We start from the raw sequence: 72,089 nt of genomic DNA on the forward strand, positions 1-72,089 counted from the left end.
GAAAGTAAGGTTTTAAGTCCTGAGCCTATGAGCGCTGAACAAAGCCAAAAGTAAATAAAACTGGGATGCCCGCATGTGTAATCTAACGTTATACTATAAAAAGATTTGGAAAGCTACAAGAAATACATGGAGTTTTGAGAGGACATTACAGATATTCTAATTTAGAATTCATAAAGTCCTGGCAATGGATGTTACTGCCGCCAAACAAGTAGATTTCATATCTATCTATCTATCCATAGCCCAAAATCTATTCATGTGCTGAAAATTGGCCTCTCTCATTTGTCTCTGTCTTCTGTTTGCCTTTTCCATATTGGACGTGCGCTTTGCTCAATGTCATCTTTCCATCTCATTTGCGGCCGACCTCTTGATCCTTTTGCAGTACATGGTCTCCAGCGGCCAATTTCTTTATTTCGTCTTCCATTCTGATATCTTTCGTTGTGCCCAGCCCATTTCCATTTTAATTTCAATGCATGTTCGACAGCGTCTGTTGTTCCGGTTTTGCCTCTTATCCACTTGTTCCTCATTTTAACTCTCAGCGATATTCCCAACATTTGCCTTTCCATATCTCTTTGAGTTTTGGAACTCTGAATGATGGAGATATGTTTCTGAGTAATGGAGATAGGCGAACCAAGAAATAAAAAAGTTCTACAGATTGGTAAATATTCACGGCAACCAAAATACAAAGCAGAATTATATAGGTTCTAAATAAACTTCAACTATATAAGTCTCCAGGCATATATGGCATATATCCGATACTTTTTCAGATGGGATTAGAAATATTGATACCACACATATGCACGCTCCTCAAACCTAGTTTAGTGGTCGTCCGGAAATGTGACAAAACGTTAAAGTCATATATATGTATGTACTTGTCTAATATAGATAATCGTATCAGACCTAACACGAGAGTCATATAGAACAATAAGCCTATTTCTTTTATATTAAAAACCCTGGATAGGCTTCTGGAGAGATACATACATAAGAAACTAATTGCTATAAAATAAACCTTTAGGTTATAGTCAATGCGCATACAAACTCAGCGTTGAACGATCTAAATAGGCTTATCTCAAAATCAATGGAGGACAAAGAGACATCAATGGCCGCATTTTTAAATATCTAAGGAACGTCTGATAATATTACTATCAACTCTTTAATAAAGACAATGGGTGGACGAGGTATACCTGCGGTAATATGGGCATCCCTGGAGAAGTGGAAGTAATATCCACTCTGGGAAAAGCAACCATCAAAGCAAGAGCAAGTGTATGATGACCATTGGAGGGTGCCAGGAACGAGGAGTTTTGGCACCTTTAAAATATGCCCACAAAAACTTTTACTGCATTCCTCAAGCAGCCCTAAATATACTTGATAACTGGTGCAAACAAGAGAGACTGAAAGTCAATGCTCAAAAATCACAAATCGTCAACTTCACAAAAAAGGTAAAACCTTAAAGCCTAAAAAACCCTAAAGCCACCGGTGCTAGAACGAACAGAGATTTCATTTGCCAAAGAAACAGAATATCTATGAAAGAAAATATTGAGATTTATGTAGTATTGTTGTCAGTATTAAGGTAATAATTTAAAAGTATAGTATTATAGTAAAAAAACATGTTTAACGTCTATACATTTTAAAATATGTTTAACCTTCGAAACAATTGAATATATAAATGTATACAGCGTATATGTGGGTGAGTCCGGGAGACTTGACCAGGTGAGAAAGTTAAACCATCTTTTAAAATTCAACTTAAATTCCGCTCTAAAATGCCCCAAAGAAACTGAATCCCAAAGAATGCAGTGACTACCGAACCATAAGCTTAATGTCACATACCTTGAAAATTCTGCTGAAAATTATCCAAGCCAGAATACACTCTAAATTGGAGCTTGATATTAGTGTCACTCAATATGGGTTCCGCAGTGGTATGGGTATCAGAGAGGCATTATTCTCCTTCAACGTGCTGACACAGAGGTTTGGATATTAACTGTCCTCTTTACGTCTGTTTTATAGACTACAATAAAGCATTTGGTAAAGTAAAACATGATCGACTCATGGAAATTCTGAAAACTAAAAACCTAGATGAAAGAGATATAAGACTAATAACACACCTCTATTACAATCAGCGAGCAATAGTAAGAATTGAAAAAGAAACATCTGAAGAAAAGGAAATAAAGGGAGGAGTCCGGCAAAGCTGCATACTATCACCTCTATTATTTAACGCTTATTCTGAAGAGGTAATGCGAGAAATTCTTGAAGATGAAACAGTCGGCATAAGAGTAAATGGAGTCTTAGTTAACAACATCAGATATGCAGGTGATACAGTAATAATAGCCGATAGTTTACAAGACCTGCAAAGACTCGTGAGTAAAATAGTAAGGTGTAGTAGGGAGTATGGACTCTCTCTCAATATCAAAAAAACGAAGTTTATGAAAATTAGTAAAAACAACCATAATACTAACGAAATCTTGATAGTAGATGGCCCGCAGATGGAAAGAGTAAAAAAGTACACTTACCTAGGAACACTTATAACAGAAAATAATGGCTATGGTGTATTCCACGAATATACGACTTTTTTGGAATACCGCGACAACGAATATTTTAGTGTGCCACATAAGAAGTACGAAAGTATTTTGCTATAATCATTACTCCAATAAACAACAATATAATTTGCAATTTACTTTCATTCTTCATATTTTGCACAGTAAAATATTCGTTGTCGCGATAATCCAAAACAGACGTATATTCGTGGAATGGGGTATACACTGCAGAAATTGAAATCAGAATCGAAAAAGCACGTTCTAAAAGTGCTATGTAGCAAATATTTAACATTAGCTCTTAAAGTACGCCTAACAAAATGTTACGTATACAGTGTACTATACCATGGAGCGGAATCATGGACGTTAAATGTAGAGACAATGAGACGACTTAACGCCTTTGAAATATGGATCTATAGAAGAATTATGAGAGTTTCCTGGGTAGATAGAGTTACGAACAACGAAGTACTAAGAAGAAAAGGTAAAGAGAAGGAAGTTGAACTTACAATTAAAGAAAGAAAACCACAGTATCTCGGACATGTGATGCGGGGCGAGAAGTATGGCATCCTGCGACTCATATGTAAGGAAAGATGGATGGCAGAAGAAGCATCGGAAGAAGACGAATTTCATGGCTGAAGAACCTGCGAGAATGGTTTGGATGCAGCTCAAAATAACTATTTAGAGCTACTGACTCAAAAATTAAAATATGTAGCTATGATGATTGCCAACCTCCGTAGCGGAGATGGCACCTGAAAAAGGAGAAGAAAGTGTATGCGGGAGGGTTGACCCATGGCGGGTGCGGGAGATATGCTCAGTGGTTCATGTCTCCCAAAATAGTATTTGGAGTAGCAAATTTATAGTTTTATTTTATAGACGTAGAAATTTTAAACTTTTTTAATAAATTTGGAATTAAAGACCAAAGAGGGAGCTAAAAGAAACTCAATCCAATATAGAGTAGAATCAGAAATGAAGAAAACGAAAGAAGAATATTAAGAAAATAGTTTTTGAGAATAGCGGCACTGCATCAGAAAATGACAATAATTTGTTAAAAAATATAATAATTCTTTTAGGTATTATTAATTTTACCAAAAAAAATATTTATCCTAAAAAAGGGTATTATGCATGGTCTAAAACCTCAGATGCAGTCATAATATACGTAAAGTATAAAGTAATATTAAAAAATACAATATTTTCAAAACAACTCCATAGTAATTGTTCAGTTTTAGACATGTCACGTTTACCAATGTTTAATAAAAATAAATATTACAATATTAACAGGTTTTTTCTCTAGAATTGCAATTTCATGTTGCAATTGCGTGATTCTAATTTATTGGAGGGAATACTAATTATGTAGAGGAAATATATAATAATGCAGTTGTATATTAATAACTGATACCATCTAATCTAAGTTTAATATAGTTCTTCCAATTTATCTTTGCACATGCACGAAATTATTCACGAATTACTTATTATACTAAGTCTCTTTTTTACTCACAGAAAATGGTGTCACAAAATTAAGCCACTTATCCATAGAAACTACAATAAGTTAAACAAGGATAAACAATATGGCATGCCTTTGATATCTTGGTTACTACGAATTTTGAAGTTCATTTTCAGTGACAGTAACATTAGCGCATTTCTTGTATGTATTGGTTTAGTTGCATTTATTGTTTATTTGGTTTTTCATATTATTATTAAACTTTATTCTTCGTACCGGGTGTCCCAATAAGAATGGCTCTCGGCCATATCTCAAGAACCGTTTATAATACAGCTCTGGGAAAAAAATTTGATTACAAAAGTTTTATTTGTTTTTTCCATAGCACACTACTTTTCCTTAACTTTGTTTACCGGTGACAGTTACAGTTATGTTTGAAATTTACACATTTCTTAACATATCTTGAAGCAGAAAAAGGTATTTACATGCGGTTTTCGGTATTCTGTTGCTAATATGGTCTAAATTTGTAATAAAGGATTAAAAATGCATACTTGTATTTATTATTTTCTAAATTATTACTTATTAGGCATATTACTTATTAGGCTATTTCAAAAATAAGACAATTACATTAACGAAAAAGAGAAGCTGTTTTCAACAAGACCAAGTATGAAAAATTCGATTTAGCAGAACCCGACTTACAGTCATTTTTTCATAAGAAGGTTCCCATTCACCCCCACCTCTTATTTGCAAAGGTAGATTTAAACTTTTGAAATCAAATATGTGCAGAATTTTATTGGGATTCTTATTGGGACACCCGGTACATGTCATTGTAATTTTTATTTTCAAACATAATTGTTAGTACGACTAACTCATGCATTCTGAGTTTGATTGTCATTACATTGGCAGTACATATCAATAAGTACAGTGGAACCTTGATAACTCAGATTAATCGGGACCGCGGCCGATCCGGGTTATCGAAAATCCGGGTTGGCCGGAGAATATGATAAAAATTAATAAAATACGGTGTACTTACAGATAAACTCCGTTAGAATTGAAATTACATGAAATATATATAAATATGCACAGTACCTACACATCTAAATTACTAAAAACACGCAAACACAAACCTAAGCAAACGGAAGCGAACAATACAATACTGTATTCATACAGTCACTATAATCGGAACTATGTTTTGTTATTATGTATTAAGAACAGTGAAAACTAAGACCATGGATTAAAAAATAATTTTTTAAATAGTATTTCTTAAACAATGCTTACACAGTTTGAAATAAAAAATAAAGGAATACTACAGACAGGTGCCTGTTGTTTCTGCCGGCTTGTGCCATGAGTCATTTTTACTATCGTATAGTTCAAATTACACAAATACACGTTATCTCTCAAATATTATATTACATACATACATTTTTATTGTTGAAATTTTTATCTGATAATTAACTATTTTGATGGGAAATAAGCCACAATTAAATTGAAAAAATAATTTTATTAACATTTCGACGCCCAGAACGGGTGTCATTGTCAAAATACAAAATATGTATAAAAAATCAAAATGTTTATCTGATGAAAATCGGTCCGGGTTAGCCGGACTTCCGGGTTATCGGGGGCCGACTTATCGGGGTTCCACTGTAATAACATATCGACGTACGTTTCACTTAATGTTTTAATTTAAGTTGTTTGCAAATGAATCTTGTCGTTTGTGCAAAAATATAATGGAACAACTACTATAATATATGACACATCAAATATCAAGTTATGTATTACCTAAAAATCTGGCAGATGCACAAGTATACAAGCCAATAAAAAAAAAGAAGAAAATGGAAATTATGTTGTAAAAGGTATTCAATAAAAGAACATTTGTTTTTTAAAACTGTTAATTTTGTATCAATCATTGTCATACTCCTATATACAGTTAAACCTATCAATAACGGTCACTAAAAATCACAGAATTATTGGCCGATATAAAAAGGTGGCCGCTAATACCAGGTTTTGTAGTCCACAAATTTTGGTTTGGGGAACTTTGAAACTGGCCGGCTAGTTCAGGTGACCGGTTTTGACAGGTGGCCGTTAACACAGGTTTTACTGTATTTAATCATCATCATCAATCATTAACAAGCCTATATTTGTCCACTGCGGAACGTAGACCTCCCGTTAAATTTTCCACGTGGAATATTTTACGTGAAAATTTTACAGAATCTGTATAATCAATCTGATTGAATGATAATAACCATAACAGCAGGTTTCTAGAATGTAGTCATATTTCAATTATTGTAGGATATAAAAACAATATCGACCTTATAGGGATGTAGTGGCATAACAAATTTAGACTTGATCTAGGTTCGTTTTTCTGAAAATTAAATTTTTCTTATTTTCCGTAACTTTTCTAAGGTAAAATTTTTGGTTTCCACAACCTGCCTTTTTTCAGGTTATTTAACGTGAAAACTAACAAATTTTCAAATGACATGATGAAGAAAATCACATACACTGACCTATTAATATTACATGTTTAGTTCATAATTAACACCCCTAGGGAACGAGAAGCCCTTATGCCAAAATCCTTAAAAATAAAATCAATACTAGTTTATTGATCCGTAAAATGGAATAAGAACGTATCATATCACACATATCACCTTAGGACACCTCACAGCTTTCACATATTATTTTACTCTGGTTAATTTCATCTTTCCGTATTCTCAAAGGCATAAGGGATAAGGCTTGATTAAACTTCTACTGAAATGCGACGATCTATAATGAAACTGCAATTCACATACATAATGCAGTAGTCAGATAGTTATCAGATTTAGTTTTAGTAAATTGATTCCACGATTTATTGATCTGGAAAAAGCATTTCACAAAGTCCAAAATGATAAACTACTTAATATCTTAAAACTGAAAAACATTGACAGCCGCATCAGCGATAGCGACATAATAGTAATTTCATCATAATAATCGCAGTAAACCTCTATTATATTGGAACCAGAAAGTTAAATTAAGAAATGAGGATCAAATATCGACAGAAATAAAATTCTTCAGGGTGTAAGATAGGGCTGTATATTGTCACTATGGCTGTTTAATATTTACATATCGCCGGTTCTGACGAAGACTTAGGTACGTAACTGCAAAAAGCAAATTTCTTCAAGAGAGCAGAAAAACGATTTTTAAATATTTAAAATAAAGATTAAATGAAGAATAATCGTCAAGGAGCATCGGTATGGCATTTATTCTTAAAAAGATGGTTTATTTCATCCCTATTGGTTCGAATTTTATTATCTTAATTTAATCCCCCCATTTTCAACCTTATCTACAGTTGCGTCAGTGTTCATCTTACATATTTTAAATGTTTAAAATAGTGATTAAATAAAGAATAATCATCCAGAAGGATCGGTATGACAGTAATGGCTTTCATTTTCATCACTATTGGTTTGAATTTCATTATCTTAATTTAATCCTCCCATTTCCAACCATTTATACAGTTGCGCCATTCTTCATCTTAAAATTTTTCGGCACGAAAAAACCATTTTTAAATATTTAGTACGGGGGTTATTCTTAGAACGATTGCCTTTATTTTCATCGCTATTGGTTCGAATTTTATTATTTTGATTTAATTTCCCCATTTTCAACCCTATCTGCAGTTACGTCATTGTTCATCTCAAACAAAGTCTAAAATAGCGCGTATTTCAATAACGATGCAACTACCGTGTAGGCTCATAGACTAAGAGCTGCTATAGGTGAAATTTGCTAATCATTTTAGGCAAAATGGTTAGTCAAAACGCAGAACAAACACAAGTGATTATAAGTCGTATAGAAATAGTAAGAGCAAAATTTGTGAAAATGAAACATCTATGATGTAGTAGAGATCTAAAAATCAATCTAAGGATAAGGTTGTTGCGCTGCTACGTTTTACAACTTTGCTCTATGGATCTGAGGCCTGGACATTGAAGAAATTAGAGATTAAAAAATTGGAAAATTTGGAGCGTTGGTGTTATCGAAGAATAATACGAATATCATGGGTAGAGAAGATTAGAAATATGGAAGTCCTTGATAAGGTTAATAAGAGGGAAGAAATTATACACACAATTAAGAAGAGGAGGCTTGAATATTTCGGTAGTAATATAGTCATTATAGTCTGCTGCTTTTGATTATGGGTGGCAGAATAAAGGATAAAGAAGATGCAAGAAGAAGACTAACCTCTTGGTTACGAGATCTAAGGGAATGGTTTTAGTCTGAACTGTAACTAACTATTTAGTTAGTAACTAACTTATTTCCCTTTTTTTGTATAACTAAAAAGAAGTAGATTTGAATTCATTTTTTTTTCTTATTTTTTTTAATATAGGAAATAAATTATCTATTTAATGTCCTAAATTCATATAAAAAGTAGTATTCGACACAAAACAGGATACGATTGTTTAAAAACAAGTATCAAAGATCGTCATCCTCATCCTTGTTGTTGATGGTTGGTTGTTTGTTCTTGGTTATCGTCTTCGTGTTGGAGACAACCCAGTGATCTGATCAGCAAATGTGAGCAAGATAACTTTACTACATTTACACACTATCAAATTGCAATTGATGCAATGTAGTTCCCAAAAATCTTTTAACAGTTTGATAGCTAATCAGATCGGAAGATGATAGTCAAAAACTGCGTTAGCATGATGATAGTTTTCGCAAGTTTTACAAATACAATACAACTGATCATATTTTATATACATATTATTGCGCTTAGAAAAATTGTCAATAAATATATAATAATCTAACAGAGAGATCTTAAAAATAAAATATCTAAACAAAAACATTCAACATATCTATATCTACTAATATATCTATCTAATAGTACATCTAATACATAATTGGTCGTACAAATGTGTAATTCTGCATGGCAGTGGCAGTATTAACATTTTGGTAAAAAATTTAGAAACAAATAGGCTTTCTAAATCTAGATTAAGCCTTTCTTAAAGTAATGTACTATACTTGCACAACAATTTACCAAACTATAAGCAAAGAAGTAATGCATAAATAGATCTTTCCTTAGACCTTTTGCACGGTATTTTTCAGCTATTAACCTGTAATATAAACTAATCGATTTTAAAGACTTTTTTTATGCTTTAACCCTTTCAGCCCCACTTTTTTTACTTGAATAAACGGACTTGAAATCGTAATTTCTGAGCTTTTTTGTATGTAATTAGGTTACGCAATAACAATACATGGAGAACAAATTAAAGAGGTTGAAAAATATAAATATTTGGGTACAATAATTAATGAAACTAATGAGTACACAGAAGAGATTAAAGCAAGATTAGGACAGGCAAGAAATGCTTTCAACAAACTGAAAAAAGTACTCTGTAGCAGGGACATTACAATTTCTTTAAAGATAAGACTTCTGAGGTGTTCTCCGTGTTATTCTATGGGTTGGAGGCTTGGACATTAAAGAAGGATGTTTCGGACAGATTAGAACCCTTCGAGTTATGGGCCTACAGAAGAATATTAAGAATAAGTTGGGTGGATAGAGTCACGAATATCGAGGTGTTGAGAAGAATGGGAAAAGATAAAGAGGTTTTAAATACAATTAAAGTCAGAAAACTGCAATATCTGGGATATGTTATGAGGGGCGAGCGTTATAACTTGTTACAATTAATAATACAAGGAGGAATAGAGGGTAGAAGGAGTCGCGGAAGAAGACGCATCTCCTGGTTAAACAATTTGAGAGCTTGGTTTAATTGCACTTCTTCTGATCTCTTTAAAGCAGCGGTATCGAAAATGCGAATTGCCGTGATGGTTGCCAACCTTCTTAGAGGAGATGGCACATGAAGAAGAAGAGGTTACACAAACAGGTTTTCATAAGATTTTTCTTAGATTTGAGATTGACAGATGGGACATATATGTCCCATTGGTATTGTTAACTGGAACATAAATATATATCCCAGCGGTAGCCTATGACAAAAATGTCTAAGTGTTGTTGTCTCTGTGCCATAGTCTTTGTCGCTCTCGTCATCAGTCTCAAAACGGTCCAGTTCACTTTCAATAGCTGTAAGCTTATTGGCTAAATATTGAAGTTCCTTTCCAGAAAGCCCTCGCTTTTACATACTGCAAAAAAACACAATGGGTTAGATATGTCCCGCTTAAAAATTCCACTGGGACATACTTCCCAGGAAATGGACTTCCCACCCACATAGACATCGTTGTTGCTAAAAACCTAGGACTTCAAGCAGACCTAATCACACTAGACGAAGGAACCACATATGACAACCCCATTCTACTAGAACCAAGAACATGGGAACAAACAAGCCAGCCGAAAAGAATTAAAAAGGAAATAAAGTGGACAAATTATAAAAGATTAGTTAGTGAAAGTATAAATATAGTGCCAATCATAAACGATCCAGAACAAATAGAAGAAAAATTCCTAGAGCTAGAAAACATCATGCAAGAAGCAATTAGAAACAGCAAAACGGAAGAAATCGAGATCCATATGGGAAGGTTCAAAGACATATCACAAGAAGTAAAAGACCTTATAAGGGAAAAGAATAGAGCGAGGCAAATAGCCAGAAGAACGAGAAACAGAGTAGATAAACCTGGGCAAATACATTAAAAAGAGAGGTGAAGACGGCTCTTCGACAACACCGAAGCGAAAAATGGGACAACTATGTACAAGAGATGGAAGAACTAGATTCAATCGTGAAAAAAGTCTGGAAGCTCCAGAAAATGTTAAGAAGCGACAGAAAACCCATCCCCCCATTACATGGAGAAAACGGCATGGTATACTCCATAGAAGAAAAAGCTGAGGCGATGAGGTCCACACTCGGAAGAGAATGCAGGCTAAACTTCCATGAATATGAGGACGCAGACTTCATGGAAGAAGTCGAAGAGCAAGAAGAAAGTCCAGACGATCCAGAAGACACCATTCCCCCAAAATCACCGGAAGAAATAAACGAACACATAAGAAATAGTTCACCGAGGAAAGCGCCTGGTCTAGACGAAATAACAAATAGAGCCCTAAAATACTTGCCCCTAAGAGCTATAATGTACTTTACAAACAGAGTGAATGCGAGACTAAGATATAAAATATTCCCAAATAGATGGAAAGAGGCCCATGTCATCATGATTCCAAAACCTGAAAAGAACCACACGTTCCCGCAGAACTACAGGCCAATCAGCTTACTCCCAGAGATTAGCAAGATAGTGGAAAGAATTATCCTCAGCAGACTGCAAGCGGAAACAAATGGACTAGAGATAATCCCTGAAGCTCAATTCGGATTTAGAGCAGAGCACTCCAGCGAGCTACAAGTACTCAGACTAACTGAGTACATAGCAGCTGGATTAAACGACAAGCAGTACACTGGAGCAGGATTCCTGGGCGTAAACAAAGCTTTCGACAGAGTATGGCATAAGGGGCTCATGTATAAAATGCGTGGTTATGGGTACAGCGGGGCGACGACGAGGCTGATCTCTTCGTACTTGGGCGGCAGGAGCTTCAGGGTCCAGATAGGAAAAGTCCTGTTCGAGCTCGGAAGCCCGGAGGCTGGAGTGCCACAGGGAGCAGTCCTGTCACCTCTGCTGTACACAATATACACCGCAGACGTACCTAGAACACCAGGTACCCTTATGTGCCTCTTCGCCGACGACACAGCGATGGCGGCCAAACACAGACAAGTAGACATAGCAGTGACCAACCTGCAAACAGCGTTAGATGACATCGAGAAATGGAGTATAAAGTGGAAGATAGCCATCAACTCCTAAAATACGCAAACGGTACTATACAAAAAAGGTAGACAGCAGCCAGAAGAAAAACTGAAGGTGCAGAACAACCCCATCGGGTGGAAAGATGAAGCTAAATACCTGGGAGTCATCACGGACAAAGGAATAACCTTCCAAAAACATGTAGAAGCCACAGTCCAGAAGGCTAACATGGCGAGAGCAACATTAAGAGGACTCACAGGCAAGAAAAGTAAATTAAGACTAAAAACGAGCTTCAGATTAATAAACAGCATTATATTACCGGTATTAACATACGCATCTCTCGCATGGGGACATGTATGCAAAACACACAAAAAGAAGATTTAAGCGGCTCACAACAGCAGCCTAAGAGAAGCAGCCAAAGTCCCGAGGTACATCGCAGAACGATTCCTGTTCAGAGAACTACAACAGGTGTGAGTCACCGAAATAATGACAGACAAGGCAAGGGTCAAATTCGCGGAGCTGGAACACCACCCAAGCCCCATACTGCGAGAGATGCTAGGGTATGACGCTTTCCACCGATGGAAGCACAAACGTCCGAAACAGCAAATAGTGGAATAAAGTAAAGAAAATAAAGAGAAACATAAAGTGAAAGTAAAGTGATAAAGAAGTAAAATAAAAAATAGTAGATAGTTCGTAGCTCGAAACGCCAACTGCCAAAGAAACACGAAATCACAAACGTAGGTCCAACATCACGATTAGGTGAAGTCAGCCCTTAAGAAAATAGAAGAAAAGGCGCAAGCCACCAAAAAAATATAAAAAAAGGCGCAAGCCACCAAAAAAACACAAAAAACATAAAAACAAAAATACTTGAGCACCAAGCCATTGGACTGAGCTCAGTGGGGCTTTGTACAATGACTTGGGGCCCAAGCAAGCAATTTTAGTTCCGCGGATAAGTAATTAGGAGATAAAGGCATAGAGTGGTTCACGCTGGCCTAGTTTTGAATTCGATTAGGGCACCACATTGGAATCTTATTACCCAGGATTCCATTGTGAAGAGCATTTGGCTGATAGTTGTGCCCCCATCGCGCATCGGCGTACTATGGGGGGGGGGGGAAAGGATGGACTGCGGCATTGGAGCGAGGTGGGGTGATCCCTGTTTTTACTCGGGCCAAAACACCTCGCCCCAATGAATTGTTACGCCCGAATGTACTTTTTAGAGAGGGTGGACATTTCCCACAGGTCGGGTTGAATCAAATTGCTTGCTTGCTTGCTTCGTTTTGACTTACTGCAAAAAAACACAATGGGTTAAATATGTCCCGCTTAAAAATTCCACTGGGACATTATTATTCCACTGGGACTTTTATTGTACCGCTGCTAGGGTTATTCCTAGAAAATCAAGAATATTTCTATCAAAATTCTATACCATATTATTTAGAATATGGTGTATCACTGATATAAATGTTGAAAAATATTCACGTACTGTTCAAAAATTTCTATGAAAATGGGTATATATGAATTGGATAAAAAAGCGACTATAAACGCATTAAAACGTTGAGGACTTGTGAAAATAAATATGTAACTGACTCCGGAAGTCACCCAGTGTTGTCAATTCAGTTTTATTTTCTTGCTTTTGCATTAATAATACCACTAAAGCAAAACTACGTTTAAATCGGGACGTATTTGAGCCAGTAAATATTTTTAAACTTTAGTGGGACATATTTATCCCGAAGGGGCCGAAAGGGTTAAAAATATTGTCCTGTTTATACATATGCCACCTTTTATTCTAGTAAAGAAATTGAAGAAAATCTTCTGTGTAAAAGGTATATTTATTTAAAACCCCAATAAAGGGCTACATTAAAAGACAGAACGTTTTCGCTCTAAAGAGAGCATCATCAGTATTTTAAGCCTAAAATAAGTACAACTATAATTAGTGAAGACAAGAGTAAAAAATTTAGAGGTTGACCAAGGTAAAAAATTAGGTTATATTTAGCGACCAAAAATACATGGGTTAAAACCCTTAAAACGCCGACCAAAAGTCTTACATTGGCGTGCTATATATTATACCCTGGCGATGGGTGAAATTTAAACAAGATATACCTCAAAGCATGATATGACTATACCACGTGTATGTGGGTGGTTAAGTTGATTTCTCTGTCTTCACAAAGAGAAAGGTAAAAGGCAGCTAATTACAGGTGACAGGTAAGAAAACGTTTCTGACTGATAACAGCACGAGACAGACGGTCCAACATGAAGTTGTGTGAACTAATATGTAGTTAGGTACACTAGCCAATAGTTTTAAAAATTTATTTGTGGTAAAATACGATAATAACAACAAACATCATGTGCTGGGATCACAAGTATTCACTATTAAGCTACCAAGAATAATATACGGAGTGAAAATAACGTTATTTAAAAAACCAATTGTCAGCGGGGTTGTATTAAGTGTATTACTAACCAGGACAGGAACCAACCATACATGAGGTGTATTTTAAAATAAAATAAATATCTTATTTTTTGTTTTAATAGTTGAAAAAGAATAATTTGACCATATGATCAAATACATTTAGGGCAGAGAAAATAAGTAGATTTTTCTTAAACTATACTATTATACATGATGAGGGCAATGTCTAGGTTGAAGTTGCTATTCTTATAAGTATGTAGTTATTTGACATACAGCACGAAGATGATTGATGTAGGTACCTAACTGAATGAAATGAGAAAGGCAACAAAGGTATGACTAATGGTAAAATTATGAGGTGTATGATATTGGTGAGTATGAGGTGAGTATGTCTGATATTTTAATATTGATATGGAGGATGAATTGAGGGGTCAGGCAGTAAAAAATGGTAAGGGACAGTAAAGAAGTTTTGAGTTTTGAAGTATTGAATTTTGAAAAAAATATTCTTATATTTTTTATTAAAAAATCTAAGAGTATGAAGCATGTTAAAACTAGCTGAATATGTTGTTAATACGTAGGCAAAATATGGAAAACCAAATATTTTTTTTATAATGATTAATTAGAAAAGTATGAAAATATGAACTACAACTTAACATTGTTTACCTAAAATATTTGAAATAGTTTAACATAACGTGTTAAGTGGTGTTGACTTAACATAATTTGGTAGGTACTAGGAATTCATTTAAGATTTAGATACCATTTGTGGTCAACATCTGGTATCAATTCCCAAAATGATTTTATATCTTTCAGGTTTTCTAAAACGTTTAAATAAAAATAATAATATAGCGCTGGAAAGAATTGATTTTCATGTTTGCAAGTAAAAAATGTTCAGTTTTTATGCAAAGTGAACGTAGATCTAAACAATGTTTAGTACATCCCTTACTACTTTTTACTTGCGAACATTTATTCTAAGAATATAAAGAAATTGTCTTCTTTGTAGAAACTTGACCAAATACCTTCACTAAATACTTGAAACTCAGGATCTTTATCTGAGTTGCAATCATCGTAGCTCTCAGAATTGTCACTGCTAACAACAAAAAATCCATTTAGATTTGAACAACCTGCATTATCATGGACACATAACATTATTTCATGCTTATGCATGTCCCTTACCAAATTTTAAGAAATTAATCTGGCTCCATCTATTATTAGGAGGATAAACCAAGTAAAATTCTTCTACATACTATTTCGCGAAAAATCAAAAATTGTCCCTTACCATTGTTTACTACCGAGCCCCTCAATTAATGTAACTGGAATTCGTACTATATTAAAGTTTATGGGGTATGTGAGGGTTACTCAACACTGAATAGGAATAATAGTTGTTGTAAAAAGGTTTGAAAAATTATTCTGTCCTTATATATGTGTATATCTGGGACAATGCAAATTAAGTAAGATTTTCTAAGTTATTACCTTTATGGAAAAAATAAAGAAAGAAGGTGTTGAGTAAAAGTTGTTGTTTCAAAAAAAATTTTTTAAAATATTGAAAAGTTAAAAATTAGATTGTGAAAAGTAAATTAGATGCAATCAAGTTGTGGAAAAAGTAAATATCAGACAGCAGAGTGATTGAGATTGATGATAGAAATGAGAGACTAAGAGCCACAGGAGTCCGACCACAACCATCTACCAAAGGATGGTAATGATAGGCGAGAAGATAAGGAAGGTAAGGTGTGAATGTTCAATTAAATCAGTAAAGGGTGTTTTTGATGTTATTGAAATGAATGTTGTGTAGTGTTGGTTGGAAACTAGATGAAGACTCGTATAAATAGATGAAATTAGAGAATAGTGAGAGGATATCCTCTCACTACTCTCTAATTTCAGTTTTTAGTGTCATTTGTATGTGTATACATATTATGTTAAGAATATTGGGGTTAAAACGCCTCTTTTTGAACTTCCGTTCTTTTGTTTGATATCCCCTATATGAAAATGAAATACATGACTTATGTTACTTTCGTACAATTCGTACAATTAAAATAACTGAAGAGTCGTAGTATTCGATTAGAGTTTATCGTAAATTAGTTTTTTATGGCGGTATCACTATAGGCATAATACAAATCTTTACTCTAATTTACAATACGTAGATGGCATTCTCACCATTTACCCCTTACATTTCCATACAAAATTATTATAAACAGATATATGTTGGTTTACCAAGATATTGAGGCCATCAATTCCCGAGTCTGTTCTAGAAAACCGCTAATACAAACGGTAAAGTAAAAACTATTCAATACAACGAATGTATAGTCTCAATATCGACTACGTGTCCTTCAGTAAGTTCTTTCAGCCCCTTCATTTCAGTCCTTCAGAGTCAATGGTTAATATTAGTATGTCAGGTCTGTCTTTACAATGCTTTAAATCTCTTTGTTAACTAGCTTCTTATAACATAATTCAGCTCGTTCTAAAAAAGACAGGGAAATTTAAGCAATGTACGACAAAAAGATACAAAGGAAACGTGGAGACCTCCAGGAGGAAATACAGAAAAAATTAAATCGACCATGTACTGATCCAGTACATGGAATCCATTTCCATTTTGGTTTTCCAAAATGGAAAAGTTGGCTACAAGATGTTTAGAGCATACGGGGATCAGATGTGGGATCAGACCGCATGCTAATCAGGGCCAAAATAAAGATGCAATTAGCCAGAGACAAAAACCGGAAGGTAAATAGAAGAATAAGATGCATTGGCTGAGAATCGAATTTACACAAAGACTGAAAATAAACAGAGCAGTAATCCTTCGAGGAAATATGGAGGAGCTTTAAGGACATAATTCCAAAGCTGCAAACAAAACGATTGTGATGAAGAGGGAAAAATAGAAAATGAATAACCCGAGATACATTAAAATAATTAATAAAAGAAAGAAACAAAATCAAAGAAGAACTGTTACAAAATATAGCAACTGAAGAAGAAAAAGCACTAGAATGAAAATACAAAGAAAAAAATATAGCAAGTAAAAAGCAAGCTAACAAGATAAAAGGAATTACAAATCTAAATGATTTGCTGAAATGTCAGAAAGAGCTGCGCAATATAACGTCCTGAAAGCACCATAAACAATCATATGAAATTTGACTGGAAAAATGTTAAAAAGTAGTAAACAAATCAAAGATAAACAAGAAAAAATAATCAAAGCAAAGCATGAAATAATACAAAGATGAAAAGAACACTTCGAAGATATAATAAACTCCAAACACGAAGTAACACTAGATATAGACGAAGCAAATGGAATCCAGAAGTTGCATATTAGCACAGGTGAAATAACGAAAGAAGAAATAATAATACAAAACACATTAATATAATATCTAAAAATTGGCGAAGTCGCTGAAGGTGACAACCTATCGTTCGGTCGCAAACGAATCAGAAGAAATAATGTTACACAAACTCTAACCGAATGGTTACGAGGTATAGCTTTAACAAAAATGTCAAATTACAATACCAAAAAGAGAGGACTGGAAAACTGGTCCGCCGCTAACTGTAAACTCAATACGGTATACGGTCGGCTCCAAAACCGATATAGGTACAGGGGCTAAAATATATGGCATAAAACCAAGGACGGAATTCCGGGTATGTCTATAACATACGCGACCGTATTTAAAGCCGAAGTAGCTGCTATACGAAGGTGCGCTATGGAACTAATCAGCCGAAATCTGGATAATGACTCCATCGTTATCTATTCGGATAGTCAAGCGGCTCTAACGGCTCTAAAGGCTCTCAGTTCGGAACAGGTCGATTCATGGCTGGTATGGAACTGTTTGAATGTCCTCTCTCAGGTGGGAAGTCGAAACAGGTCGACACTTGCCTGGGTACCAGGACATGAGGGTCATCGTGGCAACGAGAAGGCCGATGAAATGGCCCGAGAAGGCGCATCTCCGCCACTGGTTGGTGCGGAACCCTTCTTTGGAATCGCAAATACGATAAAAATAGCAGCCATACACAAATGGATGCAACAGAAGTCTCTTGAGTGGTGGAACAACTCACCAGGACAAAAGCAGGCCAAAGAGTGCATCAAAGGACATTCGGGTAAATTTACAGCAGACTTACTTTCGCGCAGTCGCAGAACTGTCAGAATGATAGTGAGTCTGCTGACTGGACACTGTAGACTCAATAGACAATTGCGTCTCCTGTAGCTTCTGTCTGGAAGAAGAGCAAACCGCTCTACACGTTCTCTGTTATTGCGAAGGTTCCGCCGGAGTGCGGTTTCTAGAACTCGGGGAGGAAAAACCGGAAGCACCAGGCTGCATGAAAAGGCCACTATCGAGGCTGTTAAGTCTCACTAAGAGGACCAAGCTAGAGGCAAACACAATAGATCTGCAAAGGTCGCAGTGTATCAGGCTCTATTGGCCGCCCCATATTCTACATCCTAAATTCTACACAAACTCTTAAATAAGATATAGGCCAACAAGGTGCTACTAAAGAACCGAAACGAGAGTTTAATCATTGACACCAAAAAAAGACGATCTAAGTAGATGCAAGAGTTGTTGAGTACCGCATCTAAAATAATGCCCCAGGTAATATTGACAAAGACTGGAGTCAGAACTAGACAAGAAAATAAGAAAAAATCAATCATCTTGCACTCTAAGAATTTTCTTAAAACAAGCTAGCGAATGGAGTTGAAGTCATAAATGATATTTTTTGCAGGATTGATAAAAATACTTACAATTTACTGACAATATTGTCCGACAAATCTTTAAGGGTAGTCCAGTTGTCGGACGCACAAAAGTTTAGAAACCTGTATATTTACGAAACGCTTCATTTTTGAATACGTACACGTGCGACCATTAAGTCATCATATGGGAAGATGCTGATTAATTCAATGCTCAACGGTGTGAAAACTCCTCTGTTCTCTGTTCTGAATTTGTTGCACAAGTACAGTAAAACATTTTGATTGTTGTGCATACTTATGTCGTGTATAACATGTTTTATTTTTTGTGGCCATTAGAAAGATTCCAGAAAGTTCCATAAATTGTTAGATAATCAAATTGAAATAGCATAAAATTATTTACTCTGTAAATTATTAAAATTAAGATTTAGGAAATGTAGGATACTCATTAAGACATATCATATACTTGTTCATTATTTCATAGATTATAGTTATATATTTTCAAACTCTGTTGAACTGTGGATTTATTTTTTTATTTCATGAACATTTTATTATTTAAAACGAGATGTAAAAGGCTATATCAAGAAACAAAAGAGTTGGCATAAAGTCATAAAATATACTCTGTATGTTATAAAAAAAAATTAGAAAATGTTAAATCTCGTTAAGGCATATAAAAATACTTTGTTCATTATTTCATTGCTTATAGCCATTTAAAGTCTGTTGAACTGTGGCATTTTTTATTTTTTTATTTTATGATTTTAGGAAAATTTTATTAGGTATTTAAAATAGGAGAACAATGGCTATATAAAGAGATACATAAATTGATAAAAAAACATATGGGAAACCCCAAAAAACACCAAGAGAGTGGGCCATAGCAAGGATATAACCAATATACACAAAGGTGACAATATGAGATATCAAAACTATAGGGGCATCGCGTTGCTAGAAGTGGTTTACAAAATCTTGACACAAATCTTACAAAAAATCTAAATCAAAAAAAGCTAAATCAATACACGGAAAAGATATTTTGCGAATATGTAGCTGAATTTAAAAAAAATGGGTCGACAAAAGACCAAATATTTGTGCTGAAAAATCCAGATTTCGCCCTACAAACATAAAATAGCAGTATATATCGTGTTCATCGACTTTAAGTAGGACTTCGATAAGGCAAACAGACAACAAATGTACGAACTAATAAAAGAGATTGGCCTACCAAATAAAATCGTCAGATTAGTAAAAATAACTATGGATAACATAGTCGAAACCAGGGGGGTTTCAAAGGTTATAACCCCCTATTGGGATCTACTTTGAGCTCTATACGCTTAACACTATTCTGTGTTGTTGACAAATCAAGCCATTTTGAAGTTGTAACCTCCCTCCTACCCCTTAGGATCATCCTGGTAAAGCCGTTGATGGATAGTACAACAAACGAAATAGTATAAAAGGAATCAAATAGTTTTTAAATTGGAAAAACAAAGACGAGATTCGGTATAGAGAGATATATCGAAAAATAAGATACGAGGTTAAGCGAGCAAAAGAGGACTGGATGGAACAAAGATGTCGTGAAATGGAAGAACTACAAAGAAAACATGACGAGTTTAATATACATAAAAAGCTTAAAGAAATTACCTACACTCAGAGAAAAAGAACTCCTCACTTTATGAGAAACTCCAAAGGTAAAATAATTCTCGACTTGGATGAAAAAAGGAAGAATGGACTAACTATATAAAAGAGCTCTTCCTGGATTCGAGGCCACCACTTAACACCACAAAGTATACGAATACTGGTCCTAGTATTTTAAAAGCGGAAGTAGAGAAAGCCATCAAACAGAGCAAAAATGGGAAATCTCCAGGCCCTGACCAAATACTATCAGACTGGCTCAAACTTCTGGATGACGACAATGTCTCACAACTAACAAACATTTATAACCATATATACGAGACTGGCATGATGCCACAGATATGGTTAGAGTCTACATTTATTCCACTCCCAAAAAAGCCTAATACATCATCATGTAAAGACTTTAGACTAATTAGTCTCATGAGCCACTCTCTCAAGCTACTTCTTAAGATAATTCTTAATAGAATCAAGCAGAAATGTGAAGAGACAATGGGAAACAAACAATTCGGTTTCAGAGAAGGATTGGGAACAAGGGAAGCTTTGTTCTCAATGTTAACATTACTTCAACGTTCATGGGAAGTACAGAAACCAATTTACGTCTGCTTTATAGATTTTGAGAAGGCGTTTGATAGAGTTCAACATGATAGGTTGTTTGAATATCTAGAAATGATTGGAATAGACGATAAAGATCTGAGACTTTTACAACATCTATATTGGAATCAAGAAGCTTCTATTCTGGTAGACGGCAAAGAAACAGACAAAATTTGCATTCAAAGAGGTGTCAGACAGGGTTGTGTGTTATCCCCAACTTTGTTTAACGTATACTCAGAAATAATTTTTAATGAAGCCTTGGAAGGACAATGTGGAGTTCGAATCGGGGGAGAAACTATTAACAACATCAGATATGCAGACGACACCGCGATCATGGCTGAAAATATCGAAGATCTTCAATTCCTTATAGATCGAGTCACTAGAGAATGCTCCAATAACGGACTTAACATAAATGCAACAAAGACAAAGTTACTTGTGGTTAGTAAACAAGACGTCGGCCCTATGCAACTAATTGTCAATGATGAATCAATAACAAAAGTTAACCATTTTAAATACCTAGGATGTTGGATAAACGAGACACTAAATCCGGATGAAGAAATTAAAACTCGTATAGAAATTGCAAGAGGAGCATTTATGAAACTTAGATCTATTCTGAGCAACTCTCAGCTGAACTTACAACTAAGAATCAAGTTCCTAAAATGTTATGTGTATCCTGTATTACTATATGGATGTGAAACCTGGATCATGAAGGTTAACATGATGAACAAATTAGAAGCCTTTGAGATGTGGTCGTATCGTAGAATGCTCAGAATATCTTGGGTTCAACGCATTTCAAACAGAGAAGTCTTAAACAGAGTAGGTCAAGGCGAAGGTGACTTAATGAAGATGATAAAAAAGAGAAAACTTGAATATCTGGGGCATATAATGAGAGGTACCATATACAGGATGCTGCAGTTAATACTCAATGGAAAGATCGACGGAAAAAGAGGAATTGGTCGAAAGAAATATTCATGGCTCCGAAACCTTCGTCAATGGACTGGCTTATCAGCAGATCAATTGTTACATGCCGCACAAGATCGAGAACGATATCGGCAAATTGTTATGGAAGCTACCCACGCCTAAAAATTTGGGCACGGTACTTAAAGAAGAAGAAGTTTTTAAACAAAGGAATGATTAAGACACGGAGACCCATTATCAATTATTATTAAAGCGTTGTTATTTTTAATCTGACACTAAAATTAATAATCAGGAAAATCAAAATAAATATGCAGGAAGCAATCTTCAAAAATGACCATTATTAAAGAGGATCCGTAGACAATATAACACTATTAACAATTAAAAATTAGAAAGAGTAATAATCAATATAATAAAAGGGGCAAAAAATTGTGACTTTTAATAAATAAAGAAAACTCATAAGAAAGAGAAGAAATTTCACATTGAAGATAAAAGGAAAAAATAAATGCATGTTCAAAATAAATTCAGAATTTACATACCTGGGTGTAAAATTAGATGAAAATGAATATGAGGAAGGGGCGACAAAGGCAACGGGAAAGGAAATAAAAAGTGTGGAGCATTCCAAGCATTAATAATATCCAAATATTATATGTCTCTAGAAAAAAAATTAAATCTACCGAACAGTTCAGGTATACAGATACATATAAATGCAAAACATGGGTTCTTAAATAGTTAATGGAGAAAAAATAAGTAAGAGTTTATTTGTAGCAACTAACAACATAATAAATAAACCCAGTTTCTCACTGAAGTTGTTAGTCACATAGACTACAACTTGTGCGTGAGGGTTAAATTTTGATTAAGCATATTAAATAACATTAATTTATCTTATAGGTTAACAAAAAGATATATATTATTATTATTATTATTAATTAGATATATTATATAATTCTCAAATTATTTTATTTTTGATTATGGCGCCATCTATTGACAACTAGAATAAATGTTATAAATGTCACCGACGAAATGTAATCACCGACGTGCGTTTTTTTTTGTCACATACAATTTAATGCGTTAGAACGAAATCGAAAAACTGTGACGAACTGAAAGGTCCTCATGAGAAAAAGCATAACATGTTTTTTTTTTATTTTTAAAATGTAATTTGTGTCAAACGAACCACAGTTTTATATTTTCCACTGACTTTGAAACCGAAAGTTTATCTCATATTATTTCTAATTTAATATACATAAAACTAGAAATAATATGAAATATTCCTCATGTATGCAGGATTATTCGCATAGGGGTGAATATTTATCTCAAATTAAGAATATGACAGATTACGTTTGTGATTTTAATTTAATCATTTTAATGGAGTCTCTAATATAATAATTAGACAGTCTCCGCAGGAGAGCCGCTTTTTGGCTAGAATCTCTATAGGAATCCAAAAGAGTTTTAATAGTCTAGTCGGATTAGATGAAAGAAAGGCCAAACCTTGCATGGCAACCTACCCCAAATTTTATTATTCTGGCCTTTAGGGGCGATCAGTAGTATTAATGTAAATTTAAAATCAAGACTGACTAATGTCGCCTTGTTAGCCGCCATATTGAATTTAAAGAAGAGACGCTGTTGGTCAATATCCCCGCCATTTTCAATATTTTACCAAATTGTAAAGACTGAAATTGTTGAATATGCGATTGCCTCCCTCTAAAGGTTAGAACAATCAAATTTGAGGTAGCTCGGCATGCAAGTCAAGTGACATACCAACTGGATTATCAGTAATTTGTATGTATAAAACAAAATTATTAAATTGACTTCTTTTAAACCAGATGGTAGTTACTAAATGGAAAATATGTTAAAAAATTACAGTATGCTGTTTACAGAAGATTAAAATATGATTTACGTACAACAAACATCTTTCGTAATGGTCCACAAAAAATATATTAACATAAAAAAATACATATCTATAAAGATGAGCGTTTAAATTTTTGTACTTCAATCATCATCTTTTCTGCTAAGTACTTGCTTTACCATAACCTTGTAATAATCGTGGGGTGATTCGGTGTCGTACATTTTCCGACCATTTTCATCTTTGTAGTCGGCATAACACACTGATTTTATGGCTTCGAATCCAAACGCTTCGCAAATTTTCTGTGTAAAAAGGCTTGTAGCGTCTACTTTCATAAGCTAAAATAAAAATAAGAAAATTAAATAAAAAAAAGAGTGCCTACAGACGTGAATACTTTTTACAGATTCGATTATATTCGATTTGATCCCATTCGATTTAATTTATTTAATTTTATTTAAACACTTAATTTTATTTAATGTTAATTAATTTTATTTAATGTTAGTTAATTTTATTTTATTTTGTTTTATTGTTTTTTATTTTATCTGTTTAATTTTATTTAATTTTGCTTTAATTTTATTTTATTTATAATAATATTATAAATAATATTATTCCCTTTATATAGGCCACTATTTTGGCCTAGTCCAAACTAGTTTGTCCTAAGCGCGTTAGGATAAACTAGTATGGCCTAGGCCAAACTAGTTTGTCCTATCGCGCGTAGGCAAAACTAGTTTGTCCTAGGCCAAAATAGTTTATCCTGATATAATAAAGACTCAAACTTCAGGATAAACTAGTATGGCAGAGTCTAAACCAATTTAGCCGAGTCGAAAATAATTTAGCGAACATGTAAGGATCTTTACATGCGAGGAGTTCCCAAATGACGTCCCAACAGGGATCATATGATACATCGAATGAAGATATTGATACATGCTATAAGTCAATATATTCTTGTATAATTAAATAATATAAAAAATAAGAAATAAAAGGATGAGGTTTTCTCCAAAAATAGGGAACTTGCATAAATTTTTAAATTCGAAAAAATGTTATAAATCACAACACAACATAATTTAAAACATGTATCAAAGATAAAAAAGTTTTGTTTGTCTTTCGTTTGGCCCCTAAAGACGATTAAAAATTCAAATTAAAAAACAGGTGGTCCAAAACGCTTCGTGACGTCACTTGGTTTTACATTTACATTTTTCCAATAAAGTAAACAGAATTTTAAATTAGACGTTATAAACGTCAGTAGAAAATACATTTATATGACGTTAAAAGTGTTTTTGATCGCTTGAACTATTCATAGAAAAATTCGTACTTTTACAAAATGGTTTTATTTTTAATAGTAAACCTTCATTCCTTTCCTTCAAAAACAGTATAAAACTACAATTTTAACAAACTGGTATATATTATTACAATGACATACGATAAATGTCATTAGAATATAAATATTTTTGACTTATTCCACGACGATGAGCTTGCCAAATACCCAAGTAGGTGGAGGCCAATAAACTAAAGAATGAGAAGAAGAATATACCTAAATATAAGGTTGTGTCTAGGTATACGTTACCGTGTACGCAAATAAAAAAGTTAGAGTGTCAGTGATTTCTTATTTTTTATTTGTTTAGTGTTTGTTTTTAAATTAACTACGGAGTGTGAACAATTATTTAGTTATTTTAATGAGTTTAAGAACATTTTAAAACAGTACGAAAAAGATAAGAGACTATAAATTAATATATATTTTTTTTAGTTATAAATGAAATAGTATGTATTACCGTAAAAGATTAAAATAAAAAGAAGACCTAAAGCTTTCACAATAATAATTAACTTGTTCTGAAGTTATTATCCTTGTGGCATTTTTGTAATCAACTATTCTAAATGGGAACTAAGCCACAATTTAACCAAAAAATGATTTTATTAACGTTTCGACGTCTAAATCGGACGTCGTTGTCAAAATACAAAATATTATTAAATTAAACAAAAATGGTGTTGCTTAGTAAAAAATTTTTCTAATAATTTATTTAATCTGACTAATTTTTGTATTTTGACAATGACATCCGATTTGGACGTCGAAACGTTAGTAAAATCATTTTTTTAGTTAAATTGTGGCTTATTTCCCATTTAGAATAGTTGATTATAATAATTAACTTACGTATAAAAATTATTTTAGCAATATTTTGTACGTGTCACATCAACTAAATACATATATTTATTTTGCTAACCTAAATATATACTTTTATATATACATTGATTTATTACAATTAAGTTTGAAACATCTAAATAGTTCTGCTTCCCTTCCCTTAACAATTTTTTTTCTATCAAACAAACACTAAACATATCAAAATAGCATGTAGGTACCAAAATATACAGTCACTGCGCACGTTAAATAATGAAGTCACTGGCTTGATCAAGTTTAATTCGCGTGTACCTAACTTTTTTATTTGCGTACACGTTAGAGTGTACCTAGACACAGCGAAATATAACCATAATAATAACTAATGTAAAACTATGTGACGTCACGGGTCGTATGGACTATTTTGTACCGCAGAAGACTTTAAACATGTATTTCTAAGTTATTACGAGTTTTTGAAGCGTGAAATTTTGGAAATCTAATTTTTAAACAAAACTGAACATTATTATGTAACAAAAAAAATGTGCAAGTTCCCTATTAAAAGAAAGGATACACTTATGAATAAAATCGAGTACGAATTAATATTGTTTCCACCAATTTTGAAAACATGTGAAAACGTTGAATTATCCACGTCCGTCTGTCAGTCCGTAATATACCAGGTAGAATGACAAATGAGGTGTCAAATGAAACCTTATATTCCAAGGATGGTAGTAAAGGTGAGAAATTTGACCTAGGTTGACTGTTTCTCCGACCGCGAATATAACTCAATATTATTGTTTGTTTGTTACGAGTAATTATAATTTTAATAAAAAGGACTATTTCTCCAAGAACAAATGTTGTTCTGAAGCTATTTTCTTGTGGCATTTTTATAATAAATTACTTTTAATGGGAAATAAGCCACAATTTTACCAAAAAAATGATTTTATTAACTAGTCTAGGCGCCAGAGGGGTCACCGTGTCCTTTTCAATTCTGATGGAAAAACTCAACAGTTTCTTATGGATTTCTGGCTGCTGATTACGAATTTGGAGGGTGGATTTCGATCCCAGTGTTCAAAAAATTGTTAAAAACAATTAATTATTTATAAATTGTTTATAAGGCTCTGGCTCATAAACTAATAGAGATAAAAAATAATGTTTCAAATAAAATTTGTTAATTAATAAAAAACGAAGAAAAAAACGTTTACTAAACTTAAATCCAATAATTACAACTCAAGATATTGTAAAATTAGTGCAAAATGCAAATTGCAAATTGCAAAATAAGTATTTTTCGAAGCTTAATCGATCGTAACTCGACTTTTACGCATACAAATGAGCCTTAGAAGGTCTCATTTTAAAGCTTTAATAATAGGCTTCCAAAAAGAGTTTATTATATTACTTGATCTTCATTTGTTTTAAAATTATACCCGTTTGAAGTTACAATTTTCTTAAAAAAATTGTACATTAATTTGTTTATAAAGGTTTCAAGTGAATTTGAGCTGTAAACATTTATACTTTAATTACCAATTTTGATAGAAGAACTCAAAAGAAATAATTTGAGCTTAAGAAAATGTTCGTAAGTTTATTTTTGGTCAAGATATCGATATTCTAATGGCGCGCTATGAGGCGCAACATCACACAGTCAACTATTTTTCGACGCTTTATCGATCGTAACTCGGCTTCTACGCATGCAAATGAGCCAATATGTGATATCCATATAAAAATGGATCGAGATATTTAGCAGCATCATCACTGCATATAAAACGAGCATTTGTGTTGTGGCGGCATACACACAATTGACGTGCCTTGATGATGCCTCAAAAGAACTAGATCCACTTTATATGGATACTATCCACTCTCCACTGGATATCTATATGATATAGATTATATCTATATCAAATAGATAATTAGACTCTGAACCCCCGGAAAGTTTTAGTTTTACTGCGTACAAGAACAGACTTAGTACCACCCTGTAACTGTAAAAATTTCTCTAAGAACTTATGCAGATGTAAAAAAGCTGAGATTCCCTGTATATCTCGATTCAGATGCATGAAACAAAAAGTTTGTAAAAATAGTATTAATAAATAATATCAACTAACTTTTTAGTTCTATTTCTGAAATATTAGTTTTTAATGTTTTTTTCTCATTTAGTACAAAAAATAGAAGACAAAGTAAATAGAATGAAAGGTGATACGAGGTTGCAGTATGAGGATTTAATTATAAGAATTATAGGATAACATTTTATTAGGATCTTCAAATATGAAAAATGAAGATAACGTATATATTAATACAAATTATAATTTGCATCGAGAAGTTAGCGCGTGAACTTTACGCGGTGAGCTGATTTTGCGCCTCAGAGCGCACTATTAAAATATCGATATCTTGACCAAAAATAAATTTACAAACATTTTCGTAAGCTCAAAATGTTTCTTTTGAGTCCTTCTATCATTATTGTTAATTAAAGTATAAATGTTTATGGCTTAAATTTGCCTGAATCCCTTATAAACAAATTAATGTACAATTTTTTTAAAAAAATTATTATTTTAAATGTGTATAACCTTAAAACAAATAAAGATAAAGTAATTTAACAAACTCTGTTTGGAAGCTTATTACTGAAGCTTTCAAATGAGACCTTCTGGGGCTCATTTGCATGCGTAGAAGTCGAGTTACGATCGATAAAGCTTCGAAAAATACTTAATTTGCAATTTGCAATTTGCATTGTGCACTAATTTTACAATATCTTGAGTTATAATTGTTGGATTAAGGTTTGGTAAACGTGTTTTCCTTCGTTTTTTATTAGTGAACAAATTTTATTTGAAACATTCTTTTTTATCTCTTTTAGTTTATGAGCCTGATAAACAGTTTATAAACAATTAAATTGTTTATAACAATTTTTTGACCACTCGGATTGAAATCCACCCTCGAAATTCGTAATCAGCAGCCAAAAATCCATAAGAAACCGTTGAGTTTGTCCAAGAATTGAAAAAGACACGGTGACCTCTATTTGGCGCCTAGACTAAACGTTTCGAAGCCCAAATCGGGTTTCGTTGTCAAAATACAAAATACTACTTATAGTATTTTCTATTTTACAATATACTGCTTATAGTATTTATAGTTGTATTTTGTATTTTGGCAACAAAACCCGATTTGGGCTTCGAAACGTTAATAAAATCATTTTTTTTGGAAAATTTGTGGCTTATTTCCCATTAAAAGTGATTTATTATCCAAGAACAAAGTATTTTATTCAATTTATTATTTATATTAAGCTGTACTAGTTCGCTGAATTACTTTTTTCTTCTTGGATTTTTCCCATTATGAGTTGCCGTTTTTGTCTTCCATAGCACTCTATTCTCCCAGTCGTCATCTCTGAGATATCTATCTATCATAGCCATTCCTATATGAGTTTTCCATCTCACAGCAGGTCTTCCTCTGTCTTCCTCCCCGCGGGTCCCAGTCCAGTAACCTTCTCCGCCACCTGTGCTCCGGCATTCTTTGTACGTGCCCGTACCATTTCAGGGCTCTACTTTTACTACCACAACTTTTTTGTAATTGAGCAATCTACTTCTATTCTGTTTCATATTTCCTATGTTCTTATTCTATCCTACCTGGTAATTTGTAGACACCTTCTCATAAACTCCAATTTAACTGTTCGTATTTTATTTCGTATTATTGTTGTCACTGGCCATTCCTCCGCTCCTGTAGGGTAATATTAAGCACTATGCCCTGAAAAATCTTTTTTTGTTTTCATTAGTTAGAGTGTTCTTCCATATCACTCCATGGAGTGCTTTCGTGGCTCGTTTTCCCCGTACTATTTTCATTTCTATATCTTTCATACAAGTGCCATCTCGGTTTACCCTAAATACTTAAAAGTCTTACAACTCTTAATAGTGTCTTCTAAACTTACGTTTAAACCGGCAACCAATCTGTAATCAATTACTTTCGACTAGATTAAATGGGTTTAGACTAGGCTAAACTAGTTTATCCCGATATAAAAACATACACTTTAGGATAAACTAGTTTGGCCTGAAGTGTGTGTATTTATATCAGGATAAACTAGTTTGGCCCGTAGATTATACTAAAGCAGCAACAGTATAGTTTGAAAACACACTAAAAAAGTTTTTCGAATAAAATATGGAGTAAAGCAATGCAGCATACTGAGCCCTATGCTATTCAACATGTAATCTGAGATTATATTCCAAAACTCACTTGAAGTCTCAGATGTTATAAAACTAAGAGGTTCATTAAAAAACAACATTATGCCGATGACATAATTATAACTGCAGATAGTCTCCGTGCAGTGCATGTTTGACAAGGTATCAGTTGAAGGAGGTGTAATGGGCCTAAAAATCAATACCGCACAAATTAAGATATATAAGTGGTTAATCGGAATCCTAATCAATCTGGGCACATAAAAGTATAGGGTACAGATATAATCAAAGTGTCATAAGTTTAAATACCGAGGCAGCAGGATCAGTGAAGATGTTTTCAAAGATATTGCGTGCGCTATAAAGGGAAATGAATATAATATGAAAGAAGAAAATTTTACTTAAAATCGTACCAAATACACAAAAAAACTTACATTAAACGTACCCATCAAACTGGCGTAACTATTCGGTAATAATTAATAATTCTCTTAATAATTCGTTATTTGTTGCGCCTCTGATAGAAAATGTTACTGAATTGCAGGTTTCTCGTATGACCTGAGGGCTACCGGAGCAAAATTGATATCAGTTTCAATTTTAGGATAAAGTAATTTTATGTTATTTTGGCTCGCTGCAGAGTGTTTAATTAATGTTTATATTGAAACGAAATGGCTTTTCCTAATAAGATAATTTAAACGTTAATTAGTTTTAAAATTAAAAATGATAAAACAAAATGCACACGCAAAGTTAAATTCACCTGGATGATAGCCTAAAGGCGAGATTATTCAGCTGGGACATTATTTATTAAATACACTGATCAAGCTGAAAAAGGAGGCAATAACATAATTTAATGTAAATTGTTTACAAGAATAAAAAACCGCTAAACTCCGTAAAAATGAGTGGCGCATACAATATTCCAGCTACAAAAGAGCTGATATGAATATTACGTGGCGCGAAAATGTATTTCCATTTTGATGGAAAATAAAATTTTAGTTTTATTTTAAAAGATTTTTCCATAATACTTGCTAAATTTGAAGTAAAACGGCTACAAAAGAGTAACTTTGATAGAGTTTGCATTTTGAAGTTCATTTGTGTTGCGTTTTACTTCAAATTTAGCAAATATGGAAAAATCTTTTGAAATAAAACTGGATTTTTATTTTCCATCAAAATGAAAATACATTTTCGCGTCACGTAATGTTCATATCAGCTCTTTTGTAGCTGGAATATTGTATGCGACACTCATTTTTATGGCGTTAAGGCCATCGGTACATAATTCGCAAATATTTTACGGCTATCCCTACGTTTACTGTCTTTACACGGCAAATTACGTGTAGTAAAATTCACTCTGGTATGGATATGTAAATATTACTACAATGTCATTCTACTTGAAAATATCATCATTAACTTAAAGAGATGGCTTTTGAATGTTCTTGGATAACTGTTATTTGTATAATTGCAAATTATTAATTCAGTTAATAAATGTGATAATTTTTTCACTAACTATGTATTCAATGATTGTAATAATTTATATGTACAACAAAAACTAATACTCAATCGAGAAAAGAGGAAAAGTGTTAAAGTGATTTTTTAATAATATATTGTTCCTATGGAACGCTTACAATTTTGAATATATTTAACAACAAAATACTTGGATCACAGAATATATTATCCTGATGTATTCTCTGCTTGGATCTTCCACAAATAATACACAATAAATAATTTTTTATTAAGTTTACGTCTTAAATCAATTATTTATCAAATACACTATATATCAATATTATTTAATCAACAACTCAAAATATTCCCGACACCATGTCAAATATTTAAAATTGTCACTGATTGTCAATGTCTGACTATTATTCTATTCGACTGAGTGCATTGTAAGACGAAGATAGATTTGGAAAATATTACCACGGACATTGTGTTAATTTTTTTCGAATCCTGAAAAAACCAATAAATATTTTTGAAAAACTTAATCGCAGAATGAAAGACTAAATTATTACCGAGGGTCGAAAGTCCCTTAGAATAAATAAAAAGTTTATTTTGAATGAGATATTTGAAATTAAAAATCACACTCAATTTTCTCTTAGTTTTTCACCCCTGTAACTTATTAAAATAAACATTATAGAAGTTCTCAGACTTTCGGCCCTCGCTGATAACGCAATATTTTATTCTGCGTTTAAATTTTTCAAAAATATTTATTAGTTTTCTCAGGATTCGAAAAAAATGAATCCCCATTTGAATAGAATTGCAGCCGAAAATACGTACCCATCCTCTTAACGGTTTTTTATTCTTGTATCAGGAGTTTTTCAAAGTTATTTATAAATTAAATGTATGAAGTTTAATGTAATGTTTCTCGATTGCACTTTAAGCTTTATAACGCTTAACGGACGACTTAACGAACAGCGACCTAACGGTCGCCTTTCTCGCATTTTTTCCCAAATGACCTAGTGTCCACCGAATGTACACACTAGATTTTTTCTATTCGAAATAGATTGAAAACAAATATTGGGATGGCCAGTAAATGAACTCGGACTGCCTTATCTAATTTAGCGTAGTAACCACAACAACTACATAAACCATTTTGTCGATAATAGTTAAATGGATTATACTTTTGGAGCTCGATAACTTCGAAACAGCTTAACCGATTTTGATCACGAAACACGAGTTCGAAACATATTGACAAATATTATCTGATGCATCCAAAGTAAAGTATGATAACTGAAGTTATTACTGGAATTATTGAGCTTGAAAACCCGTTTTTCGGAAGGAAATATATTTGATCAGATTTATGAAACCTCTAACTTAAAAATTCGAATTTTCCCAGATATTTGGTATACACCGTTAGACGCATCAAGAGTCCTCCTACAAACGCTCAATTATTGACGCAATTCGTTTTGTTTTAAATATTTTTTAGCAACGCTGTTATTAAAATACTATTCGAATTTTTCATATTTATTGAATTTTTTACATGTACAGGGTGTTTGGTAAAGAATGGGCCATAGCTTGACCTTAGATTCCTGAGGTTGAAATAGATCGATTTAAGCTAACTTACCTTAGTACAAGATTTGATAATAACCAAAATACAGGGTATCAAGTTTAAACTTGTATTTTATTTATTTTTGAATATTTCCTGACAGGCATGGGACAACAACATGAAATTTGGTAAGTGGTGCTGGTCCTGTTCACCCTACTGAATTATGTTAAACAAGCGTTTCTGGCTACTACCAGAGGCTTACGACGAGGGAACGTGAATGGTTGACCCTTCCCAAATTCTACGCCACTGGGGGAATTGCTATTTTAGTACAATTTTTTGATTCCCCAATACTTTCTGTGTAAATAACATACTCTTCATTTATAACGATAAAGCCATTAGCTTTCGAGATATTTGAAGCTAAAAACGAAGGAGCATAATACATTAATCAAAATAAGTGTGCCTTTTCATGTTTAACTTCAAATATCTCGAAAACTAAAGACTTTATCGTTACGAATGAAGAGTATATTATTTACATAGAAAGTATTGTAGAATCTAAAAATTATGCTAAAATAGCAGTTTCATCAGTGGCGTAGAATTTGGGAAGGGTAAACCATTCACTTTCCCCTGTCGTACGCATCTGGTAGTAGCCAGAAACGATTATTTAACATAGTAGGATGTAGAATACCTACACTTTTTGCCAAGTATCATAAGGATATGTCAAATAGTTTTATAATAACGGGCACACATAATTCTAAAAGTTTTAAATAAAGAATAAATTATTAAAAAAAAAGAATACTTTAAAATAATTTGACATTTCCATGTCATACTTGGCAGAAAGTGTAGGCATTGTTACACCCTACTAAATTATATTAAATAATCGTTTCTGGCTACTACCAGAGGCGTACGACAGGGGAAAGTGAATGGTTGACCGTTGCTGAAACTGCTATTTTAGCATAATATTTAGATTCTCCAATACTTTCTATGTAAATAATATACTCTTTATTCGTAACGATAAAGTCATTAGTTTTCGAGATATTTGAAGTTAAAAATGAAAAGGCACACTTATTTTGAGTAATGTATTATGCTCCTTCGTTTTTAGCTTCAAATATCTCGAAAACTAATGGCTTTATCGTTACGAATTAAGAGTATGTTATTTACATAGAAAGTATTGGAGAATCAAAAAATTACACTAAAATAGCAATTCCGCCAGTGGCGTAGAATTTGGGATGGGTCAAACATTCACGTTCCCCCGTCGTACGCCTCTGGTAGTAGCGATAAACGTTTGTTTAACATAATTTAGTAGGGTATATAGTACCAGCATCACTTACCAAATTTTGTGTAGTTGTCAAATGCCTATCAGGGAATATTCAAAAATAAATAAAATAACAGTTTATCTTTGACACCCTGTATTTCGGTTATTATCAACTTTTGTACTAAGGTAAGTTAGCTTAAATCTACCTATTTTAACCTCAGGAATCTAACATTAAGCTATGGCCCATTCTTTACCAAACACCCTGTATAAAGAGAAAAAGATATAGAATAGAGGTAAACGAATGTGCAGACCGAAAAAACTAGAAAATAGGTAAGAAAAAAACACATTACAATAATAAATCTGTTGCTGAATAGCATAGGGTTGATACGCATAATAAAATAAAAAGGAGATTCTAATACAAAGTAGTAATAGGGAACATGCATAAAATTTTAAATTCGAAAAAAATGCTATAAATCAGAACAGAACATAATTTAAAACATATATTAAAGAAAAAAAGTTTTTTGTCTTTCGTTTGGCCCCTAAAGACGAATAAAATCGAGAGAAAATTAAAATTATAGTAGGTGGCCCAAAACGCGCCCTCATTGTTCGTGACGTCATATCATTATAGTATTTGATGTCGTCGCCATTAATTCATTAGGTTTGGCATTCGTTATGACGCTCAATTCGTTATTCAATTCATTTTTTAAATATTTTGATAGTTGCTATTTGTGACTGATAATTGAGTGTTTTGTTAAGACATATAATATATTATATTATTACAATGACATACGATAAATGTCATTATAAAGTATAATGATATGACGTCACAAGTGTTCGCGCTCTTGGGTCGTTTGAAATGGTTTAAATACACAGAAGGTTTTAAATTTGTACTTCTAAGTTATTATGAGTTTTTGAGGCGTGATTTGGAAATCTCATTTTTAAACAAAACTTAACAATATTATGTAATAAAAAATGTTCAAGTTTCCTATTACTCCACCTCTTCCTTCTAGTCCCATTCCTTTTAATAATCCCTACCTTGAAACATAAATTCATGATAATACAATAATGATTATTAATTTATGACTAAGAATATGTTGACTTATATTGTTTGAATATATATTTTAAATCGTAAAAAATATTATCAATTACCTTTAACCCATGCTGTCTTGCTATACCTTCACTTCTAGAAAAAAGTTCTTTGGCCAAACCCCGTCCTCTGTATTTAGGCTCCACCGACAATATCCTCAACTCAAAAATTTCTTCTACATTATACCTAGTAAAAAGATCTACCTCCTTATTCACTCCATTTAGTAGACCAAAGATTCGGTGATAGGGCACACTGTCAATTGTTTTCATGTTTTCTAGCGATTTCTCTATATCGCCCCTTCTGGAGACTCCATTCAATAGAACACCAGCTATCTGAAATGAAAATATCATGAAATTGAAATCATAACAATTTAATATTAAAACAAAAACCGTAGATTTTCTATTTTTAATAATGCCATACTAAACTCTGTATTAGAGTACAAAAACTCGACTCATACAGGTTCTCTGAACCGCAAATTGAAATATTTTCCTAGCGGTGCCTGTTGGTATTGTCATACCTGGGTTAAACAGCGAACTTGAATCGAATCGACATTCATTTCACTTATTCCCCGTTAGAGGGCGTTCTAACCGCACTGCGGTATAAATAGTTTTATTTTATACCGAGAAACTACGAATATGTTGGTATAAATTTGTTTTCTGCGGAGCCTCCTTGACAACGGGTAGACCTAGAAATAGTACTATCGGGGGATGGCAGGAGACAAATTAATTTAAATCAAAACGAAACCGTAGATTTTCTAGTTTTAATTTAATATTAGAACCGTAATGTGGTATATGGATAACAATATTGGGAAAGTGAGGTTCAGGAAGACGAAGCATATCCTGGTTGAAGAACCTCAGTATTTGGTTCAACACAAGATCTGCGCAGCCGAAGAAAAATCATAACAGCTTAATATTAGTACAGTAATGTGGTTTATGGTTAAAAATATTTGGAAAGCGAGGCCCAGGAAGAAGAAACACACGCTGGTCAAAAAACATGCTGGAAAGAAGCACATGCTGGTTAAAAAACATCAGAAAAGAAGATTATCATGATGATCGCCAATATTCCTTATGGATATGCACATCAAGAAGAAGAATAATATGTGCAATTATTGGTATATTATTCACCGAGCATGTCATGATGGCTATTACTCACGATGATGAAGTTTAAGAGTGTATTCGGTTACCCAATTAATATAAAAACGATCAATCTTTTGAGAGTTTTATAAATAACTAACGAGTTGACTTATACTTAGTAGTATCTCCACAGAAAGTTTATCAATGCCAGCAATAAAATTTTATGACCTGATTAAGCGCTAACCACCGCCTGGATCGTACTTTTTAATATCACTTCGATCTTTCTTCGGTGAGTATTTGAAAATTCCAGAATAGGGAATAACGAGAGTCTGGAAGAGTAAAAAAAGCGTTTCATCAAATGAATTCCGACGCGTGATAGCATCCAATATCCTCGAATTTGGCATAGCTGGAATATTGGCGGTGTATTGTCGAGATGATCTCGATTGGTTCGTATCTAACGATCCGGCATTTACTGAATGACTTACATATACGGGTAATGGATAGTCTGGATGCCAATGAATATATTTTATTAAAAACAAAATAAATATATTCATACATACGATGTGGAACGATGTATGTGAGTCACCACTAACGCGACGGAAGATTACAGCGAAATGGTAAAAGATTTGAAAAAAATTTAAATTGAATAGTTTGTAAGTTGATAAAAGCTACATTTTAAAATTATTTTGAAATATAAAGGGTGTCCCAATAAATGGCGGCGTATCAAAGTTATATTTTTTCTTATGGAACACCCTGTATTTTATTAAATAGTTTCATACGGCTTCCCTATACCTATGTACAGAGTGTTCTGAGTTATGTTGACTTTTCTTAAAATGTATAGTTTTAAAAGAAGGCTTATTCTCAAGTTATTTACGAAATTAAAAAAGCATTACTTTTACATCTAAATAGCTGGATATTGCTTGAATGTATTCCATGATAAATTATTACACGTTTGTCTACAGGGTGTTCAAAATTTACAGTTTCATTAGTGGAGTATTCGATGTGTCATATAATGCTTATTTTAAATAGAACACCATGTATATTAATAAACAATTATACTAAACAAATTTACCTCTTTCGAATGGTATATGGATGTCCTATACCTAGGTGTCATAGTTTTTGCGTAATTTACAATTATTTAAATTCTTAATCTGTAAATCGATTTTAAAACAAAAGATGTAGTTAATTAATGTCATTGTATGACATTCTCAGTTTATGACAGTACGGTCAGGTAATTATCAAAACTGCAAACATCGGTGTATGATATTCATTTTTTTTACTTAAAATGGCTTTGGCAGAGCCAATTACATTCAAATTTAATTGTTCCCAAAAATGAATAATCACGATATCTATGAAAGAGTAGACATGCTACTTTTCATTGGGAATATTTTACCTTTAAGTTTACGCTTAAAGGTATCCTGATAGAAAACACCCAAAAAATAACGTTTTTGAGAGATTTCTCGATAGATTCGTGCTACTGGTAATGTTGCATAGGTACGAAAAGTTAAATAAAAATAAACCATTTATTTTTAATGAAGTCAACGAACTTGATGTCCTGCTTTCTGTTACGGAAAACCCAAACACTAGTACGTGAAAAATTTCGAGTCAATTGGGAATCAGTCAAACGAGTGTATTTATAATACATAAGAAAAACCACTATCATCCGTATAAAACTCAACTACACCAACATTAGACAAAACAGGAACGTTTAACTTTTCGTTTATAGACTTAAAAATTTGGAGAAGATCCTGATTTTTTTTAGAATGTATTGTTTACAGACAAATCTACCTACTTTTCATAATAATCGTCTAGTTAATAGACATAGCTTTCATTTTATTATGATACAGTAAACAAACAGTTTACTGTTGATCACCAACACCGATGAAGTGTTAATGTTTGGGGCAGTATTCTGAGCGAGTACGTTATCGATCCATATTTTTTTGACGAAAATCTGAATAGAGCAGCTTTTTTAAATTTCTTAAAACAAGTTTTTTGGATTCTTAAAACCTTCCACTTAGCGTGCCAACACACATGTTCCAATTGGACGGAGCTCCTGCTTATTTTTGACGTGATGTTAAGAACAACCTCATCAGAAAATTTAGTAATAAATGGATAGATAGATTCGATCCATATATTTGGCCACCTAGGTCACCAGGATTGACCAAGATAAATTTTTTTGAATGGGGTTATATTAAAAATATTGTAAATGCTACACTTCCTACCCTACTACTTCAGATGACATTTTTATGATATTAAGAATTCGACCGCTTTTGCTTCTATAACACCAGCTATGTTAAATAATGTAAACAAATCATTTACAATTTGAAATTCTATAACACCAGCTATGTTAAATAATGTAAACATATCATTTAAAATCGCTTGTTGTATAAACATTTTGAAAATGTATTACATAACTGATAATTTTTTACTTAGAGAAAGTTGTGGTTCATTTTGTATTTAGTTATTTTCTGAATATTATTACTTAATAACGAAAGAATTTATTTACAAATCAGCAAATACAAAAATATATCTACATATTTATTTACAACTACACTCTATAACAACTATGCAAGATGATGGGTTTAAAAATCGAGAGTGACTATAAATATTTTTAATATCGATGTACCGTTTAAGAAAATTGTAAATTACGCAAAAATTATGACTCCTAGTTTTAGAACATATACCATATACCATTCGAAAGACGAACAACCTGTGTTTAGTATAATCCTCGATTAATATACATGGTGTTCTAAAAAAATAACCATCATATTATGCTAAATTGAATAATGCAATAATGAAACTGTAAATTTTGAACACCCTGTAAATAAATGTATAATAGTGAAGTATGGAATGCATTAATTATAAGATAGTTACCAGACCGTATTGTCATAAAATGACAATGTCATAAAATGACCGCCATTTATTGGGACACCCTGTATATTTCAAAATAATTTTAAAATGTTGCTTTTATCAACTTACAGACTATTCAATTTAAATTTTGTTCAAATCTTTTACCATTTCCCTGTAATCTTCCGGCGCGTTAGTGGTGACTCACCCTGTATATTAATATATTTTATATTTATATACATTGTATTTTTTCGGCATGTGACGGAAGTGTTTTTAGTTTAAACGTTCCTAACTTGTCAGTCAAACATCGAAACACAAATAATATTTTTCAAGCTTTGCCTATAGGCTATTGATTATGTTCAAAATAAGAGAGATAAAAGGAACTACAACGTTAACAGAATTTAATTATCTCTTATGGTCAGCGGACATCTAAATTTAAAAAAACCGAGGAGTGCTACCATTTAAATGGGTGCGTTTTTGAGAAGGGGGTGAATTAGTCCCTAGGCACAGGGTGAATTAGGGTGAGTTCTATGCACTTTTGGTACAAGCACACAAAAGACTACAGGAAAACTGTTTCAGGTTAAATTTACTATCGAAATATCACATTTTAAAGTCAAATATTTTTTTTTACAAAAATATATTCAAAAGAAAACAAGATAAACACACGAAAGAAAGCAATTTTGTTTTTTGCCCCATAACATTTTTCCACAGGGATATAGGTATAAGCATTGCTGTAGCAAAAAATAGCCTCCATCCTTTCTCTTTAAAAAGAAGTTCGGCAGTAGTCCCTAGGATTTACAGTTTCCGAAATATAATTTTTCAAAGTTCGCCACTCACAGAATCTTTGGTCCATTTTCCCTATTATTTTGCACACATTGTTCTGTAACTTTTTTCTACGCATTTCTAGGTATATGCAATGGTATGCATTTAGTAGAAAGAGAAGTTAATTACCTTTAAAATGGTCTATTGTATAAGATTATACGGCGCTTTTTAAGCAAACTATGCTTTTTTAAGGTTTTATACTTTTAATGATTTTTGATACTTTTAATGATTATGTTTTAAATTTATCATTATGTGTTTTTTTCTTGTACATATTGGTATATACATTGCGGAATAAAAAAAGCTTATTTCCTTTACTTTAAAATGGTGTATTGCAAAAAATTCTAGGACAATTTTTAAACAAGATATCCATAGGATATCCAAGAGTATCCGTAATTTGGGAAAATTTTGAATTTTTTTAGATAAATTAAATGACATACCTATAACATAATTTTAATTCCAAATAACTTTTCCTTATAACACTTTTTGATATTGTGAAATATAAAGGTACTTTACTCTTGAGCGAAATTCATATTTTTTAACATATCTCGTACATTATTGAGAAAATTTTATATCTGATGATCTTGGGTTTTAGACTATGCAGAACATTTTATGAAGAATAATTTTTTTCATAAAGTTAATAATAAAAAAGTTTTCCATATAGTTCCAACTTAGTGGGCCCTATCGCATGTGTATATGCCACATTTTGAAAAAGCATATATTGTTTAAAAGTAGTCCTAGAATTTTTTACAATGCACCATTTTTAAGTAAAGAAAATAAGATTTCTTTTTTATTGTACAATATACAGTATGTCCCTGTAAGTTGTATCCATATGGAAAACTTTTTTATTATTAATTTTACCAAAAAAATTTATTCTTTATAAAAAGCTCTGCATGGTCCAAAACCTAAGATTTAACCATCAAATATCAAATTTTTTGAATATTATACGAGGTATGTCAAAGAGTTTGAATTTCACTCAAGAGTAAAGTAGCTTTATTTTTCACAATATTGAAAATTGCTATCATGAAAAGTTGTTTGGAATTAAAAACTGTATTCTAGTATGCAATTACATCCTTCTAATTGAAATTTTTTTTTTTTTTTGAAAAATTATGGATAACTCAGTTATTTTAATTCAGATAACTCTTTTATTATTAATTTTACGAAAAAAAGTGATTCCTAATAAAAAGTCCTGCATGGTCTAAAATCTAAAATACAACCATCTTTTGTCAAATTTTATCAATTTTATACGAGGTATGTCAAAAAATATGAATTTCGCTCAAGAGTAAAATACGTTTATTTTTCACAATATCTAAAATTGTTATTATGAAAAGTTATTTAGAATTAAAAACTATGTTTCAGTCTGTAATTACATCCTTCTAATCGAAATATTTTGAACTATAAAGGTACTTTACTTTTGATCTAAATTTATCTCTTTTGACATACCTCGTATAAAATTAATAAAATTTGATATAAGATGATTGTATTTTAAGTTTTAGACCATCCAGAACTTTTTGTTAAGAATCACTTTTTTTCGTAAAATTAATAGAAAAAGAGTTATCAGAATTGAAATAACTGAAAAAATAATGAGTTACCCATAATTTCTCAAGAAAAATTTTTTTTCAATTAGAAGGATGTAACTGCATATTAGAATATAGTTTTTAATTCCAAACAACTTTTCATAATAGCAATTTCCATTGACATACCTAGTATAATATTCAAAAAATTTGATATTTGATGGTTAAATCTTAGGTTTTGGACCATGCAGAGCTTTTTATAAAGAATAAGGTTTTTTCGTAAAATTAATAATAAAAAAGTTTTCCATATGGATAAAACTCACAGGGACATACTGTATATACCTAAATATATAAATCTGGATCTCGCATAAGAAAAAAAAGTTGATTAATAGCAAGCTTAAGATTTGTTAATAGCTTAACGGTGTCTAGTCGTACAATCTTTGATATATGGGAACACTGAAACAGGGGAAATTTTAATAGTGGAACAGGTTAAAAATTTGGAACGTCAGACTACGAAAACGTCAGATGTATTTTGTGGGACAGAGCTTCCAATTGATTTGTTGTCCTTTCATTAAACTCTCACGAAAAAATCAGACCGGTGTTTATCACCAACTGAGCATTTTAATGAGTGGAACACGAAGAATATGTCAACTGACAAGAATCATGTTGGTTAGTAATAGCAGTCTGATTTTTGCATGAGAGTTTATTGGAACTGTATCAAATCAATTGTAAATTCTGTCGGACAAAATACATCTGACGTTTTCGTAGTCTAACGTTCCAAATTTTTAACCTGTTCCACAATTAAAACTTCCCCTCTTCCAGTGTTCCATTATATCAAAGTTTGTCCGACTAGAAATCCTTAAGCTATTAACAAATTTTCAGCTTGCTATTAATCAACTTTTTTTTGGTATGCGGGATCCTGACCTAATACAATAAAAAAATTTATAATGAGAAATTTTAAAATAATCGTAAAATATATAACAAATCATTAAAAGTATAAAAGTTTGAACAACCATATCTGGCTTAAAAATAGTCATTTAGCCTTCTATGTACAGTCGACCATTGTAAAGGTAATTTACTTTTTCTATGGATGCTATACAATGTGCAACTTCTCTCACTACTTGCATACATTCAAAACGAACAATTTCTCAGGCTGTGAGAAAAGTCGGCCATTGCAGTGAGAAATATGTTTTCTCACGGGTTCCATACGTAGAATCGTGGTTTCCATGGTAACATGCACAATACAAACACAAATATTTTTGTCAAATAAAATGTGTCAAATCAAAACTTACCAGGAATTACCTTTCAAAACTATTCAAATATAACTGGTGACTATAATTTTAAATAAATAAAGGTATATAAATATTAAGAATATTAAATACCTACATATGTGTATAATATGTATTTTATTTCAATTTTGGCATATAGTCTACATAAAAGCATCTAAATTATTTAATTGTGAAGTTTGAACTCTTGACAAAAACGCATCCATAGAAAAAGTACAGTGTACAATACGAGAGAAAACGACATATTTCTCCCTCGCTTGATTTGCGGCACTCGCCTCGTACCTCGGCTCGTGCCAACAAACATCTGCGCTCGTGAGAAATATGTCTTTTTTCTCTCTTGTTGTACAATATACTATTTCTTCCTATTAGATGTAACATTGCATATATAGTCCGTCCGCCATAACTTTTCCCATGCGAATTCATTTTCAATCAAATTAAGTCAAAACATAAATTAAAACGAACGTCGATGTGTATACACATTTTGTATACTGTATACTGTATACTATATACTACACACATCGGCGTACGTTTCACTTTCTGTTTTGACTTAATTTGATTGAATAATCATATAATTATTAATTTATTAATTTCCATAGATTCTAATAAAGATAGCTTAAGGCCTTTATTTTTAATATGCAAAATTTGAAACTCTTCGTTAACAAAATAATTATGATCTAGAAGGTGAAGTGCGTATGTAGAAGTGTCTGTTTTTCTATTGTTGAAAGGTGTTTTTGGGTTCTGCTATCCGTTTGTCAAAGGTTCTGCCAGTTTGACCGATTTAAGTTTTTGGATAGTCACCACAAGTTAATTTGTAGACACCACTCTGTAGTTGTTTTCTCTTTCGGCTCTTATTGTTCTTAATATATTTGCTTAAGTTGTTGTTAGTTCTGAAAGCTGATGTTATTCCTTTCTTTTTTATGTAGGTATCCCAGTACTTCTGCTCTATCACATATACTGGCAAGATAACAACAAAAATGCCAGAAACATAAAAAGAAAGGAATAATACCAGCTTTCAGAACTAACAACAACTTAAGCAAATATATTAAGAACAATAAGAGCCAAAAGAGAAAACAACTACAGAGTGGTGTCTACAAACTAACTTGTGGTGACTGTCCGAAAACTTACATCGGTCAAACTGGCAGAACCTTTTACAAACGGATAGCAGAACACAAAAGGCTTTCAACAATAGAAAAACAGACACTTATACATGCGCACTTCACCTTCTAGATCATAATCATTCTTTTAAAGAAGAGTTTCAACTTTTTCATATTCGAAATAAAGGCCTTAAGCTATCTTTATTGGAATCTATGGAAATTAATAAATTAATAATTATATATATATTTCTGAATGTCCAACTCGAGACAAACAGCTCCCCACTCCTCAACCTCTTCAATTAAAGACTTTAAAAAGGCAAACACATAGTAAACGAAATCATTTGAGAAAGGCACTCTACCGAAACAGCTGTAGTCACATAGTTATAATAATTTTTTGTAGAAGTATAGAAAACAAACGTTTTCAGTGTTTTATTGTTAGATAAAATGAACTTACATGTAACGGTTGAATCCATCAATTATGAAAAATTATAGTTTTGCGATAGCAAAACATAACCGCGCTATTGCTACAGTTTTAGGTGTTGTGCGTGCGGAAAAGCGTCCAGCCTGCACTCGAAAATTTCAGAAAATGGTAGACTCGCGCAAACGAAGCAGTTAAAATTATTTCTAAGACTTTTGTAATCATTTTCAAAAAACAGACGATGTAATGGGGACTATCCCGTGCTCAATGTTTTACTCTTTTTGCTATTTTAGGAACGTCTTTCTATATTTCCTTTTGTCATGATGTCAGATCATTATTTATGTAAATGAATATTTTGGTAGGGGAGTCCAAGCGGGGATTTTTGCAGTTACTCGAGTGAGTAAAAAAATTACACGGGGAGAAACCTTCTACCCTGTAAATTTACACATACCATATCATATATTATGGACTCTTAATACACGGAGAAGAGTGGGGGGCAACTTTAAAATTTTGAATAGGAACCCCGCGATAATTCGAGAAATAAACATCAGATCAGAAAACTGAAAAATATGTGTCCAATATTTTTTTTAAATCTACCGAATGACATCAAACACGACCACCCACGGAGGTGGGGTGGGGGTAACTTTAAAATCTTAAATAGGAGCCCCCATTTTTTATTTCAGATTTAGATTCTTTACGTAAAATAAGTAACTTTTATTCGAGATATTTTTTAAAATTATGGATAGATGACGCTATAATCGGAAAAAATGATTATTGGAAATGGAAAGTTAAATTAAAAATGGAAAATTCCCACTAAAATGGAAAACTTAACTTAACTTTTTTTGGTTTTAGGACCTACCCTTTACAACTCAAGAGGTCTCCGTAACGCTCGAGTAACTGCAGATTTAGCATATTTGCCATCCCTACTACATATACTGAACATGTTTGTGTTGATAACTGTGATTGTCTTCGACTTAATAATGTGTTTATTAATTCTGGTTACTAATAAAAAAAAAGCATCTTATACTACCGAGCTCTTCATGAAATGCAGTGATATTTTAAAATGCATTACAGGATATTCTTTGGACCTTTCTAAAAATGGTACAAAGAAAACTGTCATTACAAAATAGCTTCTTTAATTGACCTCATTATTAATAAAACTAGCTAACATCTTCATTAAATATTTATTTGTTAATTACCAGCTTAAGACGTAATCCTTCAGGCGCCTCCCTAACCCAAGATATGATAAACACCGTGTACCGTGACTTATGTAAACTTTAATTTTTTTTAAACAAAGAAAATAACGCTTGAGAACATTTTATAGACAACGCAATTTGCACACAAAAACAAATAAACAATATCCATGTAGGTTAAATACACACTAATCATAATTTTTTCCACAGTAGCTAATATTATGTACCACACTTTGAAAGACATAAGATGCGTAAATAATCATCAAATGGCTCCAAAAATTGTTCTCTCTATATTATAAGTATCTAGGTAGTATATACTTAGAGTATATAGAGTATCTTGCCTTTAGATTTATTTTAATTAAGTAATAATTAATTAATTTAGGAATTGAAGGGGCAAGATATAGTCAGGAGAATAAAGAGACAAATATTGAAATGGCTTGGGCATGTATGGAGATCAGGAGAAGAAGCGATAATAAACATAGTAACAATGTGGTCTTCGGCCGGTAGGAGACGAAGAGGAAGACCGAGGTCCAAATGGCTGGAAGAGGTGAAGCGAGATCTAGAGGACATGGGAATTAGAAATGCAGAAGAAAGAGCAAGAGACAGAAGGAGCGGGAACCGGATATGTAATGCAGTCTAAGAAAAAAAGAGTGGAGGACCTCGAAAACATGGATCTAGAGAGCCTGTAAAGGCGGCGCTACCCCCACGGGGGTGTTTTAGCCACTATATATAATAATTAATTAAGAGATTACATACAACGAATGCTGATGTTGCTGCTGTCATAGGTGTACATCAGCTGTGATCTTGGTCCATTCTTTTACGGTTTTCGCTCAGAAATTTGAAGAACCGCTTCAATTGATATGAAGTCTGAAATGTGCATCAGAAACATGTTAAAAAAGGTAATTTTTGTTCACGGTTCATTATTGACAATTAGTTGCATAGTGCCGACGTCTTGTTTACTAACCACAAGTAACTTAGTCTTTGTTGTATTTATGCTAAGTCCGTTATTAGAGCATTCTCTAGTGGCTCAATCTACAAGGAATTGAAGATCTTCGATACTTTCAGCCATGATCGCGGTGTTATCTGCATATCTGATGTTGTTAAGAGTTTATCTCCCGATTCGAACTTCAGATTGCTCTTCCAAGGTTTCCTTATAAATTATTTCTGAGTAAACGTTAAACAAAAGTTGGGGATAACACACAACCCTGTCTGACACCTCTTTGAATGCAAATTTTGTCTGTTTCTTTGCCGTCTACCAGAATAGATGCTTCTTGATTCCAATATAGATGTTGTAAAAGTCTCAGATTTTTATCATCTATTCCAATCACTTCTAGATATTTAAACAGCCTATCATGTTAAACCCTTTCGAACGCCTTCTTAAAATCTACAGACGTAAATTGGTTTCTGTACTCCCCATGATCGTTGAAGTAATGTTAGCATTGAGAACAAAGCTTCCCTTGTCCCCATTCCTTCTCTAAAACCGAATTGTTTGTTTCCCATTGTCTCTTCACATTTCTGCTTGATTCTATTAAGAATTATATTAAGAAGTAGCTTGAGAGAGTGGCTTATGAGGCTAATTAGTCCAAAGTCTTTACATGATGATGTATTAGGTTTTTTTGGAAGTGGGATGAATGTAGATTCCAACCCCATTTGTGGCATTACTCCAGTTTCGTATATGTGGTTAGAAATGTTTGTTAGTTGTGAGACATGGTCGTTATCTAAAAATTTGACGTCACACTTCAGTTAGTAAGACTCAAATATAAATTTAAAAGATATTGATTTACTCCATTTTAAAAAACGGTGTGTGATAATTCCCTATCTTCCACACTTTTTAACATTTGGTTGGAAAACGTTGAAATGGACGATGTTATTCATATCCAAACTACGATAAATGACCTGTTTGTAATAAATACGAGTAGATAAAATAAAGAATAAATTAATTAGTCCTTTAGACAGTGATCCAGATAAATAATAATAAGGTATTATTTTTTTAAATGACAAAATATGGTGGAGGAATTCACCAGAAAAAAATATAAAATCCTTCGCCAAAATTTACAGCAGACTTAAAAAGCAAAAACAAGAACACAGATAGCTATGGTAGGTATGTTAAGCTGTAAGCTGAAAAACAATTGAAGCTGATGGGATTGGCATACGGTGACCTATGCAGGTTACGTCATCTAGAGGAAGAAACAATAGAGCACAGTTTGTATTGGTGCGACAGCCTGATAAATGTGCGGTTCCTCACGTTAAGTGAAGGAAAGCCATCGTGAAGGAGCTACGTAGAAGGTTTAGTCTCACACTACTAGACCTTTTCAAAACGGTCAGACTAGAAAATGTAATCTAGGATTATAAGAGGACTATAAGATATCTGAAAATATCGCAGTGGAACAGGCCAACAGCGACCCCATTGAATATATCTAAATCACCTTCACCAAATCAAAGATATGCCCAATACTGGGCCGAAATTATAATGAATTGCATATCTGGACACCAAAAAATAAAGTAATTAAGTATCTAAATCTCAGAATTTGTTATTTAACTAGAAATAAATATAAATTATAGAAATGGCGAAAGCAGTTAAAATAATAATATAATAAAAATAGATATGCAACATGCAACAAGCAAATATGCCAGTTAAAAAATAACGCTCAGTAATAGCGAACTTGCATAAAATTTTAAATTCGAAAAAAATGTTATAAATCACAACGGAACATAATTTAAAACATATAAAAAGGTTGTTTTTGTTTGTTGATTCTAAATTCAAATTATTTCAGCTAGCCCAAAGCGCGTCGTGACATCATGTAATTATATATTTATATTCTGCACCAACAAAGTAAACAAATAGTCCATTCTTTCACGGTTTTTGCTCTAAATTTTAAAGAACCGCTTGGATTGACATGAAATTTGGCATACGCATAGCTTACATGTCAAAGAAAAAAAGTGACATTTTTCCGATGTGTGCTTTTGCCCTGGGGGTGACTTTCACCCCCTGTGGGGGTGAAAAAATATAAGTCCAAAATAAGTCCGGAAATGGATAAACTGACTAATTTTAAGTAACTTTTGTTCTATAGAGCTTTTTCGCCAAGTCAACACTATTCGAGTTATTTGCGAGTGAATATGTTCATTTTTCAACAAAATAACTACATTTTTAGACGGTTTTTCGCAAGTAACTCAAAAAGCAAGTATTTTGTCGAAAAAACCGTTCTTAGCAAAAATATAGCCTGTAATAAAGTAAAAAAAAAATGGTGAATGCGTAGGTCTCTGGACCTCGTAAAACCAGAGTGTATAATCCTAGGGCTCAGTGTAGGCTGTTCTTCAGATAAGGGAAACACCAATAGCGATAAAAGAATTGATTTATAAAACCGACACTAGGGTAATTACCCTGGGAGAACTTTGAATACTGACTTGTTACTGTTACGCGTTTAGTTGAAGTCTCTATGATGCTGCATATTGACTGAAGTTAAAGGCACCTCTGGCCTGGCTGAAGTGATTCTTGAGAATGATTCTAAAATGTGTTATTTCTTGTTGGCAACATGAATTAGGTCATGGGCCACACGACAACAAAGTTAATTAGTCAGATAATTTTAATGTTCATTGCCAAAATATATCTTATAAATTACGAAAAATAAAAAAATGAAATATCCCGCACATGTTTAAATATAATAACAAATTGGTTAATATGATGTACGGGGTGATAAAAATATACTGTTCAATATCGAATATGAATTCTGAATGTTTGATATTTGACAAGAGTTATGACCAATGAAAAATAGATTCATATCCACCAAATTTCAAATAAAATACTTTGAAATGAAATATCCAAAAAATTAAGCACTTTTTGGGGAAAGCCCATTATAAGTTAAAAAAAATAAATTATAAATTTTTTAATATATAAATATAAAGTGTTTAAAAAAATCTTTATTTCTGTTTTAATAAAAAGTTTCTAGCATTAAATTTAAGCAAGTTACGCTCAAAATAAAGTTGGTCTCTATTGTTTTGGCAAAAAAAATTGGGAAGACCACCCCCTAATTAGCAACTTAAATGAAATTAATCGTTACGGCTCCACAAATTATTTTACTTATGTTGTGTTTATATGATCTGTAAGTTTCATCGATACAAAGTGCTTATTTTGGAAAAAATTTGGTTTTAAAATAAAATTTTTAAAAATTTTAATTTTGAAAATAATTATGTTTTTTGTTCAAAATAACTTAAAAAATGTTAGAGATACCAAAAATCTCGAAAAACAAAAAAGTCAGCATTGCTTTTCTGAATATCCTGTATTTTCTTGTTTTTCTGTTAGACAGAAATTGATTAAGATTTGGTAAATTTCTAAATTTGAATACATTCGTGATCAGTAACTCGTTCAACCCCTTTTAAGTACAGCCATTTCAAAAATAAGGACTTTGAATAGATGAAACTTACAGATCATATAAACAATACATACACGAGTCAAGAAACTTGTGAAGTCGTAACGATTAAGTTCATTTGAGATACTAATTAAGGGGTGATTTTTCCGATTTCTTTACCAAAAAAAAAGGGACTAACTTTATTTTGAGCGTAACTTGTTTACTTTTGACGCTAGAAATTTTTTTGTAGAACAAAAATGAAGCTTTTTTTATACACTTTAAATAAGTTGTAATTTGTTTTCCCCGAAATGTGCTTCATTTTTGGTTATTTCACGTTATAATATTCCATTTGGAATTTGACGAATATGAACCTATTTTTAATTAGCTATAACTCTGCTTCTACTAGGTATAGAAACGTGATATATACACCATTTTTTAAAAAATTTTACAGGCTATATTTTTGCTAAGAATGTTTTTTCGACAAAATACTTACTATTTAAGTTATTTGCAAAAAACCGTCTAAAAGCGCGGTTATTTTGTTGAAAAAATGAACATATTCACTAGCAAATAACTCGAAAAGTATTGACTTAGTGAAAAAACTCTATAGAACAAAAGTTGCTTAAAATTATTCAGTTTATCAATTTCCGGACTTACTTTGGATGAACACTTTTTCACCCACAAGAGGGGGGGGCACAATATCACTTTTATTCTTTGACTTGTTAGCTATGTGTATGCCGAATTTCATGTCAATCCAAGTGGTTGTTTAAAATTTAGTGGTTTTGCAATATTTTACCGTTAAAGAACGTACTAAAAATTGCATATAATTTTAAATTAGACATTATGAACGTCAGTAGAAATATGTTTGATCCTTTGAACTATTTTAAATACATAGAAAACTTGTACTTTTAGAAAATGGCACTAAACAACACTTATGGTGTTCTCTTTTATTTTCCATAGTAAACCTTCTTTCCTTTCTTTCAAATACTGTATGAAACTCCAAGCTCAACAAACTGGTATATATAATTACAATGACATACGATAAATGTCATTAGAATATAAATAATTTTCCCTTATTCCGCGACGATGAACTGGCCAAATACCCAAGTAGGTGGAGGCAAATAAACTAAAGAAGGAAAAAAGAATACACCTAAATATAAATATAACCGTAAAGTTAAATTATGTGACGTCACGGGACGTTTGAACTATTTTAAAATACAGAAGACTTTAAACTTGTACTTCTAAGTTATTATGAGTTTTTGAAGCGCCAAATTTTGAAAATCTCATTTTTAAACAAAACTGAACAATATTATGTAATAAAAAATGTGCAAGTTCCCTATTTTTCGATGTTTAAATACTTGGTGTTCTAAGGTATTAGTAGTAATCCACCCTGTATACTAAGATTAATTAACAGATTATGATATTAACCAGGGCCCGGATTACGTACACTCGATACGCATCGTATCCGCCATGTTTTACCATAGCGCCTTATGGGAAAACATGGCGGATACGATTCGTATCGAGTGTTCGTAATCCCTATGCAGAATACATCATAACAAAATAAAGTAATAATAAGATAAACCTAATAATTTGACTTACGTCATTTGTTTCGGTATCTAAGGCCATTATCGACATTCCCTCCTGCATCGTTAAGAGATCATACTTCTCTAACAAAGGGCAGGGTTTTCCGTGCAGGCTCAGACCAACTGAGGCATTAAGCGGTTCATCAGGAAAGCTCATACGCAGATGGCCAAGCACTTCTTCAAAACGAGATGATGGTATCGGTACGTATTCCATGCTGAAAGATTAAAAATACAAAATTAGTCTGGGCAGACTATCAGAAAATAAGCCATTATTAGGAAAAGTTATTTACGAGTAATTTTATTTTGCTGGAATCTAATCTTATGATTGTATGTGCATTAATAATATAGGTAAAAAAATCCGCAGATAGTGTGTTTTTTGAAGTGAAAACTTCTTTAGGGACGTTTTGTGATTTTTGGATAAGGGAGAAAGCATTGAATGCGCGACCGTCATCGCTTCGATGAAATACATTTTTGAAATGGAAACTTCTTGAGAGATGTTGTGTACTTTTTGAATGGGGAAAATGATTAAATCAACGACCGTCATCACTTCGACGAAATAAATTTTTAAAGTGAAAACTTCCTTAGGGACGTTGTGCACTTTTTTGATGGGAAAAAGTATTAAATGAGCGACCGTCATCGCTTCGACGAAATAAATATTTGAAGTGAAAACTTCTTGAGAGACGTTGTGCACTTTTTGGATGGGAAAGGTATTAAATTAGGGACCGTCATCGCTTCGACAAAATCAATTTTTGAAGTGAAAATTTCTTTAGGGGCGTTGTGTACTTTTTGGATAGAAAAGATTATTGAATTAGCGACCGTCATCGCTTCGATGAAATACACTTTTGAAATGAAAAATTTCTTTAGCGCATTGTGCACTTTTTGTGGGAAATTTCTTGAGGGACGTTGTGCACTTTTTGGATGGGGAAAAATATTAAATTGGCGACCGTCATCGCGACCATCATTGATTCAGTGAAATAAATTTTTGAATTGAAAATTTCTTTAGGGACGTTGTGCACTTCTTGGATGGGGAAAAATTATTGAATTTGCGACCGTCGTCAGGTCGCTGAAATAAATTTTGTACGTATATAAATTATATATATATGTATACATAAATAGCATAAGGCATACGCAACGCGTATATGATATACATAGGTATAGCACTTCTTTTTGGATGGGGAAAAAGTATTGAGTTCGTAATTTATTTACTAGAGTAAGTTTTCACTTCTGTCGGCACTCCCACGAGTGCCTTCAATTTTTTTTATAAATCTTTTTATAAACAAACTAACGTTCCGAAATCGTGTTTTTTTCAATTATTATTGCTCTGTAACTCCGAAGATTTTAACTTCACGCCAAAAACACTTAAATAAAAATTCACCGTAATTTAATTCTGCATAGAGAAATTTTTTTCATGAATTGCTTCGACGAAAATTTTCCTCGGAAAATCCATGTTTTCTCAACAAAATATTTTATTTTCAACTAAAATTTTAGGGAAGTAATTATTTATCAATAATTAAATAACTTGGACATCAAAGCTTTTTTGGTGTATATTATATTTCTAGAAACCGGTGAAAATTGAAGGAAGAGTTTACGGTCTCAATAATAACCATAATAATTAAGATACATCGGAATAACTATGATTTTCGTATAAAAAGGCACTGTACCTATCTAACGTCCTTTACAGAATTAAAATTGGACTATTTAAGCAGCCTCAGGAATGTTTTAAAGTTATAAACAATTTTTTGGCTTATAAAAAAATAGAAAATCTTTGCAACCATTAGATTAAATTCAATTAAGAAAACGGTATTAGAAAGTTCGCAGCAGGATGCTTATTTTAAAAGAAATTATTATAAAAAAAATTTAATTGCGAGGAGTGGTTCCTGAGACACAACAGGTCAAAGTTCACCAGCATGTGCGACGAAATTATTAACAATAGGATGGTAGTTTTCAAGCCAATACCTTTTTATTTCGGTCCTCTTTTTACATACAAATTTTTATACCTTCAAGAGACTCATAACATATATTATAATAATAAAAACCATCGGCATTACGCGTGAATAATGCCAAAAATACCAAAATCTCAATCAAACATTAGGTTGAAGAAAATAGAATCTCAAAGTTCAAAATGGGTATACCTACGTTAAAAAAGGTATTTTCTCAGCTTTCCATGAAGCAGTTTTCTTCATTTTTGTTTTATTCACAAGTAAATCGAGTAGAGCCACCTAACTAATTGCTAGTAAATGCGAAAGATCCTTTGGTTTTGCTATAATAAATTTATTTTTTTAATTTAACAAAAATTTTTAATTTGTTTAAACAAGGATTGTTTAAATAATTATATAGCTTTCAAATAAGAATATTTGTATTTTGAACGTTAAAAGGTACACGTGTGGTAAGTTTATCTAAAAAATGTCTATATACTACAACTGGAAAAATATGTAGTTTTATTTTGTTATTCCGTTATTGTATTGACCACACATACTGGTCAACTTTGGCCGGTTGTATCTCAGGAACAACTCCTTGCAATTAAACTTTTTTTCTTTCAAAAGAAGCGTCCTTTCCAATAAGTTTTTCTTAATTTAATTTAATATAATGGTTGTTAAGAGGCTATAGTAGCGATCAACAGGTAGCAACAAACGCGTTCCAAGATTGCGGCTCTAATTTTGAATATTTTGTCGAGATATTTGGCACACACATTCGTAATATAATAAAGAATGGCGGTACAGAGCCCAATTTCAGAAATATGTTAGTACGTGGAAATTACTTTATAACTAAATAAAATATTGAAAAAAGGAGCCTGTACCACCATTAAGAAGAAAAAAAGTAAACTTTCTTCAAATAAACTTTTTTATCTCATGCCTAGATTTTGTGTAATATTGGAAATATAATACTAAATTTTTTTTATTCCTAACAAGAAATCGAACATATTATAACTAAATAACTAATTAGGCAACATAGAGAAATTATAACTGTCATTTTGACAAACCTGCGTCAGATTTTCTCTAATCTGTTCTGTCTTCTTTATCGATATTTCTTCAGTGCAGTAGTGTGTTAATTTAAGAATTCGTTTTTGTTGTTTCATAGGAAAGTAGTGTTTATTGATAGTTAATTTATTATATATTTTTTGTTGTTGTATAAGTTGTTGGCCTCTTTGAAAGAATAGATTGTTTTTAATTGTGAGTTTTAGTTATATGTATGTACAGGGTGTAACGAAAATACAGGTCATAAATTTAATCCCACATTCTGGGACCAAAAATAGTTCGATTGAACCTAACTTACCTTAGTACAAATGTGCATATAAAAAAAGTTACAACCCTTTGAAGTTACAAAATGAAAATCGATTTTTTCCAATGTATCGAAAACTATTAAAGATTTTTTATTGAAAATGTACATATGGCATTCTTATGACAGTAGCATCTTAAGAAAAAATTATAGTGAAATTTAGACGCACTATAAAAATTTTATGGGGGTTTAGTTCCTTTAAACCCCCCCAAACTTTTGTGTACGCTCCAATTAAATTATTATTGTAGTACCATTACTTAAACACAATATTTTTAAAACTTTTTTGGCTCTTAGTACTTTTTCGAAAAGTCAGTTTTTATCGAGATATTTTGAATATTTTTCAAATCCACCACATATTTGTATATGGTAAGTACGATTATGGAGACTTAGTAATAATATAAAAATTTATGTATGATTTACATTTTTAGGTATATTTTGAACCGTATTAAAAAAGAAGCCATATCCCGATACAAGTTGCCTTCTCGAAAAAATACAAAGAGGCAAAAAAGTTTTAAAAACATTTTGTTTAACTAATGGTATCGCAGTAATAGTTTAATTGGAGCGTACACAAACGTTTGGGAGGTTTAAAGGAACAAAAGTCCCATATAATTTTTATGTAAACATATTAAAAAAGAAGCCGCAACTCGATAAAAACAGCCTTATCGAAAAAATACTGAGAGCCAAAAAAGTTTTACTAATATTGAATTTAACTAATGGTACCACAATAATAATTTAATTGGAACGTACAGAAAAGTTTGGGGGGGTTTAAGGGAACAAAACCCCCATAAAATTTTTATGGGGAGCACAAATTTCACTATAATTTTTCTTTAAGATGCTCCTGCCATAAGAATGCCGCATATCCATTTTCAATAAAAAATCTCTAATAGTTTTCGATATATTCGAAAAAATCGATTTTCATTTTGTAACTTCAAAGGGCTATAAATTTTTTTATGTGCATATTTGTACTAAGGTAAGTTATACCTCGTCCAATTTACTTACCGTTGCACGTCATCCGCGCCATAGCCTGTGACACGATACCAACACGAAATATTTAGGTGGTGGGTGTGTTCTTTTTTAGAATCAAAATGATTCTAAAGGGGAACACCCCTTTATATATTCCAGGCACCGGTTTCTAAAATATATTCTATACCAAAAAGGCGTTTATGTCACCCAGTTATTTAATTATTTATAAATAATTATTTACCTAAATATTTTTTGAAAATAAAACATTTTGTAGGGAAAACCCGGATTTTCCGAGAAAAATTTTCGTCGAAGAAAATCGGAAAAAATATCTCGATGCATAATTAAATTACGGTGAATTTTTATTTGAGTGTTTTTGGTGTAAAATTAAAGTCTTCTTAGTTACAGAGCAAGAATTGAAGAAAAAGACACTATTATGGAGCGGTAAAATAGCACACTGTCTGCGGACTTTGCATACCTATATTATTAATGTATACAATCATAAGGTTCGATTCCAGCAATAAAATGGCTGGTAAATAACTTTTCCTTGTTTTTTTTTTTTCTAATTTGCCCAGATTAAATGTGAAAAATGTGTAATCACAAACCGCAGCTAAAATAAACGTATAAGTGAAAAAAAATTGCATATACTGACTGGCTCAAAAGTCTGGAATCGCCTAATAATCTCTTAAATGGATGGACCGATTTATACACAAACCGGGATACGCCCATTATGCAATATGCAGATTTCAAATTTAATGCTTTGAGTGTTTTCAGATTTACCATTTTTCTGATATAATTAGTCATTTTCGTTTTCTAAATACAATAATCTCTATATTGTATTATTATTGGAATCCTCACTTAAAATACAAGTCCAACCATATGTAACACTTTGGTATTTTATTCTGTCACGAAGTTCTTAAATAAATAAAACTTTACACACTCTACTGGCACTATTTAGCTCACTCAGTGCCAAATAGTTTTAAAGTAATTTGGTAATTTAGTTAATTATAACATGCTGCGATTTTGACATTAATTCATAAAACTAATAATAGCTTGACGTTTATTGATTTTTTTTTTAATTTGAGGAAAAGTCAAACAATAAAGGTGGCGCGTTTTCTCCTTCTTGGCATATTCTTCATCTTCTTCTTCTTTTAGTTTCTGGGCCTTCACCTCTTAGATAGATACTTGGCCAGTTCTCGTATTTAGACTGTAGTTGGAAGGGAATCATCTTTTCAAAGGGTCTGGATTTTTCGATATTCCCTTCGTTAAATCCATTGTATTATCATCGTCAAATAACTATTTTATTTTTTAATTTGAAATATTGTTATAAACAGGTTGATCTTTCTTAAGGTTTGGTCATTCATATTATGTACGAGATTTGGTACTGAAATGGGGGTTTTAAGAAGTTCTGATACAGGTAAAACTGATTTGTTTTGTTAATTGGACATTCAAGTAATATACAGTCGGAAAAATGAAAGATTACCGATGAACGATCATAGCAATCACCTATTTTGTATCTGCCTCCTTTTTCTATAAATAACAAACTAGAGAGATATATTATTAAATAAATACAAAACGGGTGATTGATATTAGGTCTAGAACCCGCGTATGAAAAAAAGTTGATTAATAGCAAGCTGAAAATTTGTTAATAGCTTAAGGGTGCCTAGTCGGATAACAGTTTTAATTATTGTGGAACAGGTTAAAAATTTGGAACGGTCAGACCACGAAAACGGCACATTTATTTTGTCCTACAGAACAGACTTAAACTCTCCGAACAGAGATTAAACTCTCATGCAAAAATCAGATTGCTATTTATCACCTGTCATAATTCCTGTCATTTGATATATTCTACATGTTCCACTCATTAAAACGCCCATTTGGTGATACATAGCAGTCTGATTTTTGCATGAGAGTTTATTCTCTGTTCGGAGAGTTTAAGTCTGTTCTGTCGGACAAAATATATGTGCCGTTTTCGTGGTCTGACCGTTCCAAATTTTTAACCTGTTCCACAATTAAAACTTCCCCTGTGCCAGTGTTCCCATATACCAACGTTTGTTCGACTGGACACCCTTAAGCTATTAACAAATTTTCAGCTTGCTATTAATCAACTTTTTTTTCATACGCGGGATCCAGACCTATATGATCGTTCATGGGTAAACTTTCATTTTTCCAAATGAAGAGGTATACTTCCTATTGGTCTACATTCACAAAAAGGAGTATCACTATAACTGATTTAAACAAATGGTCTGGTGTGAAGCAATGACCCGTTCTCATCCTAATAATTGATGTCAAGAATAGGAGAACACATTCTTAATAGTCGTCAAATTATCGAAAAATCTCGAGAGTTTAACATAGAAACATATTTGTGCTTTGTTGACTACTCCAAGGCCTTCGATAACGTAAAATGGGACAAAATGTGGCATATACTTAGAGAAATGGGTACGCCAGAACATCTAATCTATCTATTACAAGCACTTTATTTAAATAACACCGCTAATGTAAGAGTTAATAATGTGGTTTCGAAAAACTTCAAATTAACATCTGAAGTACGGCAGGGATGTATAATATCCCCCATTCTATTCAATATATAATGAACACATTATGCGTCAAGTTTTTGAGGAATGGCAAGGTGGAGCAACGATAGGAGGAAGAAAAATAAAAAACCTACGTTATGCTGATGACACTGTTATATTGGCGTCTTCACCAGAAGAACTGGAAGAAATTATGAATAGGCTAGGAACGGAGAGTACGGAATATGGTTTGAAAATTAATATACAGAAAACCAAAGTAATGATCATCGATAGAATCAGAAACAACCAACCGGAGATTAGAGACTTGGCAGGTTACGAAGTGGTCAGACAATTTAATTACTTAGGCTCCGTTATTACTAACAGTGGAGGATGCGAAGACGAGATTCGTAGGCGCATCATAATGGCCAGATCGGCAACATTTTATTTATTTATTTATTTTTTTTTATTTATTATTTATACATATGACCTGGCCTCTAGTGACTAATCCAGGTCGTTTTTCCTGATGGGATTACAGATATTTTTTTTATATTTTTACATTTTTTACTCAACTATTAAATCTATTTTTACAATTAACAATTTGCCATAATCTATTAATTACGTTTAACAAACAAATTTAAATAAACAATTTAAAATATTTTTGGTACCTACTATCAACTCCCTTCTAAGTGATAAAGACAGTCCCTCTATTTTCAGAAGAGAGTTGGTAGTTTTTTTTTTAATTTCATGAATTATGTATTGAATTATTATTTTTATTTATTTATTTTATATTGAATTATTATTATTATAATTGTAAATATCTATTTTTGAATTTATATTTTATTTTATTTATTTTAACTTTATCTTACTCAACTTCATCAGGGTTGGATTATTGGTTGTCTTCTTCTATTATTATAGATTTCTTGTTGTTTTTTAGATATTATTTGTGTGAGATTGTTTAATATTTCAAAATATTCTTCATTTTGTAATATATCTCTTATTTCAATTCTTTCTAATCTGCTTCTCATTTCTCTATGTTCTTCATTTTCTATAGTATTTTCACAATGTAACACTATATGTTCTGGTGTACCTAGTTCTCCACATTCACAATATGCATCATCTTTTAAGTTAAATATTTCCAAATATGTTGGGTACGGTCCATGTCCTGTTAAAAAGTGTATTAAACCTTGTTTCGGATTAAGAGGATCGGTACGTATTTTCGGCTGCAATGCTATTCAAATGGGGATTCACTTTTTTCGAATCCTGAGAAAACTAATAAGTATTTTTGAAAAATTTAAACGCAGAATGAAATATTACGTTATTAGCGAGGGCGAAAGTCCCTGAGAACTTCTATAATGTTTATTTTAATAAGTTACAGGGGTGAAAAACTAAGAGAAAATTTAGTGTGATTTTTAATTTCAAATATCTCATTCAAAATAAACTTTTAATTTATTTTAAGGGACTTTCGGCCCTCGGTAATAATTTAGTCTTTCATTCTGCGTTTAAATTTTTCAAAAATATTTATTGCTTTTTTCAGGATTCGAAAAAAATGAACACAATGCCTTGGTAATATTTTTCAAATCTATCTTTGTCTTACAACGCACTCAGCCGAATATAATATTGTCAGCATATATTGTCAGTCAGACACTGACAATCAGTGACAATTTTAAATATTTGACATTGCATCGGGTATTTTGAGGTATTGATTAAATATTATTGAGATATAGTGTATTTGATAAATAATTGATTTGACGTGAACTTAATAAAAAGTTATTTATTGTGTATTATTTGTAGAAGATCCAAGCAGAGAATACATCAGGATAATATATTTTGTGATCCAAGTATTTTGTTGTTAAAGATGTTCAAAATTGTAAGCGTTCCATAACAATATATTATTAAAAAATCACTTTAACACTTTTCCTCTTTTCTCGATTGAGTGTTAGTTTTTGTTGTACAAATAAATTATTACAATCACTGAATACATAGTTCGTGAAAAAATTATCACATTTATTAACTGAATTAATAATTTGCAATTATAAAAATAACTGTTATCCAAGAACATTCAAAGCCATCTCTTTAAATTAATGATGACATTTTCAAGTAGAATGACATTCTAGTAATGTTTACATATCCATACCAGTGTGAATTTTACTACACGTAATTTGCCGTGTAAAGACAGAAAAAGTAGGGATACACGTAAAATATTTGCGAATTATGTACCCATAGCTTTAAAATAATTTGGAATGTTTTCTAATATTGGTATAAAATTGTATAAACGTCTAGATTTTGTTGAATTTTCCCATTCATTTTGTCTTTTTCTATTTATTATTTCTTTTAATTCTCTTTTATTTCTTATATCTAATCCTATTATTTGTATTATTTTTTCATATTTTTCTTTTTTTAGCCAATAATTACATGCTCTTTTTTGTGTTTCTAAATGCATTGGCATTACTCCAGTTAAAACTGTGAGTTCCTGTGTTGCAGTTTTTCCAAATGCTCCCGTCATTCTTACAAGAAATCCTCTCTGAGCTCTATTGAATTTTTCTGCGTTTTTTTATTTATTAATCTATGTGCCCATACACTTGAACCGTACCCTAAAATTGATGCAAGTATTGTACTTAGGTATATTCTCATCTGTCGGAACGAAATTCTATATTCCTTCTGTGCTAGACTAGCAATGCTATGCCAGATCGGCAACAGCCAAACTCACAAAAATATGGAAGAATACTGACATTACAAAAAACACAAAATTACATCTTGTCCGAGCGTTAATATTTCCAATCGCCACCTACGCTTCAGAGACTTGGTACATCAAAAAAGCAGATTCAAAACGTATAATGGCATTTGAAATGTGGGTCTACCGGAGAATGTTGCGCATACCATGGACCGCACATCGCACAAATAATTAAATATTAGCCGAACTTAACATAAAAGCTAGACTCAGCACAACTATCAACCAAAATATACTGAGATATTTTGGACATATAACTAGAAGAAGAGAAGGCATGGAACGAATGATAGTTGAAGGCAACGTACAGGGCAGAAGATCCAGAGGAAGATCTCCATTACGATGGTCGGACCAAATAAAGGACATGACCGGTTACTCATTATCCGAAGCAAAACAACACGCACAGGAGAGAGAGAACTGGACAAAAATAGTCAAACGACTTACCTGACGCCACTGCATCCTTACGAAGGAGAACAGATAGAGGAGGAGGCCTTCGAATGTCAAAAATGTGAATTTGTGGAACCAACATTTTAATCCTGCATCCATTGACTTCATAATGAGTCTCTTAGTTAGGTTTACAATATGGTTGTTTGTAACCCAGTTGGTGTTAGATATTTTTTGGATAGCACTAAGGATATGTTGTCATATTCTAAATTTGAAGAAAGAGATAGAGAATAATCAGATTTTCTTGACATGCCATTCCTATTACAGCGAGCATTTTATTGGCTAGAATTAGTGACTAGTTTATCTGACGACATTATTGCATTCGGTGAGATTGAAAATTGTAACTGATGACGTGTATCATACTATTGGAGGTTAAATATAATGTCAAAAATTTTTTTCAAATTGTAATCTTAGAAGACGAATTTCAAATATATTATTGTTTAAGACAATTTAATAAAAATATAAATTAAAAATTAAAATAACAATTTGAATCAATATATATGGGAAGTAAGCCACAATTAAAATGAAAAAATAATTTTATTAACGTTTCGACGCCCAAATCGGGTGCCGTTGTCAAAATACAAAATATTACTAAAATAAACAAAAATGTTGTTGCTAAGTAAAAAATTCTTCTATTAATTTATTTAATCTGACTCATTTATATTGGCAATTCAGACATGTATTATACATTTTAAACTAGAAGACTTTAAAATGATATTGCCAATATTTATGAGTTGCGTTCCTGGGACGACTTGCTGAAAGATAGTATTTTTTTTTATTTTAGTAATATTTTGTATTTTGACAACGGCACCCGATTTGGGCGTCGAAACGTTAATAAAATTATTTTTTCATTTTAATTGTGGTTTATTTCCCATATAAATAATTAATCATAAAAATGCCACAAGGAAATAGCTTCAGAACAACAATTTGAATCAAAATAAAATCGAGAAACTTAAGTAGCAGAATTTATAAAGCGCTTTGAAAACTATTATAAATTATAATAAAACTTTAAAAACCCGGTATTGGTCGCTAGATAGGTTTGTATGCGAGTGGTCGCGCGTGAGATTTTCTCTCACATATCCAACTTTTGCCTTTATTTACAAAATAAAATTTTTAAAACTGATTTTAAACGTTTTTTTATTACCTAATAATAAGAACATAATAATATAACATAATATATATAATAATATGATAAGATACAAAAAAAATGATCGGAATTAAACGAATATTAATAAATCTCCGGACATTCATAATTTACGGCATCGCACTTTACATAAGTATAACAAGAATGCTATGGACAAATTGGTTGATGAGAAGAATTACAATTTTTTACTTTTCTATTTTTGCAGGGCAAAATGAACAAAACTGAGTATGCGAACACAACTTCTGGTGAACCGATTCTTCCAGTTCACGACATCTATCTGGTAAATCACAAAAAGAACCTATGTACCAAATTTGGTTGAAATCGGACTTTTCAATTCGAAAGGTCTCGTGCTATTAGTCACATATGTATAGTCGCCCAGTTTGAATGTAAAAGGCAAAATCTCCATTTTTGTAAAAGGCAAAATCTGAGATAGCCTCATATCTAAATTTGAACCTTTATATGTGCAGTATATGTGGACCAAATTATATGCTTGTATCATTAAATGTGCAATTTTTATAATATTTGCACGAATCTGCCGCACTATTATACTAAACGACTTTGGGCCCTCGGTAATAATGCAATCTTTCATTCTGTGATTAAATTTTTTAAAAATACTTGTTAGTTTTTTTAGGATTCGAAAAAAATGAATACATTTAAAACACATTTTGCGCCTATGCCCTTAACACTATTTACGTAAAATGTTCAATAGAATTCACTGCTTTTCTATTCCAGATTCAAGTCGTTATTATTGAATTTACCTTGCATATGTTTAGAGTAAAAGTGGCTTAAGTCAATCTAGTCCAATTTTTTGTATTGCATATGAAAGATATAGAATTCATTTTCTAGATTGGATTGACCACATAAAGTTCAACATTTTTCAGTTATTTGTATTGCAATACCCTTTTATTTAATTTTTTTCAATCGACATTAAGAAACCATTATATTCCTTAAACATGTCTTAAATTGACTTATGTCACTTTTATTTTGACCGGCTTGAACTATTTCAAATTTTAATTAAAGATATTAAAATATATTCAGAAGACAACAGAATATATTTATGGTTTATTGAAAACATCAGTAAATATTATTTGACCAAAATAGAAAACCTTAATAAAATATTAAAATTTCGCATACTCAAGTTGTATATAAGACAAAATATAATAATTCAATAACTATTCTCTTCCTTTTGACTACTTTTTCAAATTTTATAGGTCAATAAAACGTAAACTAAATCACCAAGAACACGAATAAATTTATCTAAACATAATGCTTCCACTTACCTTTACCAAACTGTCGTTATGCTCAGAAAACACCCAAAGGGAATTAGAAAACTCTCAGCTGATAACTCCTACGTCGTCGTGAGTTGGGGCTGGTGTGGAAGTGCACTAAACTCGCTGCGTTACGCTGTACAAATCTACCGTGAACTGTGAATTCTCTCCCTGTTTCTATTTTCCTCCCTTTTCCTTCCCTGTTGCTTCTAGCAACGCCCGGGCATGGTCATAGAGGCACGGATTATAATTAATTGGAGTCATCTCCTGTTAAATAAGGAAGAATTTTTCGAGGTTCTTTCTTGCCGAAATTTTAAAGGTTAATGGATTCGGTATTTTTTACTGTTGATTTATTTAATGTAAATATTAAGATATCGTATAAAAATCACATAAGATTTTTCTTAAGTTTTTGCGAAAGCATGTAGTATTTAACAATAAAACGTTGAAAACTTTTGTTTTCATACTTTCACAAAATTTATTATAAGGTAATGTCTCTACAGTTGTTTCATCAGAAAGCCTTTGTGAAGTGATGTCAGAATTATATCCGTATTTTTTAATTTATTAATTTCCATAGATTATAATAAAGATAGCTTAAGTCCATCTATTTCTATCCTGGGCATCTTCCTCTTCCAAATTTCGGTGTTCCTTATCGTGTCGTTCCAGGATAGTCTTGGTCTTCCCCTTTTCTTCATACCTGGGGGTTTCCATTTCAGTAGTTTTTTTGGCCATCGTTGGCCATTCGAAGTAAGTGAAAGAACCATTTTAGACTTCTTCTCTCAAGCCTGTATACAATACAGCTGTATCGTGTGCCTGCATCCTTCTTCTTATTTCTACGTTACGCACTCTGTCCAATGGGGAGATTTCTACGTATGTAGTCCAGTTTCAGAGCATTAATCCGTCTTCTGGACTCCGCTGTTAATGTCCAGACTTCGCTTCCATACATTAGCACCGATTCTACAAATGACTTCTCTATTCTTAATTTTGTAGTTCTGGATATACAGGGTGATTGATTGGTAGGGTAAAGCTCAATAGCTCCGCTATAGTAATAGATAGCAATAAAAGTTAATAACTAAAATTTTAGCCATCTTTGAGCTTCACATTACAAAATTAGTTAGAATGTTACAGGGTGTTCGATTACACAGTGGCAGACCAAACTTATGTTTTTTAAATGGAACACTCTATATTTTATTTTAAATTCGAAATCCTGTTAACTTCTCCATCACAAAAATATAAAGATTTGTTATGTTATACAGGGTGTTTACAAAGTTATAACCAATTTTATATGAAAATCGTAACAATTTCAACTCCCTGTATAACTAAAAATAAGCAAAACAACAATGGTTTGTTAATGCCATATTTTTTAACGTATTGTCAGAATTTTTAAGAATGGTCGATATCGCTAATTTTCTTTATATCAAATACAGGGTGAGTCAAAACGCAAGTACATTATTTTCTCAGTAATTTTAAATGGAACACCCTGTATTTTATATCACTATTGAAAAGTACCATTACCGTACTTTAATTTTTAGATAACATTCCCTATGTCTAAATTTATTAGTTTTCGAGATATTTTCATTTTTCAATGGACCAGTAGCGTGGCCACCCAAATCACCAGAATTTAATAAACTGGAATGCTTTTTTTGGGGTTACGTTAATAATGAAGTTTATAAAATACCTCCAACAACAAGGGATGAGATGAAAAATAGAATACAAAATGTATTTCGATGTGTTAATTTACAAATGCTCCGTAGAGTAAGTAGCTCATTCAATGACTGTTTTTAGGCGTATACATATAAATGTGTAAGGAGATAATTTTGAACACCTTATGTAATTAAATATTAAAAATATTTTATTAAAAGTAGCTTCTAATTTTTGCAAACATGTTTTTTTGCAAAATGTATTACTGATAAATTATGTTTCGTTCTTTATTTGTTACATTGTTATATGTTATAATAAATAAAAAAATATGGCATTATTAAACCATTGCTGTTGTGCTTATTTTTATTTATACAGGGAGTTGAACTTGTTACGACTTTCATAAAAAATTGGTTATAACTTTGTAAATACCCTGTATAACATTACAAACCTTTATATTTTTGTGATCGAGAAGTTGACAGGATTTCGAATATAAAATAAAATATAGGGTGTTCCATTTAAAAAAACAAAATTTAGGTCTGCCACTGTGTTATCGAACACCTTGTAACATTATAACTAATTTTGTAATGTGAAGCTCAATGGTGGCTAAAATTTTTGTTATTAACTTTTATTGCTATCTATTACTATAGCGGAGCTATTGAGCTTTACCCTAATAATCAATCACCCTGTATTGTTATCCCACCACACGGATAATTTTTAAATATAGAAAATTTATGGAGTGATTCTGTTCTCTTTCTATTGTAAATTCAATATAACTGTGAAGTGAATTAATGTATGATAAAAATTGGCCAAGTTGCCTGTTAGTTCATGTATATCTATTAGTATATCATCCGCTTATCTCCACCAATATAAGAACTGTTTGAATACGGGGTGTTTTGAAACTGTTATTTGTAGATGGTTTGTGCTTGATTTCTCCTTATGCATTCATTAATTTCGCTGTAAGGTTTGCAAATCATCGCAACACATTTCTCTTGACTTAAACCAACAGCCAAATAAACCTTGCTCCTTTAGTCAACCGCTTCTTGAGCTATCATATCAAGTGAGAACCTCAACTCTGTCTTAGAGGCGTCTCAAACTACTCTCTCCATTTTGCTTAGACTTCTCTAATAAACTCTTTTTTTACACAGCCACATTTAATGTTCTCGTCTGTATTCTTATCCACGTGTTACACTCCTATCAAAGATGTTTTTGGTAATTCGCAATGTCAATTCCTATCCTTTTGGATACAGGCTTCCATGGCCAACTTATTCCAGAGAGTTGGGTGCGACGCCGACATTTAGATCTCTCCTGTATGCTCAGAAAACACCCAAAGGGAATCAGAAAAGTCTCAGCTGATAACTCCTAGGTCGTCGTGAGTTGGGGCTCGTGTGGAAGTGCACTCAACTCATTGCGTTACGCTGTACTTTACAGTGAACTGTGAATCCTCTTCCTGTTTCTATTTTCCTCCCTTTTCCTTCCCTGTTGCTTCTAGCGACGCCCGGGCATGGTCATAGAGGCATGGATTATAATTAATTGGAGTCATCTCCTGCTCAATAAGGAAGAATTTTTGAAGTTATACTTCTTTACCGGCGATAGAGGGTGAATTTTTATATGGTAAAACATAGCGACCGGGCGCATGCGCATTATAACTTTGTTCTGATTGGATGTTCAAATGACATGTCAAAAATTATTCAATATGGCGGCTGTGGCACAGCTGTAGTTATATTATTTATGGTTGTTGCGTTTTAAAATTTGTGTGAAAAGAAACAACAAACAAAAGTTAGTTAATAGTTATACTGCCTTTTTAAATAGTTTTCATATACCTATATTTTTGGACTTTTGGACTATTTTGGAAAAGGAAAACTCATTCTAATTTGGTAAGTAGTTTTTATTATAATCATATTGTAATTATACATTTGGATTAGGTTGAAATACATACATTTATTTTCTCAAGAATGCGGATTTTAGAGAGAAATCCCAAATTAGGTTCGATTTTTTTTAAATTATGATTTTTTGGCGTAGATTTATTTATCTAGTAGGTATGTAATGCTTTGATTTACATACTTAATTTCATTACCAACAAAATTTCTACCAATCTTCATCTAATATATTGTTTTCTTACTGTTTTGTTATATTTTTATATTTTCTTCCACAAAATTTAAACTACATAATTTAATTTTCAAAACAACTGTCAAACAGTAAAACGTTCAGTTACCGTATTTTTCCACATGATAAATAATGTGGGATTGGACGAGTGAGTCTGTAGGATTTGCTAAAACTATTTTACTTGTTTTCTGCTGCGCCACTGTTCTACCACTTTTTATAACGGAATTACATGTTTTCTTGTTTCGCGCCAGAACCGCTTTGGTTTGCGTTGCGTAAAAACCCTTTTATTTCATTCCATTACATGACTAGCTACTATGAAGTGAAACGGCATGGGTCGCGAGAGAAAAGTTTACAATAGCATATTCAAAATTAGCAGTTTTAGTTTTTAAAAGTGTAAGTGGTGTGGAGAGCGCAATCTTAGCGTAAGTTGATGTCACAAGGTATGTACACTTGCTTAATAAACGTATGATGCCAGAGCACTGTTTTTAATGGAAAACCCGGCTATGGTCCAAGGTCCACATCGAAGAAGAAACATCAATAATTTCACTGAGTAAAGACCGATGTGTCAAACGGCATATCTATTTATTCATTGTTCCATCGAGCCGGATCTAAAAACAGTACTTTTTGTGCATTTCCTATTTCTTTAAAGTGCAAATACTGCATTTTAATATTCGTACGCCATACCACATACCACGTTTCAAATCCAACGAGTTAGTTCGAGTTCCCAGTTCTGGGGACGGTTCAGAATTTCAGAATTCCGAAACTAGTTTGGCTGTTCAAAGTTGAGACAACGGATTTCCAGAACCTGATTTTATATGCAGTTTCGAGTTCCAGTGGCGCACCAATTCTATGAGTTCTTTATTATTTCTTATATTTTTCTTCATGCTATAATAGGTTTTAAGGCGAGGATATTGAATAATTTCTATAAAAGAAAATCGATTTTGTTTCAGTCATTTATATTTTTACTACATGCATATGCTATTGACTAGTTTATTCTTTATTCTCGTTCAAAATATTCGTATTAAATACACATTTCACTAGATTTATTAAAAGTAAAAAGACTTTAGGAGTGCGTTACGAGGTTAAAAAGTGTTTCTTGGTGTTAAAAGACATTTCCGCGCACGCGCAACCATAGTGCTTAGTAATATTCCATTCAAATATTTGTTTAAATACTTCCTTTAAATACTTGTAAACTATTTCTAGATATTATAAGATTTTAACAGATTTGTGCGCTCCACACACACACACAAAATTATGGAGGATTTAAAAAAATCGCGCACACAAGCTAGAGCGGCTATAACGCGAATTCGCAATTCAGTAACAAGTAAAATTGATACAGAAACCAATTTTTTCATTCTTGAATCACAATTAGAGTCACTTATTGAAAAGTTTAATACGTATTCAGACCTTCAGAATAACATTGAGATTTTAGATTCCGAGGGTAAGGATAAGGAGAACAGGGGTGAGGTAGAGGATAACTATCACGAGTTAGTAGGCGTAATCAAAAAGAAAATCCATCAGCTCTCCGCGTCACCGCTACCCGCTTCTCCGCCAAATAACGGTGAAAACCAAAATATTTCTATCGTTCCCATCACTCCAAAAACAGGAGTTAAGCTTCCGCAGATCTCAATTCCTCCATTCTTTGGGGAGTACCAAAAATGGACCTCCTTCTACCAACTCTTCAGTGCCCTAATAAAAGATAATCCGGAACTAACCGATGTCCAAAAATTCATTTATCTGAAATCCTACTTAAAGGGAGAACCCTTATCACTTATAGAGTCCCTAGACATAAGTCATGGGAATTTTCCGATTGCCATAACTATACTAGAAAAGAGATACGAAAATAATCTAGCCATCATCAATGCACACTTAAACGCAATACTGGATATTCCAAACATTACAAAATGTACTTCCACCTCCCTCAGAGACTTCATAGTCAATACCAAAAAGAATTTAGAGTCATTAAACAACCTCAAATGTCCTACCCAACATTGGGATTTAATCATTATAAATATTCTTTTAAGAAAATTAGATTATGGTTCCAAAAAGGAATACCAAGTTAGTAGAAAAATTGATCAAACTCCTACTTTGGGAGAGTTTTACAAAATAATTGAATTAAGATGTAACACCTTGGAATCTTTGAATGCACCCACTATTTCTGTAGGTGAAATTAAAAAGGAGAAAGTTAGTCACAGGCACAACGACACATCCCTTCATGTCAGAAGTAATTCTCCAAACAATACCAAAGGTAATACTAGACAATGTTGGTATTGCAGAACTCCAGAGCATGACATTTACAGATGTCATATATTTTCTAAAATGTCAATTGATGAAAAATACAATTTCTTAAAATCACGTGCACTATGTTTCAATTGCATTGGTGGCAAGCATTCGTCGTCTGAGTGTAAGTCTAAAGGTTGTTCTGTGTGTGGGAAAAGACACCACACGCTTATCCATAGATATCCAAATACTTTCAATTCTAACAGGGAAAATACTTCAACGGCTCCTGATAGTAGGGGAGCTAACGCTACAAATACTACAAGTCCTCAATTTCAAAATTCTGAAATGAACAATCACACTTCTAATGTACATAATGCTACGGGCACCAAACCCAAGGTTTCTCATAATCCTCCAGGGACACGAGGTCATCATTCTGACACAGATAACTCTTCTTCTAATCAAAACTGGAGACATCCTAACAATGATCGCCAAACCTTCCATAATAAACCAAATATTTCCACGGCCACTCCAGATTCCGACTTCTTGGCATCCTCCCTATTTGTAGGCAAAGGAAACCCTGAAGTGTTGTTGTCGACCGCGGTCGTTACGATTATTTCCGCTTCTGGCCAATCTATAAAGGCTAGAGCTGTAATAGATAATGGTTCACAGTTATCCTTCATCTCTGAACGTCTACTATCATTTCTCAATGTAAAGCCTTATCGAAAATCGTTGAGATTTTCCGGTATAGAACGCACTCCAGTTATGTCCAATAAAATGGTAGATGTTGTCATTAATTCCAATACTGAACAAAGTTTCCAGCTCAAGTTATCTTGTGCTATCCTTCCTAAGATTACTTCCAACTTACCTAGAATTTCGATAAATCAACAGTACTTAAATATTCCTTCTGAATTTAGTCTAGCCGATCCTGAATTCCACATTCCAGCTGAAATCGACTTACTTATTGGTGCGGATGGATTTTATGAAATAATCCTTCCAAATATATACCGGTTAGGCAAAAACCTTCCCACGTTGCAATTGACGCAGCTCGGTTGGATCATCGGAGGTCACATGCCTTCGCACTTTACTGGCACTCCGAGTGAAAGAACTACGTTGTTTTGTCAAAATCAAACTACCAATGATCTCTTACAGAGCTTCCTTCCAAAATTCTGGGAAATGGAAAATATTCCCGAAAATCGCATTCCTTCTTTAGAAGCAGAGCAAGCTGAAAATCATTTCCTACAGTCGCACAAACGACTTGAAAATGGAGTCTTTCAGGTAGACTTACCACTGAAAGTCTCTCACGGTCCAAATGAACTTGGTGATTCTTTCCATGTTGCTCAAAGACGATTCTTACACCTAGAAAAAAGGTTGCATTCCGATCTTAAACTATTTTCCGAATACCGAAGGTTCATAGAAGAGTATTTGTCCTTAAACCATGCTTCAATTGTCTCGTTCAATTCACACAATCCTAATTCTGATTTTAAATATTTTCTTCCTCATCACTGTGTGATAAAATAATCCAGTGAAACTACCAAGCTTAGAGTAGTGTTTGATGGCTCCTGCAAAACATCTACTAATACTTCCTTAAATGATATTCTTCACAAGGGTTATCAGGTTCAGCCCGACCTGTATGATATCCTTTGTAGATTCCGGTTGCATCCATATGTTCTTACTTGCGATATCGAGAAAATGTATCGTCAGGTTCGAATCAATCCCACTCAGAGGCACCTTCAAAACATTCTATGGCGAAATTCTCCAGAAGAATCACTTCAATGCATTCAGCTTTCCACCGTGACGTACGGTGTTAATTGTTCTTCATTTCTCGCCACCAGAGTTCTAAAAGAATTAGCTTCCTCCTCCCATGAGAAATATCCTCTGGCGAGCGATGCTCTTTTATATCAAACATACGTGGATGATATTCTGTATGGTTGCTCCACGCTGTCAGAGTTAAAAAATGCCTATTATGAGTTAACACAACTTCTAAGCTCGGCTGGGTTCCACTTGCATAAGTGGTCCTCTAACTCCTCCCATTTTAGACAATTATTCTGCGAACAAACGCATCCGACTTCCATTGAAATCGACTTAGAAAATATTCCCAACAAGGTCCTAGGCCTTTCTTGGAATCCAGTAAACGACAACTTCTCAATATCGTCACCAAAATCCCCTTCCAACGATAATATTTCTAAACGCAAGGCACTAGGTACCATTGCTCAAATGTTTGATCCTTTGGGATTCCTTGGACCTTTCGTAGTGATAGGTAAAATATTTCTACAAAAATTGTGGCAATCCAAGTTGTCATGGGACGACCCACTTACTCCAGATCTAGCAAAGGAATGGAAAGCATTTGTATTCGATATCATCTCTTAGAGAGTTAAAGGTTCCTAGATTCCTTTTTTCAAAGGGCATAGTCG

At 32.6% G+C, this 72,089-nt stretch overlaps 1 protein-coding gene across 1 annotated transcript; it reads right to left on the reverse strand.

The window, feature by feature from the left end:
* Positions 1 to 23,729: 23,729 nt before the first annotated feature.
* Positions 23,730 to 56,678, reverse strand: LOC114336296 (uncharacterized). Its single transcript, XM_028286639.2, has 4 exons — positions 56,279 to 56,678; positions 51,407 to 51,605; positions 35,283 to 35,552; positions 23,730 to 23,999 (listed from the first exon to the last, which is right to left on the reverse strand). The coding sequence occupies exons 1-4, from the start codon at positions 56,428 to 56,430 to the stop codon at positions 23,808 to 23,810; spliced, it is 813 nt and encodes a 270-aa protein (XP_028142440.1). The 5' UTR covers positions 56,431 to 56,678; the 3' UTR covers positions 23,730 to 23,807.
* Between the last annotated feature and the right edge of the window lie 15,411 nt (positions 56,679 to 72,089).

This window comes from Diabrotica virgifera, chromosome 8, assembly GCF_917563875.1.
Source record: "Diabrotica virgifera virgifera chromosome 8, PGI_DIABVI_V3a".
NCBI lineage: Eukaryota > Metazoa > Arthropoda > Insecta > Coleoptera > Chrysomelidae > Diabrotica > Diabrotica virgifera.

Excerpts from the sequence above, each read along its gene's own strand:
- LOC114336296 (XM_028286639.2), bottom strand. The coding sequence starts at position 56,430 with ATGACTAATTATATCAGAAAAATGGTAAATCTGAAAACACTCAAAGCA. Across the intron at positions 51,606-56,278 it reads GATTCCAGACTTTTGAGCCA|CATGGAATACGTACCGATAC; the intron begins GTCAGTATATGC and ends TTAATCTTTCAG. Across the intron at positions 35,553-51,406 it reads TAGATACCGAAACAAATGAC|ATAGCTGGTGTTCTATTGAA; the intron begins GTAAGTCAAATT and ends TTTTCATTTCAG.